This window comes from Panicum virgatum, chromosome 2K, assembly GCF_016808335.1.
Source record: "Panicum virgatum strain AP13 chromosome 2K, P.virgatum_v5, whole genome shotgun sequence".
In the NCBI taxonomy this organism is placed as follows: domain Eukaryota; kingdom Viridiplantae; phylum Streptophyta; class Magnoliopsida; order Poales; family Poaceae; genus Panicum; species Panicum virgatum.
Window position 1 is genome coordinate 11,175,542 of NC_053137.1, and position 69,620 is coordinate 11,245,161.

Consider the following 69,620-nt stretch of genomic DNA (forward strand, 5'->3'; position numbering starts at 1 on the left):
CCCAGTGACTGCTGAATGAAGCTCGTGGCCCGACACCTCCTCTCCTCCTTTCAGTCAATCCTCTCGGCCGCTCGACAGCTCGCCGGCCGCCGCCTGCCGGCTCCTTGCGGCCATGCTCCCTTCCCTGCGTCCCCTCCCTCGGTCCCTCCATCTGCTGCCCCGCGCCTCCGCACTGTGCGCTGGCCGTGCCCCGGTCTGATTCATGGATGGGGAGGCGGTAGAGCAAGGTGCCGGCGGCGGCGTGGATGCTCCTGCTGGACACGACCGGGGACGTGGAGTGTCAATGGCGGCAACAGCACCAGGCAGCAAGGGTAATGCAGCCGGGCTATCTACTCCTCCATCTTCACCGAGCCAAAAACATTTCAGAAGATATGAGCTCTCGACCTCTCGTTTTGTGCAGTCGCTTGCTAGTTGCTACACAGTGTGTCCCTCAATTGTTCGTTGAAATGCCAATGCAAACAAGTGCACACTGTGTTTGGTGGAATGCTTGCCAAAGCCTTCCGTTCAGTTCGGAAGCAAATGGGAAACTATGGAATTGAGCAAGAGGAAGCAATTTCAGGTTGATAATAATGCCTAGGATAAATTTAGCAAAGTTGGTGACACTAAACCAAGGGATGGAGGGGGAGGGAGAGCTAGGAAGCGGCGTGGTTGGCATGCTGGGACAAAGGTGAGTTCTGCCCCAGCTAAAATTCCTGGCGAGCTCCGCCACTGGCTCCAGCAGCAACCGCCGTGTTTAGGTTTCAAAAAGGTTTAGGTATCCTGATGCTTCCCAATCTCATGCTTTGGTCCGTCAGATTATTTTCAGTATGGAAACGCCAACACAGCGATCAAATAAGCAATTGCAAGAGATTCACCACTGTTATATCCGGATTCTCCCGCCAGCGAGGCATGTGGCATCTCTGCAGCCGATTTAACTTCCTGCTGCGGCACTGATCTGTCCAGATCAGAAGTAAATAAAGGATTCACCACTGTTATATCCGAAATATTTTACAAGAGTTTTATAAAAGGGCTTCATCAATTATTATTATTCCTTTAGCTATGCAGTTTTCGGTTGTGCATTCATATATTGATTTGGTGTTTGCGTCGACGTTTTGTGCCTGTGATCTGAAATATTTTATAGGAGTATTTAATTAGCTAGGCTGTTCGTGAAATTATAGGGATATAAAAATGTTAATCGGATAATATCACTTAAAATTATCTTGGTCAATACGAAACTATATTATAGGAACCCATTTTGCCTAAAAAAGACTTTGTTGTCATTTATTTATGCCATCATACAACTTTTTGTGTAGCTGGGCTAGGGTTTTGTTTGATCTTAGTCCTTGTTGCTATTTATTTTGGCCAACATGCAATTTTTGTAGAACGTGGTGCCACGGTGTGTGTTGTATGCCATTTATCTCTTCTCCACATTCACAAATAAAATATTTTGACATATAATATTTATTAACATATTTATACCCACGTGCTATTCTACAACCTAGATGCAGCTACACACAACTAATTACTGAATATATTTTCAGCAATGACTATTGCGTGTGACTACTGACACCATATTACTAAGCGCAATTCAGTAATATGTGGAAACTCCATTCAGTTATGTGGAAACTCCATTCAGTAATTTTGAGTCAGTCCAGTCAGTAATTTAATTTAACTGCTAGGTGTAGAATAAGTGCAACACTTATAGGTAACTATTCTACATTCTGGGTGTTGCTACACCCAACTAATTACTGAAAAAATTCAGTAACGACTACTATGCGCGGTTACTGACACTATATTAATATTATTGAACACAATTCATTAATGTGCAACTCGGCTCAGTAATTTTGGGTTAGTCTGGTCAATATTTAACTGCTGAGTGTAAAATAAGCGCTACACCTAGGGTGTAGAATAGTATTACTGCTTATTACAAAGATATAGAAATACAAGTTCAAATCGTCTAGATGACACAATACCTTAGAAAAATATTCCTAGCCACTGCATAAACAGGATATAAATACCCTCTAACCTAATCATTAGAGCACTTGAGTTGCATCTAGAAGGTATAGGCTTAAATCCTCATAGAAGCAAAGTAAAATATAGGTAGGGGTGACTTGGGTAAAAAGAAACAGAAGAGTATTGGTACGCTAATTCATCCGAACACTAGACCACCACTGTCTGGGCAAAACCCTCCTTAGCCACACCCATATCAACTGTTGAGATGCCGGTGCAATTAAATCCTGCGAAGATAGTTTCCATGTGTGACAGTCTAAGTACGCAGTTGGTGGATAATTAAATAGTAATCTGTAAAGCAGAAAAAATATGTTTGTTTGAAAATAACAAAGCATTCGCATAGCCATAGTGACAAACAAGTTACTCTTACCGCCAATTCGCCATAGTATCATTTCCTAGCTCAAGGGAACTAGAAACATGACTACTAGCTTCAAACATCCTCCAAACCCATTAGGCATTACGGACGCATCTCATTCTGTCCTATCTTCTCATCATATTTAATTTGCTACACATAAGCGTCTAAGAGAAAAATATTTCGACAATAGTCGCTCCTCATTTTGGTGGTCCAGCAACATGAACTGGAGCACGGGCTATCAATATATCAGATATTTGTTGGTTGAGTCCAGAGCAGGCTATTGAAATTTACTGAGGTATTAGATATTTGGTGGAACGAAAGATTATGAACTGTTCAATTGGAATGTATCCTTAGAGCATCTCCAGCCCAAGTCCCCAAACATGCCTCCATCCCATTTTTTAGGAGTTTTGGACTAAAACTCAACTCCAGTGGAGGCCATATTTGGACTCCCATTTTGCGCGGTTTTTTATTTTTATATTTTTTATTTTCGTTTTTTACAAAAATATATTTTCATGTTCGAAATTTACATGAATATACCCCGGCCGCCCCGCTGCCAGGCGGCCGGGACCTGGCCGCCCGGCAGCCGGGCGGCAGGGGCTTATCTACAAAAAACTCGACAAAAAATTGCGCCGAGATCCCTGGAGAACCGGCCGCCCGGCAGCGGGGCGGTGGGCCCTGGCCGCCCGCCTGCGGGGCGACCTGCCCCCCCAGCCCTATATAAGCTGTTGGCTACCCCTCACCCCCTCATTTGCCTCACTAAAAATCCAGAAAAAAAAGAGAGGGAGGGAGGGAGAGGAGGGGTGAGGGAGGCAAAGCGGCGAAGCCCTACCGGATTTTCAAGCCGGCGACTGTAGGTAACTAAAATTTTCTATATTTTATAAATAGATTATATTGTAATTATTTTTTTAAACAGTAGATTAGCAATCAGTTCAATTATTGTTAGGAGTGATTAGTGGTACATTCGACAATACGATAACCGTAGAGAACCGTGGCCAAAATGCAGACATGGTGAGGACTGCTTAGTGCAGATCTGCACCGACGGGATAGATGGCGGTCGGTGTTTCTTCAAATACCTACACGCATATATAATACTCGGTTGTTTTATTTCTTTATCTTCATTGAGACACGTTACATGAAATTTATTTTACAATCTTCAGATGCTCCAGAAAACTGTGGTTTTACTAGGTGGGTCGATCCTGCAACAAGTGATTCAGTTCAGGAGTTCATCGAGTACCTCCAGATAAAGATCTTTGATCTGGAATGCAAGGTGAACCATTACGAGAAAGTGAGCGAGGGTAACAAAGACGACGAAGATGATGATACCAGCAATGTTGCCGCTTCACGGGATGAACCATGCACTATTCCTTACTGCAACTGCCCTTGTCACAAGAAGAATGGCCCTGCCCCTCCGGCACCACCGCCTGCACCACCTGCAATGGGTGGATACTGCGGAGAAGGCTCAACACAGTTTGCTACGTGGGGGTACGGCTACTAGGACTACCTAGTGCTAGTGACATGCTGCATCGTTGTGTTTGTTGTGTTTTTTTAAAATACCTAAGGCATGTTAGATTAGTTCAGAATCTGTTTACCGTAGTTGCAACGGGTTCTGCCATGACACTGCATGTCTGATGTGTGTTTTATTAACGTTGTATTATGATATAATTCCAAGGGTTTACATTGTGTAATGCAGTTTTTAGTTCTTAATTCTTACCGTTATATTTGATGTGTGGTTCACAGTATTCACTAGATTGCTTGTGCGTGCGTGGCACCTCGGCGCCGTGATCTGTGGTGCCAAGACGTGTTATCTCGGCGCCACATATTACGGCCTCAGGGTCTATTTCTGCAAAAAGTTATAAAAAGGGCACATATGTGAAATTATTTCGCGAAAAGGGCTAAATTGCAAAAATTACGGCCGGTCGCCCCGCAGCCGGGCGGACAGGGGGGCCGGCCCCCAGGGACCTGCGCGCAATTTTCTCCCTGAAATTTTTTTCACAAATGCCCCTGCCGCCCCGCTGCCGGCCGGCCGCCCGGCAGCGGGGCGGCCGGGGTATATTCCTGTAAATTTCTAAATCGAAAATATATTTTTGTAAAAAACGAAAATATAAAATATAAAAATAAAAAAACCGCCCCATTTTGAATGGGCCTCCAAATTGAAGGCCCAAGCCCCTGGAAATAGAGGCCTCCCATTTCCAATAAACGGATCGGCTTCTCCTTCTTGCTGCTTGCGACGCTGGCCTCCGCACCGCCCTCCCTGCGCGCCGCCCCTCCTTGCGCGCGCCGCCCCGCCGGCCGACGCCCCCAGCACGAGGCGCCGCCCGCCACGCCGTCTCCGCCCACCGCCGCCCGCCGCCGTCGCCGCCTACCACGGCGCCATCTCCCACCGCGCCGTCGCCCCTCCTTCTTCTCCATGGACAGATCCACGCCGGCGTCCCGCGCCATCTCCGGCGGTGGGTGGCCTCCCCGTCCTACGATGGCTCCCCCCGGAGAAGACGCGACGTCGTCCGTTCGTCGCACCGCATCCCCGTCCTACTGCAAATACTCCCGCTGCCGACCTTCCTCGTCGCCAAGATATGCCATCTCCCGCCGGCGGCCTACCTTGTCAGCTCCCCAACGATGCGCTCGTTCCTCCACGTGGCCGTCACACGTCCACCTTCACGGAGCCTCAAGGTGCTTCACCACCATTCTCCACCACCGCCACCTTTGACGCCCGCAGCACGGCATCATGGCCAGTACTCATGTACAAGGCCGCAGACGACGACTTCAGCTCCACCCCAATAGTTGACTGGACGCCTGATTTCTCTGCAAATGTAAGTCAATGTTTACTCTGCGCCTTGCTTCTTGCACATCATCAAGTAGGCAGTGAATGTTTTCTGAATATTGCTTGTCAATGTTTTCTGAACATTGCTTTTGGTCATCGACTGAAAATCATGTGGTGAGTGAAGCTCTGCACATGACTATATCAACTCACCTTTTCATGTAGGGAGTATAGGAAATTATGTCCAATCTAAATACAACAGTGAACAGTGAATAAATCAGAGTTGATCTTTCTATTTTTCTGTTGCCATTGTATATTAGGTCTACTGCTGCTACTGTTTCAGTATCTATATTGCAGCACCCAAAATGTGGCACAAGAATTCCAGTGCTTGCCAAAGTTCTAATTGCATTCAGTAGACATGCTTATTTGTTTTCCTTTCACAGTGATGATGTATTATTTCCATATGGACTATTGTTACGCCTGAAACTATCAACCTTGGAAACTGATTATTTACCTTCGTATCTGGATTTTCAGACTGCTAACTTTACGTGTGCCAACTTGAGAGGAGCTAATCTTGAAGCTGCTAATCTCAAGGTAAATTGAATTTTCTTTAACACGATTTCCTAATGTTCTTCCTGTAGAATTGGAGCAAGGGGTACAATATAATCATTCAGTTTACTTGGTCACTGAATGGACCATTCTGAGATGTTTCCATAGATAGCTGGTTTACTTGGTCAGTTCAGCATTTTGCTTTACTAGGACAGTTACTAGACACCTGCTGCATCATTCAGTTTCTCAATGTGAATTTCTCAATAGTTTCTGTTTGCTACAGTCCTAAGATCTGCCATGGCCCAATTTCAAGGAAGAAATGCAGTTAGAATAAGAAGCTGTGAACTATTGCCTGTCTTAAATTAGTGCTGCATTTTATGTCTAAGTTAGAACAATGTTTGGTTCTGACATTTTCTCTTATGCAGGGCCCAAGGGCTTCTACCTCCCAGTCTTTCACAAACATGATGACACTAGACGACGATGCTGCAGTGGAATTACTGATGGCGTCGGATCCCACTCCAAGTAGTGGCGGGAAAGGAGTATCAAGGCGAGGCAGCGGCTACATTCAATGTGAAGATATCCAGCTTTGCACATCTTGGATGAATATCAGCAATGACCCCATCGTCGGTAATGAGCAGCCATCAAAAACTTATTGGAATAGGATTGCTGATGATTTCCACCATAATAGAGACTTTGATTCCAATAGGTCTGCCAATTCTCTCGAGCATCGAATGGGGATCATACTGAAGGACTGCATGCTGTTCCAAGCATGCTATGAACAGATCGAGCGCCGTAATCCCAGCGGCGTCCCGTACCAAGAACATGTACTTGATCTCTGTTGCTGCTGCTATATCTTGTCATTGCTTTATATATATTCCTTCTATTGACGTAATCCCAGCTGCTATACCTCTGTTATTACAGATGATTGAAGCTCAAGCAAGGTATGCTAGAGCTTCAAGTGGAAAAAGTTTCCAACTCGTTCATTGTTGGCTCAAGGTGAGACATTGCGAGAAGTTCGCATCACTGAGACAAAACAAGATGCCGAGTAGAAAGCAAGATGCTGCACCAAAGGGAGAAGAACAGCAAGAGGCCGGCCAAGGCCCTCCTTCCAAGAAAGCCTGACCTCCGAGTAGAAAGCAATCCAAAGACAAGCTAAAAAAAGAAGGAGATGACAAGTACAAGGATATGATGCAAAATTTGATGGTAATGAAGGCCGAGGAACATAAGATGAAGAAAGAACGATGGGACAAAGATATGGCGCTCGAGCAGCGTAAGCTACAGATGGAGGAGCGGCGGCTGCAGTGGGAGCAAGAAAAGAAGATCATGTTCTGTGACATGACTACCATGGACGCTCATCAAAGGGCGTATGTCTTGGCGAAGAGAGCTCAAATAGCAAAGGAGACAAGTGCTGTTGTAGTTGATAGCGCCGGTGCTATTGTGGGCGACAGCGGGGAGAGCGTAGTGTAGGCGATGCTACTAGTGCTTGATAGCATGCTATCTGAATTATTTGTGCTGTAATGTACTATCAACTGAATAGCAGTATTGAATACCGCTCTACTGTTTATGGCCATCTGAGACTGAATTTTGTTGAAAAATTCTCTAGTGTATTATTATGAAGTCTGAACTGAATGTTATTCACTACTGAATGTTCAAATGTGTTCAAGCAATATTCAGTTGTGTGCTTTTCTGGAATGCATTTGTGCACAGTTCTACTGTGATGTTTCTTTTGTGTAAATTTAACCTCTGCATTGTTCAGAGCAATATTCCTTGTGTAGCATGCTGATGCTGGTCATTCAAAGGGTTGGTTGTTGTACTTCTGTCAATTAACAGAATGGTCATTATTCTGAATTGGTTGTTGTACTAAATCAATTAATAGAATGGCAACACTTGGGCAAGAAACAGTGCTAGTTCAGATTGTTAACTAAACTGAGCATGGCTGGCTGATCTGTTGAACTGTTACAGTGTTGGTGCCCACATTGTTCTGTTAGTGATGTAAAGCATTGTAAGTATCAGAAGTAACAGGCCGAAAATAGTGAACCTGCCAATAATTTAGAGAACATTTAGTTTATTATGACTAACACTTACACTTACAGCAGAGAACATATATGACTAACTTATAAATAGGAAACAGATCACCAGATATAAATATCACAATTCACCAGGATTCTATTTTCATATACTGTTAACAAATGGAACTTTTCAGTTGTCTGAACCATATTCTGTTTTTTTCAGTTGGAACACTAACAGTTTGCACACTCCACAGGAATATAGAAGCCAATCCCTTTTGAGCGAGAGCTGTTGTAGCATTGCATCTGCACATGCAGATAGAAAAGGCATGCACACTTCATTGAAGTATATTCTCTGCACTCAAGTCTCAAATAAACACTTGACAGAATGGAACAGAATGCTGATAGCATTGCAGTTCATTTGTGCCATTTCATTTTCTAGAATAACATGAACACTTCATTTGTTTTTCAGAATCAAACCACTGAAAGTTCAAATATTGTGCTATGCTTTAAAATCTGTGAGCTATTTGATTCTTGATAGTTGAAATACAGTGTGCAAATAGAAATGAGCCCAGAAGGCTCACATTCCAAAGTAAAACTCATAGCTGCTGAATGTTCTTTTTTCTCTCATTCTAAAGCAAAACTCACAATCCTGTACAGCCTTGGCAGCACACTAAAAAACACTTTTTGATCCAAACAAATGGGCACTGAATGTTCTTGATTTCTCTGTTCTAGCCACAGCTGCAGAGTTCATCAAACATGTGCTGGGAAGAGGAGACGAAGGCGGTGCCGCCACTGCCGCAGACCGGCAGCTCCACCCCCTCTCCTGTGTGCCGCCGCCGCAGACTGGGCCAGTAGCACCGCTCCTGCTCCGGCGTGCCGCCGCTGCGGACCGAGGCCGCCGAGGACAGCGACTAGGCGAGGGAGCACTTGAGCTCACCCACGCTCGCGCCATGCTGCGGGCCTCCGCGCCAGAGAGAGCACCTCAGCTCGGCCATGGAGCCTCGGCCTCGCCCAGGCAAGCGCGTGCAAGCTCGAGAATGGAGCCCCACAGGCCTGTCCCAAGGGCCACCTGAGCTCGCCCATGGAGCCTCGGGGGCCTCGCCCAGGCAGCGCGTCGAGCTCGAGCATGGAGCCAAGAGAGAGGAATCGAGAGGAGAGGGAGAGAGATGGAGAGAAAAATTGAGATCCTGATGTGTAGACCGAGAGAGATGCGAGAAGGAGAGGGATGCATCGGGAGGAAAAGGAATGGAGATGCGCAGCAGCAAGATGGGTGGGCAAGGCGGTCGGGGGCGGGCCGATTCCGCGGAGGGCGGGCGACGGCGGCGAGCGGACGCGCGACGGCGGCGGTCGAGCGTGGCCGCGCGTGGGAGATGGGAGGGCGAACTGACAGATGAGTCCCACGTGAATAGGGGCTTGAGTTGCAGGCCCGGCTGGAGTTGGGCCTCAAATTGAGCCCTTATTTGTTGCAGGCCGGCTTGCAAAATGAAATTTGAGGACTCAATTTTGCAGGCCCGGCAGGAGATGCTCTTAGCGGTTATTAATGTTGGAAAAAAGGGACTGGTGTTCAAATCACTGAACTGTAAGGTTCCTCGAGGGCAAAAGAACTGATGTAATAAGCTTCGTCACTTTAATTTCTTGCAAAATGAAGTAGAGCAACAACTCAGTACGCATACCGGAGAGTGATATATGTATTTAACAAAAAAAATGTACGTATGTTTTTTCATCTGTATTACCATTTCTCAGAGTAGGGGTGCAGAGTCTTCTTCTCCTGTCATATCTTGCATCCATGCTATTGAACTCGATATATATTTACCAGTTACCACTGTTGAGGCGAGGTCTGCAACTGGCGATTTCCGCTCACCATGCTGCATCCGAACCCAGCTGCAAAGCCCATCTGCTGTGCTCGGACTTGAATATAATCATAGACAGCAGCACAAGGCGAAAGGCGAACGTGGATCCCATAGCCAGCTGTAAACGAGCACAGTGCAAGAAGACTTTTGGTAATATCCTGATGCATCATAATCTCTATAAACGATTCACACACCAAAAGGAGGCCAACCAGCGTGGCCACGTCGCTGGCTGTCCTCGGCCGTTCGATCGGCCGGACGGACGGCCCAGATCAAACAAGTCTCGGCATTTTGCAAAAGAGCCCTTGAACTCTGGCAAAATAGAACCCGCAGTCCGTCTTCCTCTCTCAAGTTTTTTTATAAAAAAACCCTCGATCTTTGCACAAATAGTACCCGCCGTCCACGCCTTCCCATGGGCCTGCCTGCCAACCGTTTAGTGGGCCGAATTCAGCCTGAACCTGGTTTCCTTTATCTACTTGAGCATCTATTTACCTTTTCCTTTTACGAAAAAATATGCTAAAACTTAGAAATTGCATAGTAAATCACAAGAAAATCGTAAAATAGAAAATCAAATTATTTTGGAATCCTCACGAAAAGATCTATGCAGTCGAACCAAAATGAAGCATGTTTTAGTACAAAGATTTCACTGTATATTTTTGCCTCCATTCTTTACCCACAACAAACATAGCCAAAAGAACAAAATACATATTCCCTCCATTCCAAATTATAAGTCGCTTTGACTTTTTTGGTTCATCCATTTAGTTATGTATCTAGACATATTATTGTATCTAGATACATAACTAAATGGATAAACCAAAAAAAATTAAAGCGACTTATAATTTGGAACGGAAGGAGTATATTTCAAAGCTCAAAAAAAATACTCAAACAATAAAAAAAGAGACAGTTCAACCTTCGAAATATATAGATAGCAAAATGGTAAATCTGCGGTTAACATATACAATCATCGGTAAATGATAATTTCCAAATAACACGAAAAAAACACCAATATATTGCACAAAGAACAATTCAGCTACCATTATTCATACTGATGTACCTAACTACAAAGGAGAAAAAGAAAAAAAAAGAAAAAAGAAGATCTAACGATGGCCATAAGCGGCAAAGCCGCGCCGTTTTCTTGTCCCATACGAGTCAGCATTGGCGGTGAACATGAGACTAGCTAGCGGCTAATCTGGCAGACTAGCTACAAGGTTTTCTTTGCGTCAGGACAAGGCTGAAAGGCCGTCCGGGGGTCTTCACCATGCAGCGCTACAAGAAGTCAAGAACTAGTCCCTCCTGGGCATCAAGTGAGGGATCGGGATGATTTCTATGTATATGGCAGTGTGCGAAAGCCCGAAGATGCCTTTAATGCACATTAGGTTTGGCTCCCGAGTACATGCTGCCCTCTAGTCGTTTGTCAATCAAACAACTGAAGGAGGATGGCGTCATTAACACTATTAATTAACACCAATATACAGTATTTTTCTATTGAAATCTTCCGAACTTATTGGGACCGGCAGACCCAGTGGCAAACTTGAGTTCCGCCCTGGCCTGGACAAAACATTATTTGGGGCTTCCAGAATTACCTTATTAATTCATACATTTTGCATTATCTCGCCATTCATCAACACCGCAAAGAATGTGGAGAATTAAGGCCCGCTCAAAACTTGCCATTGTTTCATTTGTTAACAAAGAGAAAGAAAAGATATGCGTAGCAAGGCCCGAAGGGCCACCCCTACGGGGTTCCGCTACCCGGTTAGCGGACCGGGGTCGAGGGGGAGCCGCCCCTCGCGGGTCTCAGGGCAGCGCCCTGAAAGCTCTTCGGATCAGGAGCACCGGAAGAACCGATGCCTAAGCATCGGTGCATCCGACGCTTGTCGGAAGAACCGATGCTATGATGTTTGGTGCAGGAGGAAATCGAAACCAAGTCAGCCTATAGGCACCGGTTGAACCGACGGTCCAAGAAAGGGCATCGGTGCTTTGGGCGTACTGTATACCAGAGACGATGTTAAGTGCCTAGAAGAAGTTTCTTTAGCACCGGTTCAACCGACGGTGCATCGGAGTATTGCGTCGGTGCATTGACGTCAGCAGAAGAGAAGAAGGTTGTGAGTGACCGGTTTAACCGACGGGCAAGCATCGGTTCAACCGGTGGTCAGTTGGTCACTATGTCAGCAGTCAGAAGTTCAACGGCTACTTCGTGTCTTAGAGTGACCGGATGAACCGACGCTACCCCTGCCAGAGGCATCGGTTCATCCGGTGATACGCAGATTTTCTACTGACCGTTGGAGCAACGGCTACAAGACTTGGTGGCCTATATATACGCCTCACCCCGGCCATTTGAAGATTGCTGGAGTTGCTGGACATCCCACACACACCCAAGAACATCTCCAAGCCATATAAAAGCATCAAGATCATATCCTTAGCCCTTAGCACACTTTGAGAGTGTTGTGTAAAGGATTAGCTCTTAGTGAGTGAGATTGCAAGGCTTCGAGCCTTTGTGCTGTGGTTCGTTAGCGAACCAAAACAAGAGCTTGGTGCGCCAGCACCTTGGAGCGTGAAGCTCGCCGGCAACGTCATCGACCCTCCGACTTGGTGTGGAGCGGCGACGACATCTTTGTGCGGGGGGACGTGGAGACCCCCATCCTTTGTGGAGAAGCTCCTTAGTGGAACCCGGGGGCCAAGGTGACCGTGATTGTGTTCACGGAAGAGATTTGGTGGCCGAGTAGCAATACTCTTAGTGAGTGCTACAACAACGTGGATGTAGGTGTGCCTTTGTGGCTAACCGAACTACGGGATAAACACCCGCGTCAAGAGTTTGCTATCTCCTATCCCGCTCTTTAAACTTCCGCATTTCATACTAGCAATTTTGTATGCCTTTACTTTCATAGAGTAGTTTCTTGATAGGAAAGGCTATAGGTTGCTAAACTCTTTTGGGATAGGGGTTTCACACTAGAACAACCTAGTTGCACATCTAGATAGCATGTTTTAGTTTAAGTTTTTGTGCAAACTAGTTGCAGCCATAGGTCTAAGTTTTTAGAGTGCCTAATTCACCCCCTCCCCCTCTTAGGCTAGAGCACCCGATAACTTTCAATATGTTATGAGCATATGTATGCTCAGCTCAGCCCTTGTAACCATGCTTTTATATGTACAACATCAGGGCACAGTACTAGTTGCAGATAGTAGTTGGTATTGAGAGAATGAGTATGTAACTATGTAATGGTATTTGAGTATGTAGCTGGTGACATCAATACCTTGTATCTACTTTAGCTTTAGCCCCGACCCCTCCATTCTCCTCACTCGCCCCCTCCTTTCTTGTACCTCTCGAGAACAAACAGAGCTGACCTTCTTGGCACCTTACGCCACCAAACTCAAATCTTTCTCTCCTGACCCTCCTCCACCCTCCCTGTTACCTCCCCAACCTGCTCCCGATGAGCTTTGACTCATTTCTGGTAAGGAATCGAAGCTCACCATCCGCCATATATCGTCTGCCATTAGCGCCAGCGGGCCCGAGATACGCCCGTAGGTGGACTCTCGTCTCTGGCTCCCATTTCCCTTGTCAAACGGCTCAAATCGAATGTAAGCGACCTCCTAAAGCTCATGCTCTCCGCATTCCACCACGTTCCACCGGTTTCCACGCTCATCCATGGAGCTCGCCGCCGATCGAAACCCCCTCTTCGCCACTAGCCATGCTTGGTCATTGCTTCTCACACACATCACCCACTGTTGAACTCGCCTCACTGCATAGATGTTGTAGGTGTAAGTCCCAGTCGACGTACGACTCGCTGTCGGTGGGAACACGCCGAGCAAGCTCCGTCGTAGGCCAGCGCCACCATGCGGGCGAGCTAGAGCATCACCTTGTGGCCTGCGCCGCCGGCTGGGCGAGTTCGAGCTCCGCCGGGGGCCAAGAGCTAGAGAGGCGCACGAGGGGATGGAGGGCGGCAGGCGGCGCATGGTCAGAGGAGAAGGATAGGAGAAAAAGAGAGAGGGAGAGGAGAGATGAAAGAGAGGAGAGATGAAGGCTGACAAGTGGACCTCACCATCATGTGTCGTCCATGTTAGCAAAACCATCACCAAAACAATCTGATGGCCCAAGATGAACAGTTTTACGAGTTAGGTGGCAAAAGATTCCTGAATTTGCGATTCAATGGTCAAAACCAAATTTAGACAATAGTTCGACAGCCAAAAATGAATTTTATCCTTTAGATAAATGGAGATCTAACTTCAGGTATCCTCCTACGAGGACGGATATGCTTTAGACCACAATTATTAAAAGAACTAGGTGATTCCCCGCGTGTTGTTGCGGGATTTGAAATATGGGAGGAAGATTATTTTTGGTAAATAGAAGATTAATGAAAAATAACACTTGTGAAGTATGAGATGAATTTTTATTTTTATTTCATTCTACCTTTTTCTTTTTGTCTCTCTCTTTTGATTTTTCCTTTCTATTTTCTCTTACTTTTCCATTTTTCCATTTTTTTCCTTTTATTTTTTCCTCTTTTTTCTTTTCCCATTTTTTACCTTTTTCTTCCTTTTCTCTCTCATATTCTTTTCCCTTTTTATTTTCTCTTCTTTTCCATTTTTCCCTTTTTTCCTTTTATTTTTTTCTTCCTTTTCTTTTCCCCTTTATCTTTATTCGGGTCACTCCATCTTTCTCCCCGCCGCCACCACTCCATCCCCTGCCAGCGCCACCTCTGTTGGCCTCCATAACCGACATCCCCTCCTCCGGCTGCTGCTCCTCTCAGCACCGCTCCTCCGCCTTTGTCGACGCACTGCTTGACGACGCCCTCCATGCCTTGGACGTTGAGGTCAGGCGCCTTGAGGACGTGGTAGATGTGGGGCAGTGGCATGACGCGCACGTGCCGGTCGATCTTGGGTGTCGTTGCGGCCTCCTCAATGACCACATCATCCGAGTACACCTCGCTGGTGAGCGTAACTTGGTGGAGGAGGCGCGCACGGCGTAGGCGAGGGCGGGTCGGGGCGGCGGGAGAAGGCAGCGAATGCGGGCGCTGCGGACGGGAGGCAGAGGAGGAAATAACTGAAGTGAAATTGATGACGTTCGAGTGGTGTGATTGTTGTTGAGTGGTGCGATTGATGGTTTTTCTAATAACTAAAATGAAGCTAATGTGAAATCATTTGAGGGAGAGGAAGAGCAAGATCGTTGGTATTGTAGAACGGATGGCCATGATGTAGTTTGTACCTAAGATCGAAAGGCTGAAATATAAAAGGTGATGTGTCTCAATGTGGTTTCAGAGAAATAGCAATCAATGATCGGGAGTGGGGAGCTTTTTATATAAGAGATATAGATTACTCCCTCCTTCCCCGTTTATAAGGCATGGTGGAACATGACACGGTCTTCTAAATAATACTTTGACCATTTATTTATCATATATTATATCACTTTTGATTATAAACTTATAATCATTGTAAAATATATTTGATTATGAATCCAATCATATGAAATTTGCATTATAAAAATAAAAATTTAATAGTCAAATTATTGGTCAAAGATGATAAGGTTTGAATCTTGATATACGTGTATGCCTTATAAACAGGGAAGGAGGGAGTAGTTATTACCTCTACAAGGTTAGGCACATGTTCTAAGAAAATTGTAGCTAGAACATCATGAGCCTATTTGAATAATCGAAAATAACAAACTAAATGAAAAGAAAGAAGTTCTTTTTTAGCAACGAAAAGAAGAATTCAAAATCACCATTTTGCAGCTTGTGTAATCCATCCTTGGAAGCCCTATTTCATAAGGAAAAAGTCATTTTTGCCTCCCTCAACTTTGAGTCGAATATGCTTTTCCTTCTCGAACAATAAAACCGTCCGACCAGCCTCCTCGAACTCCCGAAACCGTTCAAACGACCTCCTTGAGCGGTTTGGGCAGCGGTTTTTTCTTTTTTTTCTTTTATGTTTGTTTTGACTGAATCTTTAAAGAATCATATTAAATCACAAAAAAGATCATAAAATAGAAAATTCAATTTTGTTGGACTCCACTTGAGTAGATTCATGCAGTGAACATATGATATCATATATTTTAGTACAAATTTTTTTGCTGTAACTTTAGATATATACTTCTCTATAATTAATTTATAGCTACAATTTCCATTGTCTAATTATGGTAAAAATTTTATAGTGGGCTAATCATTATATGGTGGAGCTGCAGTAAAACTTTTATAATTAATGGATCATATATGACTGAGCTATAGATTTATCTATATAAACTTAGATAAATCTAGACAAATCTATAGATAAATCTAAATAAATATATAACTCAGCCGTACATGATCCAATAATTATAAAACTTTTACTAGAGCTTAATCATACAATGTTATCCCTCCATAAAAAATGCACCATAATTAGACAACAAAAATTGTAGCTATAAATTAATTACAAAAAAGTATATATCTAAAGTTACAGAAAAAAAATTATACTAAATATATCATATAATATGTTCACTGCGTGGATCTACTCATGTGGAGTCCAACAAAATTAAATTTTCTATTTTATAATTTTTTTTAATTTAATATGATTTTTCAAAGATTCAGTCAAAATAAATATAAAAAAAGAGAAAAAAACGCTGCCCAAACCGCTCAAGGAGGTCGTGTGAATAGTTTTGGGAGTTCGAGGAGACTAGTCGGACGGTTTCATTGTCTTGAGAGTAAAAGCAGATTCGGTCTAAAGCTGAAAGAAGCAAAATGACTTTTTCCATTTCGTAATGTTAAGACTTCTTTTTTTTTTTGGAAACTGTAATGTTAAGACTTCAAAGGCTAAAGTCTATCTGACCTCCTCCAACTCTCATGCTAGTCCGAATTTCCTCCCTAAACCAGAAAACCAGTTTTTTTGGCTCCCGAAACTATGCAAACCGTTTACTTTACATCCTTTCGTGGTTTTGGCAGCGGTTTTAGCTGACGTGGACCATCCGACGTGGAACTTGTCCGCGTGGGATCCTACGTGGACAAGAGAGGCGCGCGTTAAATAATCGATTGAAGCAATACCCTAGCCCCCCCTCCCCGACGGAACACGCCGCCGCCGCCGCCCGCTCTCTGTCGGCCCTCCCTCCTCCTTCTTCTTCCCCCCACGATCTCAAACCCTAGCCTCTCGCTGCCCACTACAATGCGACGGTCCCTTTGCCGGAAGTGAAGGCGAGTACGAAGTTGCGGAGCTCGTTTCGCAGGTTAGTGATTTGGATCCCGAGAACTAGTTTATTGTCGTCCTTTTTGCCTTGGATCTGATGCATTGAAGTGTTGCTTTATGCCTAAATTACTTGATTCCAATTAGTTGAATAGATGGTGTTGATGTGTTAATTGTAGAAGCATTTGTGTGTTTTGGTAGAAATGGACATGCTGGAAATGCTTACAGTTAGATTCCATTTCAACGGGGAGTTTGTGAATGATGGCAAGATTTTACAATATGTTGGAGGAAGTGAGCAAATGTCATATATCGACCGAGACAAAGTGTCCCTGCCAGAAGTCATTGGTCACCTAAAAGACCATTGTGCAGTTGAAGAAGGCACATTGCTTCATTGGTTATTCCCTGGCCGAGAATTGAAGAGTGGTCTTCGTGCTTTGGTTGATGATAAGGTGTGCATTGAAATGGCAGGTGTCACATCTGAAGGAGAGGTTGCAGAGATATATGTTGAAAGTCCAACGTTTTTACAGGAGTCAGATAATGGAAGTGGTAGAACAAGTAATTATGAGGATGAGCTTGGGGATATGGATGTGGCAGATGAAGAAGATACAGAGGCCGAAGAACCAAGAAGGCAAATAGTGGTAAGGAAGTCATGCAGTAGGGAGGAGATTCAGAAACAACTTTTGGCACTTGAGGTGTTTTACACCAGCCCAAGCAAGAAAGGAAAGGAAAAAAAAGAGGATGTGAGAGGAAAGAAAAAGGCTGCATGTCCTGATTCTAGCACTGATAGTGATTACCTGCCTGGAGATACATGCTCATCAGAAGATGATGAAGAGGCTGCTGAGATATTGAAAAATTATAAAGAATTCAAGAAGAAACAAAAATCTGGGCAGAGGGCTACATTGGATGATGTGGTACTGGAAGGGGCAGCACATGCTTTTCCAGTTGGCTTTGAAGGATATGATGAAGGAAATGAAACCCCATATGCAGGTAGCAGTGATGATGAAGACTCTTTAGAAGAGATTGGACCTAATGGAGAGCTATGTAGGAAGGAAGATGGCTGCATTAGATACAAGAAGAATGGGAAGCCACAGTTTCAGTTAGGTATGAAGTTTAGAAGTAAGAAACAATTCAAAAAGGCAATTATTAGATATGGACTAGCTGAGAGAAAGGTAATAAATTTTATTAAGGATGACCCTAAGAGGGTTAGGGCAAAGTGTGACTGGAGGCATTGTCCATGGGTGTGTCTTTTGTCCAACAATTCTAGGAGTGAGAGCTGGCAGATTGTGACATTTGAAGACTATCACACTTGCCCCCCTAGAAGAGATAATAGGCTTGTGACAGGGAGAAGGATAGCAGAAAAATATGAGAAGTTCATTATTACTAATCCAAGTTGGAACTTTGTAAGTATGAAGGAGACTGTACAAGAAGAAATGTTTGCTAATGTTAGCATCTCAAAACTTAAGAGAGCTAAGGCTTTGGTCATGAAGAAGGCACTGGACTCTATGAAAGGTCAGTACAACAGGTTGTATGACTACCAAGCCGAGCTCCTTAGGAGTAACCCAGGTAGTACAGTAATAGTGGTTAAGGATCCAGAGTTTGAAGAGCCCATCTTTCAAAGGATGTACATATGCCTAGATGCATTGAAGAAAGGCTTCATTGCTGGATGCAGAAAGGTTGTAGGCTTAGATGGTTGTTTTTTCAAAGGAGCAATAACAGGAGAGCTGCTATGTGCTATAGGGAGAGATGCAAACAACCAAATGTACCCTATTGCATGGGCTGTGGTTGAAAGGGAGAACAATGATTCATGGGATTGGTTTTGTGACCTATTATTTAAAGACATACAAGTTGGTGATGGTTCTGGATGGGTGTTTATATCAGATCAACAAAAGGTATTTCATTGGCTTCTTCTGTTTACTGTTCTCATGAGTTAATTTATGAGCTTGTTGTGACACTATCTGTCTGATGGTGTAGGGCGTACTCAATGCTGTGCGGAGATGGGCTCCTATTGCTGAGCATAGAAACTGTGCTAGACACATCTATGCCAATTGGAAAAAGCACTTCAGTGTCAAGGAGTGGCAGAAATTGTTCTGGAGGTGTGCCAAGGCTCCATGTCTGCTGCTGTTTAACAAAGCTCGAGCAAGGTTGGCCAGAGATACAATAGATGGTGCTCAAGCTATAATGAATACACATCCAGAGCATTGGAGTAGGGCTTGGTTCAGGTTAGGATCAATGTGTGACTCTGTTGATAATAATTTATGTGAGGCATTCAACAAGTGGATAGTTGAAGCCAGACTGTTTCCTATCATTACAATGTTAGAAATTATAAGAAGAAAGGTGATGGTTAGGATTCATGAACAAAAGAAAAAGGCAGAGAGGTGGATGACAAAGATATGTCCTGCGATACTGAAGAAATGTAATACATATATCACATTGTCAGGAAGGTGTCATGCAATTTGCAATGGTGAATCCAAGTTTGAAGTGATCTATTATGACAATAGGTTCACAGTTGATCTGGATAGGAAGCAATGCTCATGTAGGTATTGGCAGTTATCTGGCCTACCCTGTCACCATGCTATTTCCTGCATTTTTTTCAAGACCAGCAGTTTAGAAGATTATATTGCAAGTTGTTACTCTACTGAGGCTTTCAACAGGACATATGACTATTGTCTCAATCCATTAGAAGGAATGAATGGATGGCCAGCATCTGATAGGCTCCCCCTTAAGGCTCCTGGTTATGTTAGGATGCCAGGAAGGCCAAAGAAGGAGAGGAGAAGGGATTCTACAGAAGGTCCAAAGGGCACAAAAATGTCTAAGATGGGCACGGTCATTAGGTGTTCAAAATGCAAGCAGACTGGTCACAACCGATCAACATGTAAGAAGAGATCTGCTGCACCCTCTCAAAGTCGTACTGATCAAGTTCTTGCCCAAGGCAGTGCATCTCACTCAGAAGCTGGTGCTGAAGCAGCTGCCTCTCACTCAGTTGGTGCTGCTCAAGCACCTGCAACTCAGTTAGGGATCCCAGGTGGTGTTAGTCCACAAGCCATTGTACCTATGCCAAGCACACAGGGAAGCTACACATCTACAAGTACAACAAGGATCCCACCAAAAGCAGGAACTAAGAAAAGAAAGGCTCCATCAGATCCATCTACAAGTGCTAAGGTGAATCCATCTCTATTCAACTAATTAGTATATTCATCTGCTTTTCATAACTAACAAACTGTAACTATGTTCATAGGCCATCAAAACAAGAGCTAGTGCTACAGTGGCTACTGGACCTGGTGGATCAGCTACAATTAATCTGGTGGCCAATGTTCCAAGACCTCAAGCAAGTTCAAGTGCCACCATAAATATCTCCACAGGGACAGCTTCTGCCAGGGTCTCTGCAAGTGCACCAAAAAGCCAAGCCAAGCCTAGGAAGCCTAAGGCACCACCAGTTCTTTTCCTCCCTCCATGGGATTCTGCCAAGCTTTGAATGTGTGTTCATGTAATATTGTTGTGGAACCTTTATATCAGTGTCAGATGTAGTATGGAACACTTTCTATCAGCAACTATCAACCTTAGATGTAATATTGAACATGTTGTCTTCCAATGTTGGCTTCGAATTGATCCTGTGATGATCATAATCTCTGAAATGTGTCTATGATTACTGATAGCATATTGTCAAGATCCATATTGGTTCCTGAATATGACTTGATTACTTCATTCCACCTAACAGATTATGAAAAACAACTTAGAAAACTAACAGATTCCATTACAACGATACAGTAGACCAGATAGCAACTAATAGATTCCATTACAACCATTAAAACTAACAGATTCCATTAGAATCCTACACTGCTAATTACATTCATCATCCTACTTCATGAAAAAAACAATGCAATTAGAAGCCCCACACACACAACTGAAAGAAAAAATCTCTCCCTCTCAAACCTCTTCATCCTAATCACCACGGCTTCTGCGTTTGCTTGCATCTCTGCCACCCTAATCTTTAGTGCTTCACCTTTCTTCTTCTCTTGCTCCAGCTTCATACCACCATCGCCAAGAGCGTCCTTCAAATTCTTGTTCTCACGCTTCAAATTCCACACAGCATCACGCAAATCCACTAGAAGCCCGCGCACAAAGACATCGCATGGGGCTTCATACCACCCAAAGAACTGACAACCCCCTTCCTGTGATTCGGCCACGAATCGATTCAATCCAAGAACAAAGAATAAGGAACAAGGTAGTGGGGAATTCTAGGTATTCGAGATGCTCAACTTTACTTACCCCTCGGCGAGAACAACTCATGTACCGACGCCCGGGGTTATCATCTGACCACGAGATCCATAGCCCCGCCTTCCTTCCACATTGGCACATCACATCTGGCCAGTACTCAAATGGCCCATTCCTGTAAGGTATCGGCGACTTCCGCTGCCCCGGCTCACCCCACCATGCGGAACGTGTCACGCTAGAGCTTGAGGACGACATCAATAGCGGCAGCGAGAGGCTAGGGTTTGAGATCGTGGGGGGGGGGGGGGAGAAGGAGGAGGGAGGGCCGACAGAGAGCGGGCGGCGGCGGCGGCGTGTTCTGTCGGGGAGGGGGGCGTGTTCTGTCGGGGAGGGGCGCCTCTCTTGTCCACGTAGGATCCCACGCGGACAAGTTCCACGTCGGATGGTCCACGTCAGCTAAAACCGCTGCCAAAACCACGAAAGGATGTAAAGTAAACGGTTTGCATAGTTTCGGGAGCCAAAAAAACTGGTTTTCTGGTTTAGGGAGGAAATTCGGACTAGCATGAGAGTTGGAGGAGGTCAGATAGACTTTAGCCGACTTCAAATGAACCAACTTCGCCAGACAAACCAATTCAAGCCCAGGCCCGTGCGAAAGGGCTCTTCGGCCCAGCTTTTTCGGCCGCTGGGCTGTCGGCTTTCGGCGCCATCCCAAAACGAAACCCACAACCACTTCGCCGCCGGTTGCCGCCGCCGCCCCCTTCCTCCATGGCGCACCTCCTCCTATCCCCCGCCGCCGCCGATGCCGCCTGGGAGGCCGCGCTAGACGTCGACGACTCCGACATCCGCCCCGACGCTCCGTTCCTATCGCCGCCCACCCCGCACTCCCGCGCCACCGCACCCTCCCGCGGGGACAGGCCCGCGCACCCCTCCCGCCGCCGCGGCGCCCCCGAGCCCGCCTCCGCCGTCCAGGACGCGGCGCGGCGCCGCGGCGCCGATGGCGGCTCGCCTCTCGCTCTCGGGCGCGCGGGGCCCGGTCGCCGACGACTTCCTGCTGCCCCCCTGGCTCTGCGCCCTCCAGTTCCTCGGTGAGGGGTGTCTCCGACTCCGAGCACGTCGCGCTGATCTCGCCGCAGATGAGCTCTCTCTTCGCGTTTCTTAGCGAGTGAAATCTGTGCGCGTGATTGGTCCAACATTGTGGGCTGCGTTCGATGCAGTGAAGGACCGCGCGTGGGAGCAGCCGGAGATCGAGGAGATCAGGCGTGACGAGGAATTGCGTCGAGCACCTCTGGTGCGTGTTCCGAACCTGCCTGGCTTTCAGCTTTTCGTCTCATACGGTCACACAGAGTGTGTGATTTCGTGGCGCACTGACCATTATGGGCGTTTGCATTGCCGTCAGGTGGCCGGGGTGGTGACATCCTGCAAGCCAAATGGTCTGGGCGATCTCCTGATTACGCTTAAGGTTAGCATTGGGCATCAACGCCTTATTCTGCTCCTTGTGCTATCTTTTTTTCTTTTCAGTAACTAGTTTAATGCCTGTTCGATTGCTACGGCCACAGAATTTTATGTCACCTAATGTGATGTGCCCCACTATCCATTCGTACCCTTAACTCTTGCCCATACGTTGCTTTACTGGTTTCCCGGAGGCTTCTTTTTATTAGGCAGGATGTAGGAAGGTAAAGGCGACCTGCCGCTGAGGGGTGAAATGGGAACACTACGTACTTTTTAAGTTGCAGGGATTTACATTCATTGATGAGTGGACACTTGAAACAAGTAAAATGATATGTTCTCCCGAAAATAGCATCTCTTTACCTGAGTGACAGTGATTGGTAATTCTTGATAGGACCCTACGGACACAATTTCCGCTGCAGTACACAAGAAAGTTCTTTTGGAGGGTAATTATGGTCAGGATATTTCTATCGGCTGTGTCATTCTTCTGAGTAAGGTAAAATTTATAAGCTGTGGTTTCTTTTTTTTTTCAAACTACTATACCGACAACTGTGGTGGTTACTGGCAAGTGATTGGTTCAGCAGTTGAGCAGTTGAGGATGTTCTCAATTTCAGGTACCTGTTTTCCGTCCAACTCCCAAGGCATGCTACCTGAACATTACCAAAGTGGTTAAGGTATTATCCATAGTTCCATACCTACTGCTAGTGCCTGCAGTCTGTTTTAAGTGTTCATGATGGTCATGGTTTCCCAGTTTAATTGTTGTTGTAAACAATGAATGTTGAAATATGATTTTCCACTGAATAATAAAAAGGAAAGGAACTTGAATTTTGTGTATGAACTGTGTTAATGAGATACAAACCATTACTTTAAGGCAACAAATCAAGCGCGAACCAGAAGATGAATTTTTCTAATCAACCATTGATCTGGAATGGACTACATATTACTTTTAAAATCTTGAAATGTTAGCGCTTTAGTCATTGCACGAGTACAGTGAAAAAGAAAAGGTGGCTCTTGATATCTGCGTTTTAATTCAGTTGCGTTTCAAGTCTCAGGAGTCAGGAATTTTAAGTGTATAGCATTCTTTCTGCAGCAATTTCGCTGGGGTGTTTTGACAAATGCTCTCAAACACATTAGATGATACTGTTTTGTCTGAGAATCCTCTTATGGCATATGGGTATAATATGCAAATGTTTTCAGATTTTCAGAAAGGATTGTGATGCCCCATCTAAGCGACTGATTTCATCAAATACTACTGAAAGAAGTGAGGATTCTACCACCAATATAATGACAAGACTTTTAGGTCATGAAAGGATGATGGCCAGTAAGCAGTAACAATGAGATGACAGTTATGGAGGTTTCTCTTCAACACCAGGGAACATCGGATTCAAATAATAGCAATTCAGCACTGGATATTTATGCTAGATGTAGTATAGGAAATAACCAGGAAGGTGGACTACAAATGTTGGCTGGAGGTCCACGCAGAAAGACATGTTCTCAGCCTAGTCTTTGTGGAAGTACAGTCATGTTTGGAGACAGATATTCTACTCAGGCTAGTGATAATGAAAATATTAGGCTACCTTTCGATAATGAAAAGATGCTCCATATTAGTAAAAAGCTGAAGAGTGATGCAATGCTTCCTGATGGCAATGTTGAAACTGCAAGCTCGAGAATAGATACTGAGAACAATCAGGTTTTAAAGAGAAATATGAACACTGAGTTAGATGGTATGTCAGAACAGTTTAATGGTCAGCATGCCTCCATCAAGGAGCCTATTGAGCATCAGCAAAGGAACTTCACTGCTGTGAATGCAGGTTGTGTTCAGCCAACTCAAGAATATGCTCCTTCCATCAGTGGTTCACTTATCAACCCCAAAAAGGCAATGCCAGTTGCTTCATTAGCAGAATGGACAGATGACCAAATTTCTGAACTATTTGCTGACTACTAATATTGTAGTGTGTATCTGATCAGCAGGTTGATAGATTTTGGTAGTCAATTTTTTGCTGTTATATTAATTATACGAGCTTGTAATAATTTTCCTATTTCTGTACACTAGTTCTTAGCATCTAGATTTGTATATTTATGCAGTCCAGTTCACTTTTTTGAAATATTTGTGCAATGCCATCTCAAGTTGTACATAAATCTTACTAGTGAGGGGAACAAAAGGCTTCTCGTATCCATTTTCCCTTGTGGAGACAGAAAGAGAATCCATAAGATAAGTTGCATTTTTCTAAGCATTTTCAGATTTTCTTTACACGATTGTAAATGTGGGTACAAAATTGTGAATTGAGTTGGTTATGTAACTCTGATTTTACCTTTATTTTCAACAATGTACATCAGCAGAGTATGCTGTCAAATAATAATATCTGGCTACCAAGCCTCACCAGATTTTCCACCTTGTATAATCTCTGTAAAAACGTGTACATGTCAGGTTTCGCAAACAAGCTGATCGGAGCGACAAAGAATTCTGAAGTCCCTATTATAATTGATGGGATCCTCAAATTGGAGCGCAGTATATTATCGGCAAACGAAAATGCAACTGTCTCAAAGCATACCAATCCGGAGGCGAAGTGCCTTTTGTCATTAAAATGAACCCACCACGAGATCTGCCCGCGGACCATCATCACAGTTGCCCCAAGATCAAGTTAATATGGTGATCGTCAAATGCCCATCACACATTAGTTCACTATATTACGTCAAGATGCCATTACATCACATTTCATTATGAGCAGTTGGGCATGCTGTCACCAGCAACATGTCTAATTGATTATCATCTAAAAAGATAGCAGTGTGCATCTAAGCAAGCAGTAGAATTTGATGTTTAAGTTTTGCTTCCATGAATACACATACGCATTGTTAGAATACTAATACTACAATAGTTCTGCTCGTAATCATCATTTCCTGCTACAGCAATCTGTGTCCTTCCCAGCCGCAGTGTTGACTTGTCGGTTGAGATAGGCTTCATAGATCTCCACGACAAGCCTCGGGTCCTTCTCAACAAGCTCCTTGTATTCTTCCCGATCTGCTAGTGTGGACATATTGTCCATGAGCACAGAAAGGGAGGCCTCCAGCAGCTGTTTTGCACTGTGGCGATGTGCAAATGCGTAGTGGGCAATGGCATTTTCATTGTTCACTTTGGATGTTATGAACTTCTCACAGTAGGTCTTCAGGTGCTTTACTTCATACTTCTCAGCCAACACCAAGAGGTCAGATGCCATTTGCTCATCTAGAAGAGCTTCTGCTGTGTACATGTAATGGACAAAAGCACGAAGCACGTCATAGGACACATCAAAGATTTTGATGATGCCACTCCTGCTCTCTTCCATCTCATTCTCAAGCATCGCTCTGAAAACAGGAGATCTGCTTGCCTGTTTGAAAGGAAAAGATCAGTTCAATGTACAAGGCAATTCTAATGCAACAAAAATTGCAACCAATCCTGAGAGGTCAATTAACACAAAAATGAGGAATATTTTGAGCAAAACTAACTAAACACTATTGAGGTGAAGCTCAAGCAACTGGAGAAATTAGAAGAATGTTAGCATGACTATAAATAAAAGGTAAAGTTGAAGCTACCAGCTGAAATTTGCTTAGTACCTATGCATCTGCTAGAATATGCATCGGTATGCATTGGCATATGGAAACGTAAAGAGTCAAGCACTGCATCCAAATAGTTCATAGATCACAGATTCTAAACGAAAAGGTGCGGCAGTTAATGAATATATTTGTTACCATGTGAAAATAATCCCATCCTCGAGCAAAACTAAAAATGTGCATGTGTAAGTGACTATGTCATGTAGTTAATCAGCATTCACCACTGAGACTGGCATGATTAACATTTTATTATATGCATGTGACTGTGCCAGGATAATCAGGACTAACATGTAACCATGGTGCATAGTCCAGGCATCTCTAATGTTACAAATGAGGCTTGTTGTATTGATAGAGGCCCAAAGGGCAATATATATAGAGTACATGAGACACCCCAAACCCTAGAATATGTGAAGTAACTAAACTACCCTTGACACATATATAGTGACTATAATACCCTTAACACCCCCTCTCAAATGCAACGTGAATGCAATGCCGTTGCATTTGGAGAGTTGATACTAAGCACTAGACTCAAACATAAACATGAAAATAATACATCCAAAGTCCGAAATCAAAAGATGTCGTCGAAGCGTGCAACTCTTGGAACATGTCGATGTAGAAAAAGATCTCCACAAGCGGGTATCGCCTTCACAACTCGTACTTCAGCGAATAGCCGAGTCTTCACAAACCAGTACGTCGACTCCTCAAACATGAGTCTTGCTTTGGAGACTTGAACACGACAAGAACAGTGAGATGTGCCAACCAGCCAAAGATAGAAAGTACCACTGCAAGACGGCAAGTGGTGAGACAGGAAGGTGATGACGAAAATAGACGGCCATTGATCATGACGTGGAGCAAGACGGCTCCGAAAGAGACCAAGAGGGCATTGTCGCACCACAATGAGATGAGGACGGGCCGCCGCGCGCCGATGGATCCGTGATAGGCGGAGACGAGGATGAACGGGCGGAGGAGAGCCGGCGGACGGACGGGCAGCGCTGCTGCGCCGCGCAGCTGCTGCTACTGCGCCGGCGGACGGTGGAGCGACGACGGATCCGCGACGGGCGGATCTGAGGCGGCCGGCGGGTGGGGGCGACGACTGCCTGGCGGCGGGAGGGATCTGAGGAGGCCGCGGCGGGGGAAAAAAAATTGGTACGCTGCTCTGCTCTGCTCTCTCTGCTGCTATGACTCGATCTACAAAAGAGCATGGGTTTGGGGCTTGGAGATGCCGCCCCCAGGAGCGAGACGAAGCTCCCAGGGGCAGCGCAACAGCGACGATGAGGGTGGCGGCCAATCTAGATCGAGACCTGCTCTGTTACCATGTTACAAATGAGGCTTGTTGTATTGATAGAGGCCCAAAGGGCAATATATATAGAGTACATGAGACACCCCAAACCCTAGAATATGTGAAGTAACTAAACTACCCTTGACACATATATAGTGACTATAATACCCTTAACATGTATTCTCGATTGGTCACGCGACATGCGAAGATTTTGTCCGGGCGGCCATACATGCTGGCAGGAGCTGAGCATTGCATTGAAACGGAACGTAGGCTCCACGGTGTGTTGTGTATTGATATATATGTGCCATGTGCCTGGCTGTTCTGTATGAGTAACCATTTGTAAACACTAAACTACCCTTGACACATATATAGTGACTATAATACCCTTAACATCTAATACACTGTATCATAGGTTAAGGAAGAGAGAGTGATCTACCTCGTAGATACAGTTATTCCAATGCATCAAATTTTAGGTTAGTTTTAACAAAGCAAAACAATTATAGCACGGCCATTTAAGCTATGGGGCTATGGGGCCAACAAACATATTTTAGATACAGTTGTTGCTCCAATAATTCAAGCCATAAATAAGCACCACTTCGCCCCATCATTTAGATGATATGGCAAGCATTAAGATATGGTTGTTGGCATGTAGCATTATAATTGCTTTCAAGCATTTCGAAAGTCTAAATTGTCCATCGATTGATCTCGAGAAAAAATAAAAGTATGATCTCCTATTGCCCACTCCCTTGAGTCAAGATCGATTGTATTGAACACGGATATATGTATGATTTGTTACATTCAGAAAAAATACAAACCGTGAAGGTTTTTCATATGTGTGCAAAATTTGTTCCATCCACAGCATACTTCTGGTAAATTTAGTATTTTTTTATGTTTTACCTGTTTGGATAGTTTCACCAATTTCTCATGTGTCACATTCTGATCTGCAACCGAAATGACCATAGAGAAATTCACAAATAAGTACACGTCAAGAACTCTCAGGGGCTCCACATCTCCATTGCACACTGGTACCAGTAGTGGCAAAATGAAATTTTTAACCACAAACAGCCGGTGATTACCAAACTAGAGGAATCGATGGGTAGGACAGTGAGCTACTAGAACTATTCAAACCGGCTACTGCGAATCAGTGAGGAATCTATGATTCTATGAATGAAATAGGAAAGCAAAAACATCACAAACTCACAATCTTTTTTTTTACTAGGACTAGGTTTATTTTCTTAGGCTAGTCGATCTAGGGGTCTGTCAGGAACGGAATTATCAAGAACCGCACAAGCGACGCAATCTAGCATGAATCCCACCAAGAGATCCTCTAAACAGCGCAAGGAGAGGTTGGAGGGGGGGGGATTGCTCACGAGGATGACGCGGTGGGCGGGGACGGCGGGTGTGTATGGTGCGCGCGCGGCGTCGCCGCCGTCGCCTCCCGCGCCGGAGGAGGAGCAGGAGGGGATGGCGTGGAGGAGGAGGTCGGAGTGCGGGGCGGACGCGGCGTCGAGGGTGGGGGAGGGGAGGCGGAGGAAGAGGAGGCGGGCTCGGAGCTCAGGGGCTCCACATCTCCATTGCACACTGGTACCAGTAGTGGCAAAATGAAATTTTTAACCACAACAGCCGGTGATTACCAAACTAGAGGAATCGATGGGTAGGACAGTGAGCTACTAGAACTATTCAACCGGCTACTGCGAATCAGTGAGGAATCTATGATTCTATGAATGAAATAGGAAAGCAAAAACATCACAAACTCACAATCTTTTTTTTACTAGGACTAGGTTTATTTCTTAGGCTAGTCGATCTAGGGGTCTGTCAGGAACGGAATTATCAAGAACCGCACAAGCGACGCAATCTAGCATGAATCCCACCAAGAGATCCTCTAAACAGCGCAAGGAGAGGTTGGAGGGGGGGGGATTGCTCACGAGGATGACGCGGTGGGCGGGGACGGCGGGTGTGTATGGTGCGCGCGCGGCGTCGCCGCCGTCGCCTCCCGCGCCGGAGGAGGAGCAGGAGGGGATGGCGTGGAGGAGGAGGTCGGAGTGCGGGGCGGACGCGGCGTCGAGGGTGGGGGAGGGGAGGCGGAGGAAGAGGAGGCGGGCTCGGAGGTCGTCGATCTCGCGCTTGAGCTCCTCCTCCGTCTCGCTGGCCTCCTCGTAGCACTCCTTGCAGGTGCCCGCGTCCTCCACCTCGTACTCCTCCTTGCACGACTGGCACCACATCTTCGGGGTTCCTCCTCCGCCGGCCGACCTCGCCGCCGAGCTACGAGAGCGTCCCTTTCCGGAGCGGTGGTGCGGCCGCCGCCGGTTGGACGGCGAAGTGGCGGCGCGGATGGGTGGGTGGTGGGAGCGTCATGGTGGGCTGGTGGGCTTTACCTGGGCTTGTCTCACGGACTCTTTGCGGAGTCTGAATGTGGGCCCGGCCCACTAGTGACTACCATTTCTTCCTAAAAAAAACTAATGACTACCATTTCTCTGTTCATAAACTTCATCGGTCCTCCCATCCAAGATTTATGATGAAGAACGATGTAGATAAATTTTGATGAAACATCATGTAAATTGAAAATTTAAGACTGATGTTACATATATCAAATGAAATCATGTAGGTTTTCCCCCCTGTTTCTGCATCGTTCTAAGCATCGCATATTCACAACCGAAACAACATCGAAGTCATTCCAGATTAAAGATTCTTTCAAAAAATTATGCTTCTGCAGGAATTCGTACATGAACAACTCAGGGATCTAACTATGCTTCAAGCCCGTTCTCACCAATTATCTTTAAACCATTCCGAGCTTTAGTGTCAATCCCAGTTGTCGTGCTGCCATTCTCTCCAAGCGTGCTGTATAAAGATCAATTAGTAGCAACATCTTTTCTTCGAATATTAGTCATCAAGCTCCTCAACAATCGTGAAATCATTCTCCAGACTTGATTGATGCTTTGATTCTATTTCTAAACCTGTATGGCCCTTGCAACCGTGACATACAGGCATTTATCAAAGCTAGCATATGCCTGCAAACATGGGACGACTAAACAAGCTGCTCCTTGTTTTCCTCATTGCTGCTATGATTGGCGACCTTTGATTTGTCAGTTTCAACAGCCTGCAGCTCACCACGAAGTGCAAACTTGATGGTGTCCTTCCTGAACGTCAGGTAGATCACGGCAGAGATGTAGAGCAGCATAAGGGGGAACACGACAATGGCGATGAGCACACTAGCGTAAATCGGCATCGAGTTGTGGAAGATCCAGCCAACTAGTTTAGAGCTGAGGAAGTAGATGTTTATCCCAATAATGATAAACCCGAGGATCCACGAGAACCAAATAATCTGCACGCAGTCAATACATGCATAATTAGTTAAAAAAACAAATTAATTTGTGCATTCATACACAAAATCATGAAATTCTACTGACTTCCATACTTACATAGATGGAGTTCTTATTTTCTCCCATCTTGTTGCTACTACTGCTGAACTTTAGAAGTGGGATGAGAGCAAACGGTAGCTCAACTGACAATATCATCTGCACCAAAGTTACAGTAAGTTAACCAAATCAATCAACAAGATTTTCTCTATATAACCAGAAGATTAAGTTCATCCAATTAGATCAGCTATTAGTTCATCCAATTAGATTACCTAATTAATCAGAAGATTCTGTAAATGCTGTTTGTATAGACAAACAGTGGATGCACCAGATGGTGGAAAATAATACCGATGCGATGATGATGAGACGGCCAGCGCCGCTGGACCCACCGATGATGGCAACAATTAAGCTTGGTACAATCGCAATACTGCGAGTCATCAAGTTCCTCAACCACTGTTTCGTCTTGATGTCCAAGAAACCCTGAGCAAAAAGCCAAAGACATGCAAAACGCAGATCAGGTATAGGTACTACTGCTTGTACGTTTAGCACGTCACATTTGACATGTGATGGTTATGTATAGCAGTTTAGATACAGTGGGGAAGAATATATACTAGCTCTGATATGATTTGGTTTTCTGAGCAAGTAGGGGCAACCCCCTACTGATCTGATTTCCTTGGAGTTAGGACAGATACAGATCCTTTGGGCATCTTCAGACATTATGTTTTAAGTATATATATTAAAAAAACCCAAAATGATGTAGAACTTGTAAAGTTGATAATTAATTTACTAAATCCATTCTCACGTGACAAATTTGAATTCTTTTACAAACAACAAATCTCACTTGATATCAAATATTATTTGACTTCATCTGTTGGACAAGAAGTAGTACCTGCATGATGTATTGCCCAGCGTAAGTGCCAGTGATGGTTGAGCTTATTCCACAAGCCAAGAGTGCCACTCCATACACAACGGCACTGTTCTTACCTAGCACATTCTGAAATACAATACAAGTAATCCATTATAACTGGTAGTTGACAATTTTAGCCAAAAAGCTAGTGACCAGGCAGTAATCACAAGTAATACCCTGAGGAGGAAGGACGAGGAGTCCAAGGTGATGTCACTGCATTTTGCTGAGTCATCAGGTGAGAGTTTGCTTGAGTTACAGATGGTTCCAGAGACAGAGACAATACAGATGTTGATGAGAAGTGCCACAAACAGCGCTACGCCACTTTCAAAAAGGAAGAATCTGCAAGCATCCTGAAGTGCAAACGAGTAAAAAAAACATATCTGCTGACTATTGCACCTTTTCCTCACTTCAGAATCTAACTTGAATGCTTTCTGAATTCTGAACGTCTGTTCTATTTTATCTATTCACCTTGATTCCTCTTACAGATGAGGGTGTGTTCCTTGACAGTACCAGGGCAGAGTGCAAGAATAGATTGTGCCTGTAGTTAATTTAGGAAATAATTTACTTATACTGAAAGGGAATTTGAACAATTACATGCAACATTTATAATATTAAATGACGTGATAAGGGAACAATCATAGAGCAACAGAGTTCTAGTTTTTAGCAGATAAACTAGTATGTAGCTAAAAATAATTATCTAAAACAAAATCTCCTTGAAAGAAAAACAAAAGAAAGATACGCTGCATACACACAGATAAGCACAAAAATATTGTGAAGATTACTTACGGCATCACAAGAGCCCCAAGAAGGGCTATAGTGTCCCCAGTAGCACCAGAACCACTCAAACTAGGGACGAATAGCCCGTGGATAACCTCCTTTGAAGGAGGCTTTACAATGCTCATCTCTATGAAGAAGCATGCTGCCATGGTGAACACCAATAGCGCAACCAAAAGCTCCAGCTTCCTAACCTAGGTAAATGTACAAAACAAAGGCTACATGTCAGTGCATATGCATGAAAAATTCTTTTATAAATGGTCAATTATTAGTATTATGCAGAGTCCAACTTTGGAGGTAGTTTATGGTGAGTTTGGTTTTATCGCTTCTGATTTTCTTGTTTGGATTGGGGAATGGGATGCATAGATCTACCACATCATTCCCCATAAGCACAAGTTTAGTGTAAATATATTATAGTGGAGTCATCCCACCAATATTCGTAGGATGATCTCATGATGGATCATCAAGGGTAACTCAAACCAAACACACAATTGGATGAGGGGTTGCATACCACATTGTTGGCTGAGCAGTTTGAGCAGTGAGCACTGATATACACACAACCCATTTGTACAACCACAATCAAGAATCACTTGGGTGGTGTTTGCTTATTTACCAAAGGGGTTGGATTACCTGGTTCGGATGCGGTTGTATTAATGGAATGTATGTGAAGCATCCCTTGTTTGTATCGCACTCCAGATTCTAAATGAAGTGCACCTTAGGTGGAATTTTGATACAGCTCACAACAAACACAAAAGAATTAATGGTATCCATTTGTCTTTCAGGTAAAAGACAAACGCCTTGCATGTTATATAGGTCACACGCGCTGCGTACACTACCACCAGCCCAATACACAACAAACAGGCTGACCAAGTAGCTGGAAAAATTCCCCATCTGCTCTGGTGGCCATGGAGAACACCCCACCATGCGGCGATTTCTCGATGATCATGGCCAATCTCGAGTCTGAGAACCCAGTTGCCAACATCGCCGCTATGAATCATGCCTTGGTGTTGATGGATGGAGGTAAACTCCCTGAACCCCAGCTCGTATGCCGCCTAATCGCTGGCCTTGTTTCCAATTTGGAAAAGCCTCACCACGAAATTGCCACCAAGAGGGGATTCCGCTCAATCTTGAAGGCAATCTCGGATGCCATCACCAGCAACAACATCAATATGGACTCAAAGGGTGAGGCTCTCCATGCCATCCAGTGTTATTTAATGAATGAAGCCTTGCGCCGTATCCAGCATCACGCAAGTATGGTGAGGCTGTTGAAGGTTCCGGACCAATTGACTGCGGTGAAAGTGATGTATACCTTCTTCCATAGCTCACCAGGAATCATGAATGATACTAGGTATGTCAGAGCCTTTGCCTCGCTGATGTTGTCCCCCCACGCCACCGTGGTATATGCATGCGCAGGCGCCCTTCCCTCACTGTCCCGTGTTGTTCCGGGCTTTGCATTTGCCGTGGCAAGAGCCTATTGCAATATTCTCATAGTATTTCCACCTCAGTTATCACTTCAGATACCCAGCGTCATTTTAATACTTGATAGGCTGAAGCAGATTAGAATGACTATGGTGGATCACCCAGGGTTCGACAACCTGGCCATGGATGTACTAGGGGCTTTGGCGAATCGCAATTTTGCTGTGAGAAGGAAAGTTCTGAACCTGGCAGTGAGCCTCCTCACCCCAAGGAACATCGTTGATGTGCTATGGTTCCTGAAGAACGAACTGGACTTGGCAGCCACTGCTAATATCCCTATAGAGTACCAACAGATGCTGGCAGAGGCAATTAGAGAATGCCAATCTGCTTATCCGGAGAGTATCATGCAATTTATACTAGATCCAAAGTACCTTGTGTTCATCGATTGTATTTGTTACATCAAAGAAATCATGGACCGCAACCCCATGCTGCGCGCCCAGCTCCTGAAGGGTATTCTGAGGGCCCTCCGGCATGTCAAGACATCACCAGTGTGCGCTGCCGCTGTCTGGGCCATCTCAGTCTGCTCTGAATCACTGTTAGAGGCCCGTGGCTCCGTCGATGCAATTTTCAGCCTCTTTGAGGACCTACTGAAGCGACGTGATATGGAGAAACTGATAAATGGAGACCGAGAAATGGAGCATGAATACATGCTTCCTCGTGATTATTATGGGGTCAAAGACAGGGATGCCCAGGGAGATCACCTGAAGCCATGGCGGGTGGAGATGGAGGAACTGCTATTTGTGCACATAGGGCTCACACAGCAGGCAGATGGGTGCTATGCCATTGCTTCGAGTTCCAAGGGCAGTTCTAGTTCTGAAGATGCGTCTCTTTCTATTCCATCACTGGACCATACAGACAATCTGGAGATCCTTGTGCAGTCTGGAGATGTGCTCTTGGCAGACTTTGTGGATGAGATACTGTCCATGCTTCTGGAGAAGGCCAGAGTGTAGCCGTAATGTTATATTACAGTTCTTGAGTTCATTTGAACAAATAAATTAATAATTCCATAGAGCTAGAGCTTGAAGAATTAGATATGCAGCAGTCTATCCTGTAGTTGAACCTGGATTGTCAGTACCTCAATATGATAATGGCATCTTTATCATGGAAGGAAGAATTCTTAATTTTTCTATGTGCTAATTACTTTTATTACTAATGCTAATACCCTTTTTTATAATTTCTTATCATCTGTTTCATTCATGTGACTGGCTCTTGTGTTGTTTCATATTTAGCATAGCCGAACCTACTTGGGATTAAAAAGCTTTACTGTTGTTGGTTATGAGCTGTTAACAGGATTTAATGCACTTTCTTAATGGGTGGATAAAATGTTTTGGGGGTATTCGAGACAGAAAGATTAGCACTCCAATCTGCTTCCTTAAGATTGCTTCTGAGCCTTCAAAATATTTGGGTGCTCTTTGCTTGCTTGTGTTAAAAAGTTAAGAAATGTAGAATGGAATAGGGATCAGTGTTATAGGTAGGTAGGCTCAGCGGCGGATCAAGGAGGGATGGGTGTGGGGGGCTCCAGCGCCACCCCCCCCCCCCCCCAACATTTTTCAACCATGAATGAAGAAGAGGAAGAAGAAAAGGAGGGGGAAGAAGAACAAAAAGAGAGAAGAAGAAGAAGAAGAGGAAAATGAGCCCCCCTTAGGTTCACATTCTAGATCCACCACTGTAGGCTTATGTTGACACAGCTATAATTTATCTACATTTCTGACTTCCTAGCTCCAGGGGGTATTACTTAGCAGTATGATTCGTGTGGCGGTGTGGGCACCAACCCCTTTGTCATCATGAAAATAAGCTCGGAAATATCAAAATATTGATATATGGAAGTTAATTTGCGAACTAAAGGTCACAGATTCTATGATGTATTAGATTTAGAAAAGTGGATGTTGTTATAAAATTGCAGCATAATCTCTGTAACAGAAGTGGCATTTGTCAAAATGTTATAGCTAGAAAACGTCCTAGGAATAACTCTGTCAAATCTTTTTGGTTTCAGTAAAATGTTGTATCAAACCCTCATCAACTCTGGTTTGTTTGCAAAATTTAGATAACTTTACATCTTATTATCTTCCTCTGCTGCTCAGAACAATTTCCTAAGATGGAATGAAGTGTTCTTCCTATCCACATGCTAAGATATTGTACTAAAGAGTAAAAGTCTATATTGCCCCCCTGAGCTTGTCACCAAGTTTAAACACCCCCCCCCCCCCCCAACTCCAAAACTGGACATCTTACACCCTGAACTCTTGAAACCATTTGATTTACCCCCACGGGACCAAAACCACCCTAGTTTTCGCCACAACAAAACTGTTTTCCCCTTTTTTTTCTCCCTCCAACTTACATAGCAAGAAATGGGTCTAAAAATTATGAAAATTTTTACAGAGGCAGAGTAGGTGATAGGGAAACTATTTTAACCATTCTTTTTAGTTGGAATGCAAAATTTTTTGAAATATAAATATTTGAATATGGGTAACATTAAGTTTCGTCGAATTTTTAGGGCATCAAAACATGCTCTAAAATTTACCTGAAACATAAGATTCATTTTGAACTTAGTTTATTATGTTAATTTTATTTCACTCATGTTCCAGAAATTTTCAAAATTTCAAAAAAATAATCAAATTTGCCCTTTACAGACAAACTTAAAATATTGCTTAGGAACATCAGTCAAATAAAATTAACATGATAAACTAAATTGGGAATAAACCTATGTTTTCAACTTTGGTAAATTTTGGAGCACGTTTTGATACCCTAAAAATTTAATGAAACTTAAATTTTACCCATATTCAGATATTTATATTTCCAAAAAATTGCATTACATATAAAAAAATAGTTCAAATAGTTTCCCTATCACCTACTCTACCTCTGTAAAAAATTTCATAATTTCTAGAGCTATTTAACTATTTTTTTTCCTTGCTATGAAAGTTGGAGGGAGAAAAAGAAAGGAAAACTGCTCTGTTATGGCGAAAACCAGCTGAGTTCGGGGTGTATGATGTCCAGTTTTGGAGTTAGGGGGAGGGGGGTTAAACTCGGTGACAAGTTCATGGGGGCAATATAGACTTTACTACTCTGTACTAAATAATATTTTCATATGTTTGGGGAGCTACAGAGGTTCTTGTAGAGTTCCTGTCAGTTCAATGATTTTCATTTGCTGCAATAGTGGATCAAGCATTCAGGGAATTTTTCATGAACCCAAGATGATAAGAAGCATACTGCCTACATAACGCTTGAATTTTTTGATGGGAAGAGAGGTTCCCATTTTCATCAATATACTATTTTGATCAAAGAACCTGAAGTATGTGGATAAAATTTTCATAAAAATATGGTAAGAAGCATGAAAAATTGGTATAATCTGGAGTCTGGACGAACCTGAAATATCTGTATGTTGCATGAGTATTTGAGACAAAATGAGTAAAAATATTTTTTAATGCAAATTCTGTGGTACAGAGGCCTTAGGTGTTGGCACAGGCCAGCTGCGGTGCGCCACCCCTAGGGATAGATAGATAGATGATGTGCTGTTAGGCAAGGATCTCTTGATTGTTTCTGTTTCTATAAACCCTAGAGACCCTTGCCTATATATGTATACATGAGTCATGACTTGCACTCCCTAAATCAATCTACTACTCTCGAGCCATATTGCTTTCAGTATATGTCTAAGAATAAGATGATTACCCCATATTTTTGCAGTCCAAGGAGGAGAAGCGTGCTTGAGCCGGTGATGAGAACCCCTACCCAAACAGGGATGTGGAACAAGAGGTTGAAAGCAAAAGCTGTCCCTATAACTGAAAATGCTAACAATTGTAAGAAGCAGATGGTGCAACCACCAAGCAGCAAAAAGTTAGATCAATATTGTTGTTCTTTTCCAGTAATGAAGGCAAATTAAAATGGAACTAACAGAGTCCTCTATATTCATAAAAAAAAAATCCATTGATTTACATTTTACTAATTTCTGAAATCTTGAAATTGAACAAATACAATTAAATTGAAAACTAGCCAGAAGAATAAATCTGTCATTTTAGCTTCTGCGTTAAGAATTAGTTTTGAACAACAGTACTGCTCTTTCCTTATATCCATCTAACCTCAGTAATATTATACATGACAAGCAGAAAATTAAACATGGCAGTTAAACATTGATTTTCTTTTAAATTTAAGATGATCTTATTAGTTCTGACCTTCTGGGATATCTGCAGCAATCACAGCTAACTCTGCCAGCAGCCATAGGCAGATTCTAACCCATGTTGGATATTCCGCCTTGCATAGCTCGGCAAGATGCCACCCTGAGTCAGTGAACAGCCATCAACACCAACAGATTTAACATCGCATTCCTATGCATGACAATTAATTGTCTCTATAATACCTGTGACTACTCCGAGATTAGCAGATAGTGACTGAATGATTAGTGCGAAGACGAGGCCAATCAGGATCACCCAGAGGAGCTACAGATGAGGAAATTAAGAATAAACAGCAAAACCAACATAGTTAGTTTTTGACTAGTAGTAGGCCGGAATGTAGCTTACTAGCTAGGATGAGTGGCACGCGAAAACAATGATCAGAAAGTGTACCTCATATCTGTGACTGGATCCAGCCTGCAAATCCGTCTCCACTGTACAAATATGACAAACATGAGAACCACAGCATGATGCAGATTTGGAGGTAGAGAGAAGAAAAGGAATGAAATTAAGGGTGTGGCGCGTACAGTTCCCGGGATCAAGGTAGGCCAGGGAAACCATAAATCCTGGTCCAACGTGGCACAAAAACCTTTTCCATGCTGGCTCCTGCGTTAAGAAGCACCAATGAATCAGTTCTGTAAAAGACTTTGGCTCGGGTGGACCAAAATTTGAGTTGGACAACAGAGGAGCCTGAGGACCAACTGCCGTGAGGCTTGGAGCTACAACGAACATTGGCGGACCCTTGCCTCTCACGCACCAGCACGAAGCCAGGATCAAGCAGGCATTTCCACAAACAGGCAGCGCGCACGCGGAAAGGTTCCTGTTTCCCACTAGCTACCTGCTTGTACACGTATGGAAGGCGCTTACCTTGGGCGGCGCAGCGGGAGCGTGGCTCCCTCCCCGTCCGGCGAGCGCCTCGACGTCGACCACCACTCCCGCGGGCGCCTGCGCGGCGTCCATCGGCAGCTCCCGTACGTGGCGGCGGCGACGGATCGAGCAGGCTCGTACGCACGAGACCGGAGCGCGACGACGGGCAGGGAAGAGGAAGGAGGACGAGGCTGGCTGGCCGGCCGGCTAGGCGGCAACGCGTAGCTCCCCGACGGTGGCTGGTTGAGGGCGAGATCGATCTCTGCGGCTCCGCGCTCCGCCTCCCCCCTCCGAAATCTCAACTAATAGGAGGAGTAACAACAACCAGTGGGCGCGCCGCGTCCGGCGGCGGCTCGCGCCCGCCGCCGCGCGGCCCGAGGCGGGAGCGCGCGCTGCACGCGCCGCGGGGGCTGGCGTGGCCGGGGCGCGAGCGCGCCGCCGGGGACGAGGGCCCACGTCACCCGCCCCTGCCCTCCCTGGCGCGTGCGCGCACGCCGCCTGCGCTCGGGCACACTCCAGGGCCGGGCCTGCGATGGGGATCGTCTCCATCTGGCTGTGTGCATGCGTGCTCGCTCCCACGGTTCCTCCGCCAAGATCGAGCTCCAGCTCTCCTTGGGTTGAGGGGCAACATGCATGCGGAGTTCGAACTCGGCCGCATCCAGTTCAAACTTCACTGCCGTAAGCCCGTAACCGTTTACATGTAGTCATGTACCCATCCATCGGCCTACCCTAAACCCTAGCACACAAGCGTATAGGAGCTGGAATTCCTGGGTTGAGCTCATGGCAATTGGCCAAAATAGATGATGAGGATCATCTTGATAGTATTTTATATTTCTCAACCAATACAATCTGTTTGGCTATTCTAAGTGGCTCATTTCAGTGGCAGATCCATAATTAAAATTCACCTACGTTGCAACTCTAAGTACGAGGTATGCAGTATATATAAGAGAAAAGTCCCGTTTATACTCTCAAACTATCATAAAAGTCCGATTTTCAATTTTTAACTATAAAACAGAATAACAAAAATCATCCAACTGTTGAAATCGGACAAATTTGACCCTTAGCTTGTTTTGAAGGTAATTTTCAATTTTGTGATAATTAGAAGTATTTAATTTTAAAATAAAAAATTCATGAGTAATTCATTTTAAATTAGAAAAATGTGAAAATTAAAAGTTTTCTAACGATGTAACCTATCTATTAGCATGATATTATTCAATTATTCATATTCATTTTTTATTTTCATAATATTTGGTTGCTTGTAGTTATGTCTATTATTTTTGAATAACCACGATTCAAATAGAGCAATAATAGATAGGTTACATTTTTAGAAAAAAAATTGATATTAGTTTCAAAATTTTCTGATTTAAAATGAATTAGTTTTGATTTTTTAGATCTAATTAGACTTTCTTTATTTTTTAAAAATACAAAACCGCCTTGGAAACCACCCTAAGACCAAATTTGCTCGGTTTTGTACAGTTGGATGGCATATGTTATCCGGTTTTGTAGTTGAAGGTTGAAAATCGGACTTCTGCTATAGTCGAGAGTGCAATTCAAACTTTTTCCTATATATAATAATACGCTAGCAAAGCAAACTAGAGTAGGTTGAAATAAAATGAGAGGCATACACCTACTAGAGAATTGGATAAAAGTATGATAATTTCTGATGGCTTGATATCCCTTTATAATTCTCATAATCTTTTGATCAAACCAAAAAAATCTCCAGACATTGGATCCTTTTAAATATCTGCCGCTCCGCGTAGACTGTGGCATATTACGAAATCATTAATTACTCCACGATTTGTAGTAAAAAAATCATACAAAATCTTCTATTCTACAGCAATCACCCGCATGGAGGGGAAGGGGACAATGGCTCTGTGCTGACATGGTGTACTGGTTGGCCGTGATCGACCGCCAACTATATTATATATTAGCAAGATGTCTGCGCGTTGTCACGGGTAATATAAATTTTGCTCTAAGATAATAAAACTAACACCTTTGTGCCGTGACTGCGCGAGGTATTGATTATCTGGGTTCTCATTGGAACTCCAATTGATTTGTCCACTCCCGCTTAGAATTCCGATTGTCGTGTTCCGATTAGAATTCTAATTGATGGATCAAGAAATCATTGCTTAATTTAGAAATTGTATATAATGATATTACTCATCAAGCATCAATTCTACATGATTTCGGACTTTTGGATCTTCCGGATCCACCTGTCAACGATATATGATGGACCAAAGTCAATGTATCGCAGAAACAACATTCTGCTCTTTATAAATAGATAAAGATAATCACTAGGACAAAAATAACGGTTACTTCAAAATTACAATTTACTAAGGATAAGATCAGCACTACGCCGGGTTTCGATCCGGGACGTGCACACTTGCAACGGTGGTCATGGTTTTTTTTCCGCAGGGTGTGATTGGTACAAATATGTCCAAGGTCTTTTAATAGCAACCAAAATAGAGATTTAGGTATTTTTATCATACCAAACGCGAATATAATATGTTCAATATCCATTGGTATCCAACAATTTGATAAGATGTTCAGTATCCATCGTATATCATAAAATGTAGGAAAAAGTCAACTTTTGACCCCTCAACTATTATGTTGGTCTAATTTAACCCTAAACTGTAAAACCGTATAGTACCGGTACCCCAACTGTCAAAACCATTCACTTTTAGTACCTGGACGGGCGTGAGGCTGTTTTGACCGACGTTGAGCGGTTTTTACCACGCCATGCTGGCGTTGACTGCCACGTAGGATGCTGGCCTGCATCATGGACATGTGGGGCCCGCGTGTCACCCACTCATTCCCTCCCTATCCTTCCTCCTGCCGCCGCGCCCGCGATGCCCGCTCGCCGCTGCACTACCCGCCCGGGTGACGACGGCGCGGTGCCGCCGCATCCTCCGCCGGCCTTAGCCGCCGCTCACAGCTGCCCCTGCTCCTGCACGCCTCCCACGCGCCCCTAGGCTGGCCGCACGCAGCTCGCCGTGGAGCTCCTCCCCATGCCGCCCCTTCCCCTGCTCTCTCTCATGTCCCCTGCGGCACCGCACGCCAACCTGCCGCTGCAGCCGCAGCCGCGCCTCGCGCGGGTGCGCACCTAGGCCGAGTGCGCGCCGTGCGAGCAGCTGCTGCGGATCGACCCCTACTCTCCTGTTTCCCTCCCATCTCCCCGCACACCTCTCCTTCTTGTACTGCCGCCAACGCCGCGCGCGCCTCTCTGCTCCCCGCTCGGCCCGCGCGAGCCTGGAGGCTGGTGGCGACGACGGCGGCAGGGGGTTCGGATTGGGGAGCTCAGGTGCGATGGGTTGCCCCTCCCCCCTGAGGGAGGGATCTTGCAGCGACATCCTCCCCCTTCCCTGTGCTACCGGTTCCGCGCGGGCATGCTGTAGAGGTGCAGGCCTCCTGCCGGCGGCCGGCGGCAGAGGAGCACGGAGGCGTAGCACAGGGAGCTCCCTTGCTGGCACGCATGGCCTCGTGGGAGGGAGGCCTCGTGGCCTCCGAGCTTGCCAGCGCATCCTCTTCGACCTCCCCTTCATGGCCGCGGGAGGACGGAGCGTCGCGTGCGGCGGCGGGGCCGCGGTGGGGCGGAGGCGTGGCGCGGCGGCAACCAGCGGTGCGGCACTCGGCGGCGCACACGGGCAGCAGCGGCGCCACGTGCTACCCGGCCTCTGCCCAACGCCACCGTTTGCCAGCCGTCGTTGAGGGTGCGGGCGTTAGACGTGGCGGCGGCGGCAATGGCTCTGCTCTGCTCCCTCTTTCTCTGAGTCTCTCCCTCTCTCTATCCCTAGCAATGATTCAAGTCCGCCACGTCAGCGCCACGTGTCCAAAACCGCCGCCACGTCAGTGGAAAACCACCAAAAATGAGCACAGATGCCAAAGTTGCACTGTATTACAACTTCGGGTGTCCACTGTGCCCGGTTTCGTAGTTGTGGGTTAAAGTTGGACAAACCCAAAAGTTGAGGAGTTAAAAATAGACTTTTTCTAAAAGGTAATAAGATGTTCAATACATGTAGGCATTTAAAGAGATGTCAATGTCTCATCGAGGTCCTTAAACTCTAAAAATGCATTGTTATCCATCCGTGCATTTTACTTATTTAATAATAAGTTCAATATCCATCGGATGTGGGACACTCTAATTAGAAAGGAGCATACATGCAAGTACTATATAAAAAATAAGTATCCCGTGTCAAATTAAAAAGAGTATCGAACTAATAGCTATTATTATATAATTACTCAAGTGTTTTCTTCTTTTGTTGCCAGCCAATTTATTTTTGTTCCGCCTTATATAATTTGTTGTTGTCCTACGTGTCATTTGTGGGCCTCTTTGTTTTTGTTAGTGTTCGGCTGAGCTTGGCCCATTAGCTTGCCCATCGTCATGATGATTTCAGAGCGAACGACCAAGTTCTTTGCCCCGGCGGCGTCTCTGCCCCGGCAGCCGTTGTGGGCCTTTTCCCTTGTGGGCTGATACTTCCATGAGTGTTTTTTTTTCTTTTTTATATTTTTAAAAAATAAAAATTTCAAAAATATATGTCCGTTTTGAAATATTTCAAAAATACCCCGGTCGCCCCCATAGGGCGACAGGCCTTAAGTGTATTTTTTTTCTTCAAATTCGCAACGAGGTCCCTGGAAAAAAAAGGGCCTGTCGCCCCCCCAACGGGCGACAGGGGCCTGTCGCCCACCCCTGGGGCGACAGGGGCCCCATTCCTTTTGTCATTTGAGCCAAAAAATTCAGAAAAAAAGAGGGGTGAGGAGAAGAAAAACGGCGAAGCTCTGCCGAATTGCGTACTTGTGATCTACCGGTAACTTCCATATGAATCCATTGATATTGTATAACAATTTAATTTAATTAGCGGATTAGCTGAATTAGATTTGGTGCTTTAGAACACTCGTTTAGTATTACAATTTCAGTACTATTACATACTTGTTTTTAAATTAATTATGAATTAGAATAGAATTATGAAAGTACCTTATTGATATTGCAGCATAAGGCAATGGCTGCATCCAATCTAGTGTGCTCTGTCACAATGGAATATTTCCAGTTTGACTTTCATTTTCCCTTGAATGCATGTACTCGCCATGGACATCCATCATTCACACACTTCACCTCATATTCTTTACTGCCAGACTTTACGACTCTGAATTCTCGTTTCAATGATATTGCCCATTGTCTCACAGCATCTTTTACAGCTTCAATGTTTGGATATGTTGCACCTTGCACTACCTCATTCCCTCTGTACTCCCACTCCTGATTTCGTACATCTTCTGCGACATGACTACCAAAACCATGCTCCTTCCACTCTTTTGGCAATGAGTACTGCTCGTCATCAGATGAGCCCTCATATTCTTCCATCTCTATTGCGGTTTGGTCTTCTGCCTCCATTTCGTCGACAATGCTATGTATCATCTCTCCCTCATCAGCAAGGCCATGTGGTCCTATGTTTTGGTTCTCTGTCTCTTCTGACTCATCTTGCTCAACATAATTGGTCTCTCTTCGAATACTCGGAGTTCCTTGATCTGCACAATGTTGGATTTCATTTTGTGTCTTCTCCCGGATTTGAACAAGAATGGCCAGAGGCCACCCACGCTCTAGAACTGCTTGCATGTACTTCTGCCAGTCATTAGTGTTGTGTATCATCATCAATTCCCATAATTCACTTTCTACCTCCCAATTAATAAGAGACTGTACGGTGATCACATGTGTCAACGGATCAACACGGAACCCACGCTGCAGCCACTTACATATGGAACCAAAACTCCTTTCCAGAGGTTTATCTATGGCGCTAGATGTGCACTTAAAGGCAGAAAGATCTCCATTTGGCCCATACATAACATTGTAGTCACCATAAAATACTTGAAACTGCATCTTGCTCGACATATCTGTATATCACATAATACTTATCGAGTTATACTCTTTACTTCACTACTTTATTCAATAATCCGTAAAAACTATGTATGAAATTCAACTACAACGTATAAGTATTCATAACTACGTGATGACACTCAAATTCTATACAGCATATGCCAAATTCTATTCTAAATCATAATTAATTTATAAACACGTCTCTAATAGTACTGTAATTGTAATAATAAATGCGTAGTACAAATTTTCTAAACTAATTTACTACTACGTAACTACAAACTAAACTATCATTAAACTCCTATTTAAATGGTTCTACTATAGCACTAATTAAATTAAATTACTCACCCCTACTTAAATTACTCCTACTTAAATGCGTAGTACTTAAATAAAAATTTATATAAACTAAATGTACTAACCTGCAGATCAGAAGTGCTGAATCCGGCAGGGCTTCGCCGCTTCCCTTCTCCTCACCTCTCTCTTTTTTTCTGAATTTTTGGTGGAATTTTCGGGCTCAAATGAGGAGGGAAGGGGGGTTGGAGGTTATATAGGGGGTTGCCCCTGTCGCCCGCGGGGGGGGGGGGGGGGGGGGCGACAGTCCCCCTTGCCGCGCCCGTGGGCCGGGCCCAGCGGTCGCCCGGGGGGGGGCGATAGGCCCCCCTGTCGCCCGTGGGGGACGACAAACCCTTTTTTTTTCCAGGGACATCGTTGCAAATTTGAAGAAAAAAAAATTGCACTTAGAGCCTGTCGCCCTATGGGGGGCGACCGGGAGATATTTTTGAAATATTTCAAAACAGACATATATTTTTGAAATTTTTATTTTTGAAAAATATAAAAAAAGAAAAAAGCGCTCCATGAGTGGGATACGGTTAGTGGCCCAACCAGCATGTTAACGGGCAGCTCTGCTTGTCATTGTGCGCATCTTAAGCCCTCGCATGAATAAATCGCCATCCTTGCGTCCAAAAAAAAAAGGCCATCCACGAACTCAGACTCAGCTGCTAAGTTTTTTTAGAACCTGCGCTAGAGTTTGAGTCCTCGACTCAGCTCCAGTGTGTTTTCTAGATTTATTCCAAGTGCGTCTGTATTGTGTTTCGCAGAAAAGAAAGGCTTTGTGGAACGATAGAGTGTTTGATGATTATAATAGGTGTGATATGTATGGATGTTGATTTTACTCAGTATCTGAAGAAATATTCATCACCGATATTCTCCACATCCGACTCGTCCCATATTTGATACACATTTATTCGTGGTTGCAACAGAGCGGTCCGCGTTCGTATCCATATATGTTCAAATCCAACTCCAAAGGAAAATATAAAAATAAATAGAATTTATCTCTTGATCAAGTGACTTAGATATTGCATTCCTGTAAGTCATCTGTTTGACTTATGAGAACAAATATTTTAACAACACGAACAAATGATTGTTTTCTATGAATAAAAAGTTAAACACGAGGAACAAATAATAATGCAACGAACAAAATATTACACATTACAAACATTGGAACAAAAAAATCAACATCAGGGAATAATTTAATCTACAAAAACAAATAAATGATTCGGCATTACGAACAAGTTAGTTACACACAGAAAAATGCATCTACATCGCCAAAAAATAGAAGAAGAAAAAAAGAAAAAAAAAGAAAAAAAATCGGTAGACACAGCATGACAGCCCAACACTAGTGACTTACGCAAATACAAGATTTAAGTCACCTTAAAAGAAATAAATCTTAAATAAATATATATAGAGTTGGTAATAAACGTCCACAGTTGATCCGTCTATAGACTCCTTACTGGCGGTTCAAAAATCGGCAGTGACAGATTCTAGAGAAGAAAAAGAAAGCAGCGCGAGCTCGCCGATCCTTAGGTGATGGGTGCTGTGCTGGTCATCATGGATTTTTTTTTGCAGGTGGTCATCATCATGGATCTTATTATGAAGGTGCTGTATTATTAAATCTTTCATATCTAGCAAAATTGATTCTTTAGCTTGTTCAGGCCTTATTTATGCATAGTAGCCAAATGACCTGCTCATATATGTTACCATATAATTAAATTTCTTTGTGAGTGTGCGTGCGTTGTGAGTGTCTGAGTTGTACTGTGTAATCTAAAAAAACTAGGCCATTTGCAAATATAGCATATATACATCTAAAAAGAACATTAGTGCGGCGATATATCTTTTCAGCTAGAATATGTGCAGCCAACTCAAACTCAAGAAAAGAGCAATAATAGAATTTGCGTGATGAAGGTAAGGGTGTAAATAAATAAACCACCACAAAACTAATTGGGGGCTTACGTCACCTGTACGTTTACTTACTATATGATGGACACAAAAGAAAAAAATCATAGACAAGTCTGGTTGATTAATTAGGAAAAATCTTAAGGTGCAGTGATCAGCAGTGACGCTAAGGCCCTGTTTGGAACCGCGTTTTCTGCGTTGGCGACGAAACTTTCGCGGGATAAGCGGATTAATCCCGCCAAACACTCTGCGACGGACGTGCGACTGGGAGAAGCCCGCAGTTTGGAGTCCGAAAAAATCAATTGTCCGCCCGTGATTTGGAAAAGCGGCCGCGGAGCCGCATTCGTGAAAACGCGACGCACGTGCGACTGGGAGAAGCCCGCAGTTTGGAGTCCGAAAAAATCAATTGTCCGCCCGTGATTTGGAAAAGCGGCCGCGGAGCCGCATTCGTGAAAACGCGACGCGTACGTCGCGGTTCCAAACAGGACCTAAAAACAAAGGATCAAAAATTGTAGGACTCTATAGGGAGTCTACATATCTGGCATCACATAGATCATATACCGAACAATTAACTACAAGACAGCAGTAGTACTACCCGATTGCAGTGTTTGCCGTGAAGATTCTGAAGGACCCATTGCGATATGTATCTAGCGTAGCAGTACTGAAAGTTACTGTACAAGGAACAGGGCGTAGACAGGGGCGGGCAGGGGCCTGGCCCCTATGGCTCCCAAATTTACATTGAAAATTTAAATTTTGATTAAATTTTTATATAAATTAGTATGGTTGGCCCCCTAATAATAAAAAAACAAATTCCTGGCTCCGCCCAGTAGAAAATCCAAGAGTGATGGCAGGTGAACTTGTTGCATCCTCGTGACAGGCAACCCGTGACTTCAGTAATTAACCAGGCATCTTTCAGAATCTCAAAGTTGACATTTAACAAATAAATTTAACGAGTAGCAATATTTTTGAACGGAATAAGAAAGGTATAATAATAATAAACATCAAGGGACAAATTTGCATTGAATGCAATCTCTAGTTAATCAGACTGGAAGCACATTTCTGCTTCAATTCTTTACCAAATTATCAAGCAGCGATTTGACTGGAAAGACGCGATGTAACACCATGGATACAAGAAGTAGAAACTACAGGCAAATATTCAATTTTTTTTTTCAAACTAACCTCATCATACGTACGTCCAATTTATTATTAATCAAAACTTGCCGGCCTGATCCGTCCAACTTACTGTACATTGTGAAGTTCAGTTTCGCCTATTAAAGGGAATCAAAAGGGATAAGTCAGCTCACATGTAGCAAGCAATCCTGCATGCAAAGTGACACCATTGGAGCCGCGCCGTCGCCGTCCAAAAAGATGGCACTGCACTGCATTGACTTCTGATCAGAAATGCTTTACTGGCACAGCAACTGGGAAGTGGCACAATACATGCCGCCTCTGGACTCCTGATCCTGAAAAATCTGGAATTCATGGAATGGTGGAAGCAGCCATAATATCTACAAAAAAAGGCCCTCGATTCGTTCTGAACCCATGCTAAGATACAAGATTGTGACATGTGAAGTCATTCTAAATGCATGTGTAGGAATCATAGAGGCGTTGAGTAATACCTGTAAATATATGAATTATTGAGCTCCATTCTGACTTGTCTTACCTGTAAATGCAAGTGGTTCGAGGCATCAAATGGCCTGATCACTCTCTGAAATGACACTTACATGTGACGGCTGATGTGACTACTCATGTGATCACGCGATAAACCTTCTCTAGACAATGTGTGCCAGTGCCACCACTGTCAAAAACAGGGTAGTGACTTACGAGGGAAAATTCAGTTATTAGTACTTGCTAGCAATCTCATCCATTTTGACCGTCAGGAAGCCAATTGTTCCTTGTTGGTTTCAGTGAATATGAAACCACTGCATTTGTTTCTAGGCAAAGCGACAGTGGGAAAATGTGCAAGTTAATAAAATTTCGTAGGACAGATTATGTTCAAAAGTTGCAAATATAGTTTGTATGGTTTGATTGATACAGGACATATATAGCATCACATTGGAGGATTGCATTTGTCGCTGACGACCCAGAAGATCATGTACATCAACTAGTGCGAGTAAGACTGACCCCAACAACGGCAGCCAAATGCATTTTGCCTATCCAAACGACACTGTTCACGTGAGGCATCTCCTCCAACAGACCACGCATCGTCGAGAGGCAAAGTGCATCGGAGGATAGAGGCGATGCAATATTGCAATCCCTCTCTCCTCGATTGCAAACGCTGCTGCTCTAGGACCCGCGGCGGCGTGGGGCTGCCGCGCCGGACGGAGGCGGAGGCGCGGCGCGGGCTGGAGGCGGAGGCGGAGGCGCGGCGCGGGCTGAAGGCGGAGGCGGAGGCGGAGGTGTGGCGCGGCGCGGGCTGCCGCGACGAACGGAGGCGGCCGGCGCGGAGGAAGACCGGAGAGAGAGGGCCACCGCGCCGTAGCAGGAAGGGGGAGAGAGAGGGTCCGCCAGATCTCTACTCGAGCCGCCGCCGCCGGACCTCCATGGCCTGAGGCGGATCCGGCCGGGAGGGAGCTCCGGGGGCCCCGACCTCTGCTCTGCCATGGCCCCGCGCGGCCTCCACGCAGGGGCACGCGAGCGCCGCCGTGCAAAGGGCCGCCGGGGAGGGAGCCGCCGGGACCGCCGTCCCGGGCGTCCGCCGCCGTGCAGAGGGCGGCTGGGAGGGAGTTCCGAGGCCACATCGTCTGCTCTGCCATGGCCCCGCGCGGCCTCCACGCAGGGGCACGCGAGCGCCGCCGTGCAAAGGGCTGCCGGGACTGCCGTCCCGGGCATCCGCCGCCGTGCAGAGGGCCACCGGGGAGGGAGCCATCGGGGGGAGGGAACCGCCGGTGGGGAGGGAGCCGCCGTGCAGAGACCGCCGGTGGGGAGTCGCCGTGGGGGGAGGGAAGCGCCGTGCAGAGACCGCCGGTGGGGAGTCGCCCGCGGGCAGGCGAGCTCCGCGCCGCCGCGGTCTTGTGCGGACGAGCTCCAACGAGCTTCGGCTTTGTCGCCGGTCCGCCCCTCTCTCCTGGCGGCTCGGTGGAGGCCGCGGCGGTGGAGGATGGCGAGACTGGGCGTCCATGGAGGTCCCTCCTCTCTCGGCGTGGGCAGCGGCGGCGGTCGGCGCGGGCGCGGAGAAGAGGACCTACGATTTGCGTCTCAGCTGTTGGAGATGACCAAACGAAGGATGCAAATGTATCTACTGTAGAGGATGCAAATGAAGGATTGCATGTCCCATTTTGCCTTCTATTGTTGGAGTCAGTCTAAGGTAACAATTCTTGGCCAGCTGTACATACAGGACCAGAGAAAACTAACCCATCACGCTTTCAACGGATCCTCCAAATTTTTTAGTAAACTATGTGTATTATCATTTTACTCATATATATAAAAATTAAATCTAGGATCTCAAAAAGCTAAGTATAGCTAAATATGATATCTCATAAACAAAAGAAGCCTTGTTATTCTAGAAATGCCATAAGAATATATCCAAAGTTCTTAAGAAAATGAAATAAATGAACTCAAAATAATATTTTTTTACTTTATAACTTGCTAGATCACACTGTGCTTGAAGAGGGAGATGTTAGTAATAACGGTTGACATAGTCAAGCCCCAATCCCAAGGACATATTAGTGACGAGTCATGTGACGACCTGTCACTATGTGGCGTGTTGTGTTTGACCGTAAGCGATTCCACATCCCCTAATGTCTGTGCCGGTCATTTATATATTTTAGAGAAAAGTACGGCTTACACCCTTGAGCTATCATAAAAGTTCGATATGATGTAGTTGATAGCAATCCAAAGACAAGCTAAAAAAAGAAGGAGATGACAAGTACAAGGATATGATGCAAAATTTGATGGTAATGAAGGCCGAGGAACATAAGATGAAGAAAGAACGATGGGACAAAGATATGGCGCTCGAGCAGCGTAAGCTACAGATGGAGGAGCGGCGGCTGCAGTGGGAGCAAGAAAAGAAGATCATGTTCTGTGACATGACTACCATGGACGCTCATCAAAGGGCGTATGTCTTGGCGAAGAGAGCTCAAATAGCAAAGGAGACAAGTGCTGTTGTAGTTGATAGCGCCGGTGCTATTGTGGGCGACAGCGGGGAGAGCGTAGTGTAGGCGATGCTACTAGTGCTTGATAGCATGCTATCTGAATTATTTGTGCTGTAATGTACTATCAACTGAATAGCAGTATTGAATACCGCTCTACTGTTTATGGCCATCTGAGACTGAATTTTGTTGAAAAATTCTCTAGTGTATTATTATGAAGTCTGAACTGAATGTTATTCACTACTGAATGTTCAAATGTGTTCAAGCAATATTCAGTTGTGTGCTTTTCTGGAATGCATTTGTGCACAGTTCTACTGTGATGTTTCTTTTGTGTAAATTTAACCTCTGCATTGTTCAGAGCAATATTCCTTGTGTAGCATGCTGATGCTGGTCATTCAAAGGGTTGGTTGTTGTACTTCTGTCAATTAACAGAATGGTCATTATTCTGAATTGGTTGTTGTACTAAATCAATTAATAGAATGGCAACACTTGGGCAAGAAACAGTGCTAGTTCAGATTGTTAACTAAACTGAGCATGGCTGGCTGATCTGTTGAACTGTTACAGTGTTGGTGCCCACATTGTTCTGTTAGTGATGTAAAGCATTGTAAGTATCAGAAGTAACAGGCCGAAAATAGTGAACCTGCCAATAATTTAGAGAACATTTAGTTTATTATGACTAACACTTACACTTACAGCAGAGAACATATATGACTAACTTATAAATAGGAAACAGATCACCAGATATAAATATCACAATTCACCAGGATTCTATTTTCATATACTGTTAACAAATGGAACTTTTCAGTTGTCTGAACCATATTCTGTTTTTTTCAGTTGGAACACTAACAGTTTGCACACTCCACAGGAATATAGAAGCCAATCCCTTTTGAGCGAGAGCTGTTGTAGCATTGCATCTGCACATGCAGATAGAAAAGGCATGCACACTTCATTGAAGTATATTCTCTGCACTCAAGTCTCAAATAAACACTTGACAGAATGGAACAGAATGCTGATAGCATTGCAGTTCATTTGTGCCATTTCATTTTCTAGAATAACATGAACACTTCATTTGTTTTTCAGAATCAAACCACTGAAAGTTCAAATATTGTGCTATGCTTTAAAATCTGTGAGCTATTTGATTCTTGATAGTTGAAATACAGTGTGCAAATAGAAATGAGCCCAGAAGGCTCACATTCCAAAGTAAAACTCATAGCTGCTGAATGTTCTTTTTTCTCTCATTCTAAAGCAAAACTCACAATCCTGTACAGCCTTGGCAGCACACTAAAAAACACTTTTTGATCCAAACAAATGGGCACTGAATGTTCTTGATTTCTCTGTTCTAGCCACAGCTGCAGAGTTCATCAAACATGTGCTGGGAAGAGGAGACGAAGGCGGTGCCGCCACTGCCGCAGACCGGCAGCTCCACCCCCTCTCCTGTGTGCCGCCGCCGCAGACTGGGCCAGTAGCACCGCTCCTGCTCCGGCGTGCCGCCGCTGCGGACCGAGGCCGCCGAGGACAGCGACTAGGCGAGGGAGCACTTGAGCTCACCCACGCTCGCGCCATGCTGCGGGCCTCCGCGCCAGAGAGAGCACCTCAGCTCGGCCATGGAGCCTCGGCCTCGCCCAGGCAAGCGCGTGCAAGCTCGAGAATGGAGCCCCACAGGCCTGTCCCAAGGGCCACCTGAGCTCGCCCATGGAGCCTCGGGTGCCTCGCCCAGGCAGCGCGTCGAGCTCGAGCATGGAGCCAAGAGAGAGGAATCGAGAGGAGAGGGAGAGAGATGGAGAGAAAAATTGAGATCCTGATGTGTAGACCGAGAGAGATGCGAGAAGGAGAGGGATGCATCGGGAGGAAAAGGAATGGAGATGCGCAGCAGCAAGATGGGTGGGCAAGGCGGTCGGGGGCGGGCCGATTCCGCGGAGGGCGGGCGACGGCGGCGAGCGGACGCGCGACGGCGGCGGTCGAGCGTGGCCGCGCGTGGGAGATGGGAGGGCGAACTGACAGATGAGTCCCACGTGAATAGGGGCTTGAGTTGCAGGCCCGGCTGGAGTTGGGCCTCAAATTGAGCCCTTATTTGTTGCAGGCCGGCTTGCAAAATGAAATTTGAGGACTCAATTTTGCAGGCCCGGCAGGAGATGCTCTTAGCGGTTATTAATGTTGGAAAAAAGGGACTGGTGTTCAAATCACTGAACTGTAAGGTTCCTCGAGGGCAAAAGAACTGATGTAATAAGCTTCGTCACTTTAATTTCTTGCAAAATGAAGTAGAGCAACAACTCAGTACGCATACCGGAGAGTGATATATGTATTTAACAAAAAAAATGTACGTATGTTTTTTCATCTGTATTACCATTTCTCAGAGTAGGGGTGCAGAGTCTTCTTCTCCTGTCATATCTTGCATCCATGCTATTGAACTCGATATATATTTACCAGTTACCACTGTTGAGGCGAGGTCTGCAACTGGCGATTTCCGCTCACCATGCTGCATCCGAACCCAGCTGCAAAGCCCATCTGCTGTGCTCGGACTTGAATATAATCATAGACAGCAGCACAAGGCGAAAGGCGAACGTGGATCCCATAGCCAGCTGTAAACGAGCACAGTGCAAGAAGACTTTTGGTAATATCCTGATGCATCATAATCTCTATAAACGATTCACACACCAAAAGGAGGCCAACCAGCGTGGCCACGTCGCTGGCTGTCCTCGGCCGTTCGATCGGCCGGACGGACGGCCCAGATCAAACAAGTCTCGGCATTTTGCAAAAGAGCCCTTGAACTCTGGCAAAATAGAACCCGCAGTCCGTCTTCCTCTCTCAAGTTTTTTTATAAAAAAACCCTCGATCTTTGCACAAATAGTACCCGCCGTCCACGCCTTCCCATGGGCCTGCCTGCCAACCGTTTAGTGGGCCGAATTCAGCCTGAACCTGGTTTCCTTTATCTACTTGAGCATCTATTTACCTTTTCCTTTTACGAAAAAATATGCTAAAACTTAGAAATTGCATAGTAAATCACAAGAAAATCGTAAAATAGAAAATCAAATTATTTTGGAATCCTCACGAAAAGATCTATGCAGTCGAACCAAAATGAAGCATGTTTTAGTACAAAGATTTCACTGTATATTTTTGCCTCCATTCTTTACCCACAACAAACATAGCCAAAAGAACAAAATACATATTCCCTCCATTCCAAATTATAAGTCGCTTTGACTTTTTTGGTTCATCCATTTAGTTATGTATCTAGACATATTATTGTATCTAGATACATAACTAAATGGATAAACCAAAAAAAATTAAAGCGACTTATAATTTGGAACGGAAGGAGTATATTTCAAAGCTCAAAAAAAATACTCAAACAATAAAAAAAGAGACAGTTCAACCTTCGAAATATATAGATAGCAAAATGGTAAATCTGCGGTTAACATATACAATCATCGGTAAATGATAATTTCCAAATAACACGAAAAAAACACCAATATATTGCACAAAGAACAATTCAGCTACCATTATTCATACTGATGTACCTAACTACAAAGGAGAAAAAGAAAAAAAAAAGAAAAAAGAAGATCTAACGATGGCCATAAGCGGCAAAGCCGCGCCGTTTTCTTGTCCCATACGAGTCAGCATTGGCGGTGAACATGAGACTAGCTAGCGGCTAATCTGGCAGACTAGCTACAAGGTTTTCTTTGCGTCAGGACAAGGCTGAAAGGCCGTCCGGGGGTCTTCACCATGCAGCGCTACAAGAAGTCAAGAACTAGTCCCTCCTGGGCATCAAGTGAGGGATCGGGATGATTTCTATGTATATGGCAGTGTGCGAAAGCCCGAAGATGCCTTTAATGCACATTAGGTTTGGCTCCCGAGTACATGCTGCCCTCTAGTCGTTTGTCAATCAAACAACTGAAGGAGGATGGCGTCATTAACACTATTAATTAACACCAATATACAGTATTTTTCTATTGAAATCTTCCGAACTTATTGGGACCGGCAGACCCAGTGGCAAACTTGAGTTCCGCCCTGGCCTGGACAAAACATTATTTGGGGCTTCCAGAATTACCTTATTAATTCATACATTTTGCATTATCTCGCCATTCATCAACACCGCAAAGAATGTGGAGAATTAAGGCCCGCTCAAAACTTGCCATTGTTTCATTTGTTAACAAAGAGAAAGAAAAGATATGCGTAGCAAGGCCCGAAGGGCCACCCCTACGGGGTTCCGCTACCCGGTTAGCGGACCGGGGTCGAGGGGGAACCGCCCCTCGCGGGTCTCAGGGCAGCGCCCTGAAAGCTCTTCGGATCAGGAGCACCGGAAGAACCGATGCCTAAGCATCGGTGCATCCGACGCTTGTCGGAAGAACCGATGCTATGATGTTTGGTGCAGGAGGAAATCGAAACCAAGTCAGCCTATAGGCACCGGTTGAACCGACGGTCCAAGAAAGGGCATCGGTGCTTTGGGCGTACTGTATACCAGAGACGATGTTAAGTGCCTAGAAGAAGTTTCTTTAGCACCGGTTCAACCGACGGTGCATCGGAGTATTGCGTCGGTGCATTGACGTCAGCAGAAGAGAAGAAGGTTGTGAGTGACCGGTTTAACCGACGGGCAAGCATCGGTTCAACCGGTGGTCAGTTGGTCACTATGTCAGCAGTCAGAAGTTCAACGGCTACTTCGTGTCTTAGAGTGACCGGATGAACCGACGCTACCCCTGCCAGAGGCATCGGTTCATCCGGTGATACGCAGATTTTCTACTGACCGTTGGAGCAACGGCTACAAGACTTGGTGGCCTATATATACGCCTCACCCCGGCCATTTGAAGATTGCTGGAGTTGCTGGACATCCCACACACACCCAAGAACATCTCCAAGCCATATAAAAGCATCAAGATCATATCCTTAGCCCTTAGCACACTTTGAGAGTGTTGTGTAAAGGATTAGCTCTTAGTGAGTGAGATTGCAAGGCTTCGAGCCTTTGTGCTGTGGTTCGTTAGCGAACCAAAACAAGAGCTTGGTGCGCCAGCACCTTGGAGCGTGAAGCTCGCCGGCAACGTCATCGACCCTCCGACTTGGTGTGGAGCGGCGACGACATCTTTGTGCGGGGGGACGTGGAGACCCCATCCTTTGTGGAGAAGCTCCTTAGTGGAACCCGGGGGCCAAGGTGACCGTGATTGTGTTCACGGAAGAGATTTGGTGGCCGAGTAGCAATACTCTTAGTGAGTGCTACAACAACGTGGATGTAGGTGTGCCTTTGTGGCTAACCGAACTACGGGATAAACACCCGCGTCAAGAGTTTGCTATCTCCTATCCCGCTCTTTAAACTTCCGCATTTCATACTAGCAATTTTGTATGCCTTTACTTTCATAGAGTAGTTTCTTGATAGGAAAGGCTATAGGTTGCTAAACTCTTTTGGGATAGGGGTTTCACACTAGAACAACCTAGTTGCACATCTAGATAGCATGTTTTAGTTTAAGTTTTTGTGCAAACTAGTTGCAGCCATAGGTCTAAGTTTTTAGAGTGCCTAATTCACCCCCTCCCCCTCTTAGGCTAGAGCACCCGATAACTTTCAATATGTTATGAGCATATGTATGCTCAGCTCAGCCCTTGTAACCATGCTTTTATATGTACAACATCAGGGCACAGTACTAGTTGCAGATAGTAGTTGGTATTGAGAGAATGAGTATGTAACTATGTAATGGTATTTGAGTATGTAGCTGGTGACATCAATACCTTGTATCTACTTTAGCTTTAGCCCCGACCCCTCCATTCTCCTCACTCGCCCCCTCCTTTCTTGTACCTCTCGAGAACAAACAGAGCTGACCTTCTTGGCACCTTACGCCACCAAACTCAAATCTTTCTCTCCTGACCCTCCTCCACCCTCCCTGTTACCTCCCCAACCTGCTCCCGATGAGCTTTGACTCATTTCTGGTAAGGAATCGAAGCTCACCATCCGCCATATATCGTCTGCCATTAGCGCCAGCGGGCCCGAGATACGCCCGTAGGTGGACTCTCGTCTCTGGCTCCCATTTCCCTTGTCAAACGGCTCAAATCGAATGTAAGCGACCTCCTAAAGCTCATGCTCTCCGCATTCCACCACGTTCCACCGGTTTCCACGCTCATCCATGGAGCTCGCCGCCGATCGAAACCCCCTCTTCGCCACTAGCCATGCTTGGTCATTGCTTCTCACACACATCACCCACTGTTGAACTCGCCTCACTGCATAGATGTTGTAGGTGTAAGTCCCAGTCGACGTACGACTCGCTGTCGGTGGGAACACGCCGAGCAAGCTCCGTCGTAGGCCAGCGCCACCATGCGGGCGAGCTAGAGCATCACCTTGTGGCCTGCGCCGCCGGCTGGGCGAGTTCGAGCTCCGCCGGGGGCCAAGAGCTAGAGAGGCGCACGAGGGGATGGAGGGCGGCAGGCGGCGCATGGTCAGAGGAGAAGGATAGGAGAAAAAGAGAGAGGGAGAGGAGAGATGAAAGAGAGGAGAGATGAAGGCTGACAAGTGGACCTCACCATCATGTGTCGTCCATGTTAGCAAAACCATCACCAAAACAATCTGATGGCCCAAGATGAACAGTTTTACGAGTTAGGTGGCAAAAGATTCCTGAATTTGCGATTCAATGGTCAAAACCAAATTTAGACAATAGTTCGACAGCCAAAAATGAATTTTATCCTTTAGATAAATGGAGATCTAACTTCAGGTATCCTCCTACGAGGACGGATATGCTTTAGACCACAATTATTAAAAGAACTAGGTGATTCCCCGCGTGTTGTTGCGGGATTTGAAATATGGGAGGAAGATTATTTTTGGTAAATAGAAGATTAATGAAAAATAACACTTGTGAAGTATGAGATGAATTTTTATTTTTATTTCATTCTACCTTTTTCTTTTTTGTCTCTCTCTTTTGATTTTTCCTTTCTATTTTCTCTTACTTTTCCATTTTTCCATTTTTTTCCTTTTATTTTTTCCTCTTTTTTCTTTTCCCATTTTTTACCTTTTTCTTCCTTTTCTCTCTCATATTCTTTTCCCTTTTTATTTTCTCTTCTTTTCCATTTTTCCCTTTTTTCCTTTTATTTTTTTCTTCCTTTTCTTTTCCCCTTTATCTTTATTCGGGTCACTCCATCTTTCTCCCCGCCGCCACCACTCCATCCCCTGCCAGCGCCACCTCTGTTGGCCTCCATAACCGACATCCCCTCCTCCGGCTGCTGCTCCTCTCAGCACCGCTCCTCCGCCTTTGTCGACGCACTGCTTGACGACGCCCTCCATGCCTTGGACGTTGAGGTCAGGCGCCTTGAGGACGTGGTAGATGTGGGGCAGTGGCATGACGCGCACGTGCCGGTCGATCTTGGGTGTCGTTGCGGCCTCCTCAATGACCACATCATCCGAGTACACCTCGCTGGTGAGCGTAACTTGGTGGAGGAGGCGCGCACGGCGTAGGCGAGGGCGGGTCGGGGCGGCGGGAGAAGGCAGCGAATGCGGGCGCTGCGGACGGGAGGCAGAGGAGGAAATAACTGAAGTGAAATTGATGACGTTCGAGTGGTGTGATTGTTGTTGAGTGGTGCGATTGATGGTTTTTCTAATAACTAAAATGAAGCTAATGTGAAATCATTTGAGGGAGAGGAAGAGCAAGATCGTTGGTATTGTAGAACGGATGGCCATGATGTAGTTTGTACCTAAGATCGAAAGGCTGAAATATAAAAGGTGATGTGTCTCAATGTGGTTTCAGAGAAATAGCAATCAATGATCGGGAGTGGGGAGCTTTTTATATAAGAGATATAGATTAGTTATTACCTCTACAAGGTTAGGCACATGTTCTAAGAAAATTGTAGCTAGAACATCATGAGCCTATTTGAATAATCGAAAATAACAAACTAAATGAAAAGAAAGAAGTTCTTTTTTAGCAACGAAAAGAAGAATTCAAAATCACCATTTTGCAGCTTGTGTAATCCATCCTTGGAAGCCCTATTTCATAAGGAAAAAGTCATTTTTGCCTCCCTCAACTTTGAGTCGAATATGCTTTTCCTTCTCGAACAATAAAACCGTCCGACCAGCCTCCTCGAACTCCCGAAACCGTTCAAACGACCTCCTTGAGCGGTTTGGGCAGCGGTTTTTCTTTTTTTTCTTTTATGTTTGTTTTGACTGAATCTTTAAAGAATCATATTAAATCACAAAAAAGATCATAAAATAGAAAATTCAATTTTGTTGGACTCCACTTGAGTAGATTCATGCAGTGAACATATGATATCATATATTTTAGTACAAATTTTTTTGCTGTAACTTTAGATATATACTTCTCTATAATTAATTTATAGCTACAATTTCCATTGTCTAATTATGGTAAAAATTTTATAGTGGGCTAATCATTATATGGTGGAGCTGCAGTAAAACTTTTATAATTAATGGATCATATATGACTGAGCTATAGATTTATCTATATAAACTTAGATAAATCTAGACAAATCTATAGATAAATCTAAATAAATATATAACTCAGCCGTACATGATCCAATAATTATAAAACTTTTACTAGAGCTTAATCATACAATGTTATCCCTCCATAAAAAATGCACCATAATTAGACAACAAAAATTGTAGCTATAAATTAATTACAAAAAAGTATATATCTAAAGTTACAGAAAAAAAATTATACTAAATATATCATATAATATGTTCACTGCGTGGATCTACTCATGTGGAGTCCAACAAAATTAAATTTTCTATTTTATAATTTTTTTTAATTTAATATGATTTTTCAAAGATTCAGTCAAAATAAATATAAAAAAAGAGAAAAAAACGCTGCCCAAACCGCTCAAGGAGGTCGTGTGAATAGTTTTGGGAGTTCGAGGAGACTAGTCGGACGGTTTCATTGTCTTGAGAGTAAAAGCAGATTCGGTCTAAAGCTGAAAGAAGCAAAATGACTTTTTCCATTTCGTAATGTTAAGACTTCTTTTTTTTTTTGGAAACTGTAATGTTAAGACTTCAAATGAACCAACTTCGCCAGACAAACCAATTCAAGCCCAGGCCCGTGCGAAAGGGCTCTTCGGCCCAGCTTTTTCGGCCGCTGGGCTGTCGGCTTTCGGCGCCATCCCAAAAGGCAAAAGTCTATTTTACCTCCTCCAACTATCACTAAAATTTGGTTTTCCTCCTACAACTATAAAACCGGGTATTTCACCTCCCTCAACTTTTCAAACCGTCCATTTTACCTCCCTCGAGCGGTTTTGAAGACTGTTTGCTACAGTAACCGTGGTTTTGTCTTTTTCTTTTTTTAAAAAAATTTCAGTTGAATCTTTGAAAAATCATAGTAAATCACAAAAAAATCATAAAATAGAAAATCTAATTTTGTTGGACTCCACATGAGTAAATATACGCAGTGAATATATTATATGGTATACTTTAGTACAATTTTTTTACTGTAACTTTAGATATATATTTTTCTGTAATTAATTTATAGCTACAGTTTTCGTCGTCCCATTATGGTGAAATTTTTATGGTGGGATAATCATTATATGATTGAGCTATAGTAAAAATTTTATGATTATTAGATCATGTATGACTGAGTTATAGATTTATCTATAGATTCGTCTAGATTTTTCTATAGATTTATCTAGTTTATATAGATAAATCTATAGATCAGTCAAACATGATCTAATAATCATAAAATTTTTACTACAGCTCAATCATATAATGATTAGCTCACCATAAAAATTTCACCATAGTGGGACGACGAAAACTGTAGCTATAAATTAATTACAGAAAAATATATATCTAAAGTTACAGTAAAAAAATTGTACTAAAGTATACTATATAATATATTCACTGCGTATATCTACTCATGTGGAGTCCAACAAAATTGAATTTTCTATTTTATGATTTTTTTGTGATTTACTATGATTTTTCAAAGATTCAACTGAAATTTTTTTAAAAAAGAAAAAGACAAAACTACGGTTACTGTAGCAAACAGTCTTCAAAACCGCTCGAGGGAGGTAAAATGGACGGTTTGAAAAGTTGAGGGAGGTGAAATACCCGGTTTTATAGTTGTAGGAGGAAAACCAAACTTTGGTGATAGTTGGAGGAGGTAAAATAGACTTTTGCCATCCCAAAACGAAACCCACAACCACTTCGCCGCCGGTTGCCGCCGCCGCCCCCTTCCTCCATGGCGCACCTCCTCCTATCCCCCGCCGCCGCCGATGCCGCCTGGGAGGCCGCGCTAGACGTCGACGACTCCGACATCCGCCCCGACGCTCCGTTCCTATCGCCGCCCACCCCGCACTCCCGCGCCACCGCACCCTCCCGCGGGGACAGGCCCGCGCACCCCTCCCGCCGCCGCGGCGCCCCCGAGCCCGCCTCCGCCGTCCAGGACGCGGCGCGGCGCCGCGGCGCCGATGGCGGCTCGCCTCTCGCTCTCGGGCGCGCGGGCGCGCGGGGCCCGGTCGCCGACGACTTCCTGCTGCCCCCCTGGCTCTGCGCCCTCCAGTTCCTCGGTGAGGGGTGTCTCCGACTCCGAGCACGTCGCGCTGGTCTCGCCGCTGATGAGCTCTCTCTTCGCGTTTCTTAGCGAGTGAAATCTGTGCGCGTGATTGGTCCAACATTGTGGGCTGCGTTCGATGCAGTGAAGGACCGCGCGTGGGAGCAGCCGGGGATCGAGGAGATCAGGCGTGATGAGGAATTGCGTCGAGCACCTCTGGTGCGTGTTCCGAACCTGCCTGGCTTTCAGCTTTTCGTCTCATACGGTCATACAGAGTGTGTGATTTCGTGGCGCACTGACCATTATGGGCGTTTGCATTGCCGTCAGGTGGCCGGGGTGGTGACATCCTGCAAGCCAAATGGTCTGGGCGATCTCCTGATTACGCTTAAGGTTAGCATTGGGCATCAACGCCTTATTCTGCTCCTTGTGCTATCTTTTTTTCTTTTCAGTAACTAGTTTAATGCCTGTTCGATTGCTACGGCCACAGAATTTTATGTCACCTAATGTGATGTGCCCCACTATCCATTCGTACCCTTAACTCTTGCCCATACGTTGCTTTACTGGTTTCCCGGAGGCTTCTTTTTATTAGGCAGGATGTAGGAAGGTAAAGGCGACCTGCCGCTGAGGGGTGAAATGGGAACACTACGTACTTTTTAAGTTGCAGGGATTTACATTCATTGATGAGTGGACACTTGAAACAAGTAAAATGATATGTTCTCCCGAAAATAGCATCTCTTTACCTGAGTGACAGTGATTGGTAATTCTTGATAGGACCCTACGGACACAATTTCCGCTGCAGTACACAAGAAAGTTCTTTTGGAGGGTAATTATGGTCAGGATATTTCTATCGGCTGTGTCATTCTTCTGAGTAAGGTAAAATTTATAAGCTGTGGTTTCTTTTTTTTTCAAACTACTATACCGACAACTGTGGTGGTTACTGGCAAGTGATTGGTTCAGCAGTTGAGCAGTTGAGGATGTTCTCAATTTCAGGTACCTGTTTTCCGTCCAACTCCCAAGGCATGCTACCTGAACATTACCAAAGTGGTTAAGGTATTATCCATAGTTCCATACCTACTGCTAGTGCCTGCAGTCTGTTTTTAGTGTTCATGATGGTCATGGTTTCCCAGTTTAATTGTTGTTGTAAACAATGAATATTGAAATATGATTTTCCACTGAATAATAAAAAGGAAAGGAACTTGAATTTTGTGTTTGAACTGTGTTAATGAGATGCAAACCATTACTTTAAGGCAACAAATCAAGCGCGAACCCGAAGATGAATTTTTCTAATCAACCATTGATCTGGAATGGACTACATATTACTTTTAAAATCTTGAAATGTTAGCGCTTTAGTCATTGCACGAGTACAGTGAAAAAGAAAAGGTGGCTCTTGATATCTGCGTTTTAATTCAGTTGCGTTTCAAGTCTCAGGAGTCAGGAATTTTAAGTGTATAGCATTCTTTCTGCAGCAATTTCGCTGGGGTGTTTTGACAAATGCTCTCAAACACATTAGATGATACTGTTTTGTCTGAGAATCCTCTTATGGCATATGGGTATAATATGCAAATGTTTTCAGATTTTCAGAAAGGATTGTGATGCCCCATCTAAGCGACTGATTTCATCAAATACTACTGAAAGAAGTGAGGATTCTACCACCAATATAATGACAAGACTTTTAGGTCATGAAAGGATGATGGCCAGTAACAATGAGATGACAGTTATGGAGGTTTCTCTTCAACACCAGGGAACATCGGATTCAAATAATAGCAATTCAGCACTGGATATTTATGCTAGATGTAGTATAGGAAATAACCAGGAAGGTGGACTACAAATGTTGGCTGGAGGTCCACGCAGAAAGACATGTTCTCAGCCTAGTCTTTGCGGAAGTACAGTCATGTTTGGAGACAGATATTCTACTCAGGCTAGTGATAATGAAAATATTAGGCTACCTTTCGATAATGAAAAGATGCTCCATATTAGTAAAAAGCTGAAGAGTGATGCAATGCTTCCTGATGGCAATGGTGAAACTGCAAGCTCGAGAATAGATACTGAGAACAATCAGGTTTTAAAGAGAAATATGAACACTGAGTTAGATGGTATGTCAGAACAGTTTAATGGTCAGCATGCCTCCATCAAGGAGCCTATTGAGCATCAGCAAAGGAACTTCACTGCTGTGAATGCAGGTTGTGTTCAGCCAACTCAAGAATATGCTCCTTCCATCAGTGGTTCACTTATCAACCCCAAAAAGGCAATGCCAGTTGCTTCATTAGCAGAATGGACAGATGACCAAATTTCTGAACTATTTGCTGACTACTAATATTGTAGTGTGTATCTGATCAGCAGGTTGATAGATTTTGGTAGTCAATTTTTTGCTGTTATATTAATTATACGAGCTTGTAATAATTTTCCTATTTCTGTACACTAGCTCTTAGCATCTAGATTTGTATATTTATGCAGTCCAGTTCACTTTTTTGAAATATTTGTGCAATGCCATCTCAAGTTGTACATAAATCTTACTAGTGAAGGGAACAAAAGGCTTCTCGTATCCATTTTCCCTTGTGGAGACAGAAAGAGAATCCATAAGATAAGTTGCATTTTTCTAAGCATTTTCAGATTTTCTTTACACGATTGTAAATGTGGGTACAAAATTGTGAATTGAGTTGGTTATGTAACTCTGATTTTACCTTTATTTTCAACAATGTACATCAGCAGAGTATGCTGTCAAATAATAATATCTGGCTACCAAGCCTCACCAGATTTTCCACCTTGTATAATCTCTGTAAAAACGTGTACATGTCAGGTTTCGCAAACAAGCTGATTGGAGCGACAAAGAATTCTGAAGTCCCTATTATAATTGATGGGATCCTCAAATTGGAGCGCAGTATATTATCGGCAAACGAAAATGCAACTGTCTCAAAGCATACCAATCCGGAGGCGAAGTGCCTTTTGTCATTAAAACGAACCCACCACGAGATCTGCCCGCGGACCATCATCACAGCTGCCCCAAGATCAAGTTAATATGGTGATCGTCAAATGCCCATCACACATTAGTTCACTATATTACGTCAAGATGCCATTACATCACATTTCATTATGAGCAGTTGGGCATGCTGTCACCAGCAACATGTCTAATTGATTACTCCCTCCGTCCGGAAATGATCTACATATTTTGACTAGGAAAAGTCAAACTTTATAAACTTTGACTAATAATTAGTTAAATTATATGTATAATTAGTTTATAAAATTTATGTCAATACATATGTATTCAAAGAGGTTTTGAGATGACATTGAGTTATTCGTAATTGACATTATATTCTAAGTGATTAATAAAAGTCAAACTTTACTTCGAATGACTTTCTCTAGTCAAAATATGTAGATCATTTCCGAACGGAGGGAGTATCATCTAAAAAGATAGCAGTGTGCATCTAAGCAAGCAGTAGAATTTGATGTTTAAGTTTTGCTTCCATGAATACACATACGCATTGTTAGAATACTAATACTACAATAGTTCTGCTCGTAATCATCATTTCCTGCTACAGCAATCTGTGTCCTTCCCAGCCGCAGTGTTGACTTGTCGGTTGAGATAGGCTTCATAGATCTCCACGACAAGCCTCGGGTCCTTCTCAACAAGCTCCTTGTATTCTTCCCGATCTGCTAGTGTGGACATATTGTCCATAAGCACAGAAAGGGAGGCCTCCAGCAGCTGTTTTGCACTGTGGCGATGTGCAAATGCGTAGTGGGCAATGGCATTTTCATTGTTCACTTTGGATGTTATGAACTTCTCACAGTAGGTCTTCAGGTGCTTTACTTCATACTTCTCAGCCAACACCAAGAGATCAGATGCCATTTGCTCATCTAGAAGAGCTTCTGCTGTGTACATGTAATGGACAAAAGTACGAAGCACGTCATAGGACACATCAAAGATTTTGATGATGCCACTCCTGCTCTCTTCCATCTCATTCTCAAGCATCGCTCTGAAAACAGGAGATCTGCTTGCCTGTTTGAAAGGAAAAGATCAGTTCAATGTACAAGGCAATTCTAATGCAACAAAAATTGCAACCAATCCTGAGAGGTCAATTAACACAAAAATGAGGAATATTTTGAGCAAAACTAACTAAACACTATTGAGGTGAAGCTCAAGCAACTGGAGAAATTAGAAGAATGTTAGCATGACTATAAATAAAAGGTAAAGTTGAAGCTACCAGCTGAAATTTGCTTAGTACCTATGCATCTGCTAGAATATGCATCGGTATGCATTGGCATATGGAAACATAAAGAGTCAAGCACTGCATCCAAATAGTTCATAGATCACAGATTCTAAACGAAAAGGTGCGGCAGTTAATGAATATATTTGTTACCATGTGAAAATAATCCCATCCTCGAGCAAAACTAAAAATGTGCATGTGTAAGTGACTATGTCATGTAGTTAATCAGCATTCACCACTGAGACTGGCACGATTAACATTTTATTATATGCATGTGACTGTGCCAGGATAATCAGGACTAACATGTAACCATGGTGCATAGTCCAGGCATCTCTAATACACTGTATCATAGGTTAAGGAAGAGAGAGTGATCTACCTCGTAGATACAGTTATTCCAATGCATCAAATTTTAGGTTAGTTTTAACAAAGCAAAACAATTATAGCACGGCCATTTAAGCTATGGGGCTATGGGGCCAACAAACATATTTTAGATACAGTTGTTGCTCCAATAATTCAAGCCATAAATAAGCACCACTTCGCCCCATCATTTAGATGATATGGCAAGCATTAAGATATGGTTGTTGGCATGTAGCATTATAATTGCTTTCAAGCATTTCGAAAGTCTAAATTGTCCATCGATTGATCTCGAGAAAAAATAAAAGTATGATCTCCTATTGCCCACTCCCTTGAATCAAGATCGATTGTATTGAACACGGATATATGTATGATTTGTTACATTCAGAAAAAATACAAACCGTGAAGGTTTTTCATATGTGTGCAAAATTTGTTCCATCCACAGCATACTTCTGGTAAATTTAGTATTTTTTATGTTTTACCTGTTTGGATAGTTTCACCAATTTCTCATGTGTCACATTCTGATCTGCAACCGAAATGACCATAGAGAAATTCACAAATAAGTACACGTCAAGAACTCTCAGGGGCTCCACATCTCCATTGCACACTGGTACCAGTAGTGGCAAAATGAAATCTTTAACCACGAACAGCCGGTGATTACCAAACTAGAGGAATCGATGGGTAGGACAGTGAGCTACTAGAACTATTCAACCGGCTACTGCGAATCAGAGGTCTATGATTCTATGAATGAAATAGGAAAGCAAAAACATCACAAACTCACAATCTTTTTTTTTTTACTAGGACTAGGTTTATTTTCTTAGGCTAGTCGATCTAGGGGTCTGTCAGGAACGGAACTATCAAGAACCGCACAAGCGAAGCAATCTAGCATGAATCCCACCAAGAGATCCTCTAAACAGCGCAAGGAGAGGTGGGAGGGGGGGGGGGAGAATTGCTCACGAGGATGACGCGGTGGGCGGGGACGGCGGGTGTGTATGGTGCGCGCGCGGCGTCGCCGCCGTCGCCTCCCGCGCCGGAGGAGGAGCAGGAGGGGATGGCGTGGAGGAGGAGGTCGGAGTGCGGGGCGGACGCGGCGTCGAGGGTGGGGGAGGGGAGGCGGAGGAAGAGGAGGCGGGCTCGGAGGTCGTCGATCTCGCGCTTGAGCTCCTCCTCCGTCTCGCTGGCCTCCTCGTAGCACTCCTTGCAGGTGCCCGCGTCCTCCACCTCGTACTCCTCCTTGCACGACTGGCACCACATCTTCGGGGTTCCTCCTCCGCAGGCCGACCTCGCCGCCGAGCTACGAGAGCGTCCCTTTCCGGAGCGGTGGTGCGGCCGCCGCCGGTTGGACGGCGAAGTGGCGGCGCGGATGGGTGGGTGGTGGGAGCGTCGTGGTGGGCTGGTGGGCTTTATCTGGGCTTGTCTCACGGACTCTTTGCGGGCGTTTTTTTTATTTTTGTATTTTTCAAAAAAAAAATTACAAAAATATATTTTTGGTTTCAGGTTTTACAGTTCTATGCCCCTACCGCCCGGCAGAGGGGCGGCAGGGGGCCTACCACCCAACAGGTAGGCGGTAGGGACCTATATGTAAATAAAAATAAATTTATTTTACACAGAGGTCCTTGGAGGGAGCCTGCCGACCCACCAGTTGGCGGCAGGGGGCCTGCCGCCCGGCAGGGGGGCGGCAGGCTCCCTCCTCTAATATAAAATTCCACTCCTTCCCTCTGCGCCCTCATTTTCTGCCCACGAGATCCAGAGAGGGGAGAGGGAGAGAGGAGGGGTGAGAGAGATAAAAAAACCGGCGAAGCCCTGCAGGATTTTGGATCCGAACCGCAGGTAACCAATATTTCTCAACTATTATAGACTTGTTTCTAAAATAATTATGAATTAGAATAGATTTAGTTTTTGGATAGTGAAATATAGAATAGTAAACTTAGAATGACAGTACCTTATTATTATTGCAGCATAAGGCAATGGCTGCCTCCAATTCTGTTGGATTTTCATGGACCGAAGAAAAATCTAGTATATTTCTTGACATCATGACACATCTTGTAATCAGTAAGAAGTTGGATCCATTAACGGATGGTACGATAGAGATGGTGTTGTCCAAATTAGTTGAGTTTAAAGATTTGACATTGTTTCGAGGTATTACAATGCAAGATTTAAAGGAACACCTGCTAGAACGTCGGAAGATATACATGAGGGTATGTGAACTAGCGAATCATTCTTATATTATTGGATTCTTACAAACTAATTGTAAGATATGAATGCGGCTAGAAGTGTATGAGATGCACATTAAGGTAACTCTTATTTAGTTCTAATCACGTCCGTTATTTGTAATCCATATTTACGAAATAGTAAAATTATTGTGTAATTATATGCTAGGATTACCCCGAGGACACGGAGTTGATTAACAAATCGATACCAAATTTCCGTAAATTGATATGTATCTTTGGTGGACTTATGCCGCAAACTAGACGAAGGAGGTGGATAAGATCTTCGGGTGATAGTACTTGGCCTGCGCAAGAACAGATGCCCGGAGGTTCGTCGAGTCATGATGCAGCACCTCAACCACCAACTTGTGTTAACTGGGATGACGACATGGATGACTTCATGCCCCGAAACCATGGCCTCCAACACATGATGTTCCTCCCCCTGTACATGAACGTAAATCCAGAAAAGAGATAAAGGGAAAGGCAAGAGGTTCGTCGAGCCATACTATACCACCTGCAGCACCACCATCTGTCAACTGGGATGACGACCTAGATGATTTCATGTCATGATCTATAACATATGATGTTTATCGGTTTAAGATGTATTCGCATTTAGTATTGTTAATGTTGTATTATGCTTGTATGTATGTCTCGTACCTAACTTTGCATTCACTGGACATGTACATAATGTCGAGTTTGAATCGTACTTAGTCGTAATGGAGCATCGAAGTATAAACATACCATCTATTGTATGTAATGGAAAATACGAGAGTGATAAGATGCGAACGTTGAAGTGTATAAATAAGCGGTTCACAGCTATCTCATTACAAATAAACATCAGAGATACAAACATCAGATACAAACATCATAATACAACGATAATGAAACACACATCACACATGCAGTGGCATGGCAGAACCCGTTGCAAACTACGGTAAACAGATTCCGGACTAACCTAACATGCCTTAGGTAATTTTAAAAAAAAAACAGAATAAACACAACGATGCAGCATGTCACTAGCACTAGGGTAGTCCTAGTAGCCGTACCCCCACGTAGCAAACTGCGTTGAGCCTTCTGCAGAAATATTGGTTACCTGCGGTTCGGATCCAAAATCCTGCAGGGCTTCGCCGGTTTTTTTACCTCCCTCACCCCTCCTCTCTCCCTCTCCCCTCTCTGGATCTCGTGGGCAGAAAATGAGGGCGCAGAGGGAAGGGGCGGAGTTTTATATTAGAGGAGGGAGCCTGCCGCCCCCCTGCCGGGCGGCAGGCCCCCTGCCGCCAACTGGTGGGGCGGCAGGGGGCCTGCTGCCCGGCAGACTCCCTCCAAGAACCTCTGCGCAAAATAAATTTATTTTTATTTACATAAAGGTCCCTACTGCCTACCTGCTGGGCGGTAGGCCCCCTGCCGCCCCCCTGCTGGGCGGTAGGGGTATAGAACTGTAAAACCTGAAACCAAAAATATATTTCTATAATTTTTTTTTTGAAAAATACAAAAATAAAAAACACCTCTTTGCGGAGTCTGAATGTGGG

At 44.4% G+C, this 69,620-nt stretch overlaps 7 protein-coding genes and 1 long non-coding RNA gene across 8 annotated transcripts in view; 4 read left to right on the forward strand and 4 right to left on the reverse strand.

The window, feature by feature from the left end:
- LOC120695903 overlaps positions 1-1,027 on the forward strand; it is a 1,234-nt gene extending 207 nt beyond the window's left edge. Inside the window, exon 2 of the long non-coding RNA XR_005683941.1 lies at positions 55-1,027. This is a non-coding gene — a long non-coding RNA (uncharacterized LOC120695903). The remainder of the gene's footprint in view (positions 1-54) is intronic.
- Positions 1,028-16,281: 15,254 nt separating this feature from the next.
- Positions 16,282-20,107, forward strand: LOC120695078. The gene is made up of 5 exons (XM_039978397.1): positions 16,282-16,678; positions 16,837-18,524; positions 18,607-18,854; positions 19,287-19,794; positions 19,871-20,107. Exons 2-5 carry the CDS (start codon positions 16,839-16,841, stop codon positions 20,105-20,107), a joined length of 2,679 nt encoding a protein of 892 aa, XP_039834331.1. The 5' UTR covers positions 16,282-16,678; positions 16,837-16,838.
- Positions 20,108-21,559: 1,452 nt separating this feature from the next.
- Positions 21,560-24,489, forward strand: LOC120666175. The gene is made up of 6 exons (XM_039945967.1): positions 21,560-21,929; positions 22,059-22,132; positions 22,241-22,303; positions 22,685-22,786; positions 22,905-22,964; positions 23,488-24,489. Exons 1-6 carry the CDS (start codon positions 21,839-21,841, stop codon positions 23,620-23,622), a joined length of 525 nt encoding a protein of 174 aa, XP_039801901.1. The 5' UTR covers positions 21,560-21,838; the 3' UTR covers positions 23,623-24,489.
- A 440-nt stretch (positions 24,490-24,929) lies between these two features.
- On the reverse strand, positions 24,930-29,508 carry LOC120666166 (BTB/POZ domain-containing protein At4g08455-like). The gene is made up of 2 exons (XM_039945958.1): positions 29,083-29,508; positions 24,930-25,655 (listed from the first exon to the last, which is right to left on the reverse strand). Exons 1-2 carry the CDS (start codon positions 29,377-29,379, stop codon positions 25,182-25,184), a joined length of 771 nt encoding a protein of 256 aa, XP_039801892.1. The 5' UTR covers positions 29,380-29,508; the 3' UTR covers positions 24,930-25,181.
- A 294-nt stretch (positions 29,509-29,802) lies between these two features.
- On the reverse strand, positions 29,803-39,352 carry LOC120666185 (metal transporter Nramp1-like). The gene is made up of 13 exons (XM_039945975.1): positions 38,698-39,352; positions 38,358-38,436; positions 38,224-38,264; positions 38,019-38,097; positions 37,834-37,938; positions 37,334-37,443; positions 32,207-32,388; positions 31,889-31,958; positions 31,597-31,770; positions 31,403-31,507; positions 30,862-30,993; positions 30,577-30,672; positions 29,803-30,479 (listed from the first exon to the last, which is right to left on the reverse strand). Exons 1-13 carry the CDS (start codon positions 38,788-38,790, stop codon positions 30,183-30,185), a joined length of 1,563 nt encoding a protein of 520 aa, XP_039801909.1. The 5' UTR covers positions 38,791-39,352; the 3' UTR covers positions 29,803-30,182.
- A 9,955-nt stretch (positions 39,353-49,307) lies between these two features.
- LOC120695079 (formin-like protein 20) lies at positions 49,308-49,913 on the reverse strand. The gene has a single exon (XM_039978398.1). The coding sequence runs from the start codon at positions 49,911-49,913 to the stop codon at positions 49,308-49,310; it is 606 nt and encodes a 201-aa protein (XP_039834332.1).
- Positions 49,914-60,971: 11,058 nt separating this feature from the next.
- On the forward strand, positions 60,972-63,943 carry LOC120666196. Its single transcript, XM_039945984.1, has 6 exons — positions 60,972-61,344; positions 61,474-61,547; positions 61,656-61,718; positions 62,100-62,201; positions 62,319-62,378; positions 62,902-63,943. Exons 1-6 carry the CDS (start codon positions 61,017-61,019, stop codon positions 63,640-63,642), a joined length of 1,368 nt encoding a protein of 455 aa, XP_039801918.1. The 5' UTR covers positions 60,972-61,016; the 3' UTR covers positions 63,643-63,943.
- An 802-nt stretch (positions 63,944-64,745) lies between these two features.
- LOC120666205 (BTB/POZ domain-containing protein At4g08455-like) lies at positions 64,746-67,268 on the reverse strand. Its single transcript, XM_039945992.1, has 2 exons — positions 66,842-67,268; positions 64,746-65,322 (listed from the first exon to the last, which is right to left on the reverse strand). The coding sequence occupies exons 1-2, from the start codon at positions 67,136-67,138 to the stop codon at positions 64,849-64,851; spliced, it is 771 nt and encodes a 256-aa protein (XP_039801926.1). The 5' UTR covers positions 67,139-67,268; the 3' UTR covers positions 64,746-64,848.
- Between the last annotated feature and the right edge of the window lie 2,352 nt (positions 67,269-69,620).

Excerpts from the sequence above, each read along its gene's own strand:
- LOC120695078 (XM_039978397.1), top strand. The coding sequence starts at position 16,839 with ATGGACATGCTGGAAATGCTTACAGTTAGATTCCATTTCAACGGGGAG. Across the intron at positions 18,525-18,606 it reads TTATATCAGATCAACAAAAG|GGCGTACTCAATGCTGTGCG; the intron begins GTATTTCATTGG and ends CTGATGGTGTAG. Across the intron at positions 19,795-19,870 it reads ATCCATCTACAAGTGCTAAG|GCCATCAAAACAAGAGCTAG; the intron begins GTGAATCCATCT and ends CTATGTTCATAG.
- LOC120666175 (XM_039945967.1), top strand. The coding sequence starts at position 21,839 with ATGGCGGCTCGCCTCTCGCTCTCGGGCGCGCGGGGCCCGGTCGCCGAC. Across the intron at positions 22,133-22,240 it reads AATTGCGTCGAGCACCTCTG|GTGGCCGGGGTGGTGACATC; the intron begins GTGCGTGTTCCG and ends CATTGCCGTCAG. Across the intron at positions 22,787-22,904 it reads GTGTCATTCTTCTGAGTAAG|GTACCTGTTTTCCGTCCAAC; the intron begins GTAAAATTTATA and ends TCTCAATTTCAG.
- LOC120666166 (XM_039945958.1), bottom strand. The coding sequence starts at position 29,379 with ATGTGGTGCCAGTCGTGCAAGGAGGAGTACGAGGTGGAGGACGCGGGC. Across the intron at positions 25,656-29,082 it reads CCGCCCACCGCGTCATCCTC|GCAAGCAGATCTCCTGTTTT; the intron begins GTGAGCAATCCC and ends CCTTTCAAACAG.
- LOC120666185 (XM_039945975.1), bottom strand. The coding sequence starts at position 38,790 with ATGGACGCCGCGCAGGCGCCCGCGGGAGTGGTGGTCGACGTCGAGGCG. Across the intron at positions 38,437-38,697 it reads CTCCCGCTGCGCCGCCCAAG|GAGCCAGCATGGAAAAGGTT; the intron begins GTAAGCGCCTTC and ends TTCTTAACGCAG. Across the intron at positions 31,508-31,596 it reads CCTCGTCCTTCCTCCTCAGG|AATGTGCTAGGTAAGAACAG; the intron begins GTATTACTTGTG and ends ATTGTATTTCAG.
- LOC120695079 (XM_039978398.1), bottom strand. The coding sequence starts at position 49,913 with ATGGACGCCCAGTCTCGCCATCCTCCACCGCCGCGGCCTCCACCGAGC.
- LOC120666196 (XM_039945984.1), top strand. The coding sequence starts at position 61,017 with ATGGCGCACCTCCTCCTATCCCCCGCCGCCGCCGATGCCGCCTGGGAG. Across the intron at positions 61,345-61,473 it reads CTGCGCCCTCCAGTTCCTCG|TGAAGGACCGCGCGTGGGAG; the intron begins GTGAGGGGTGTC and ends CGTTCGATGCAG. Across the intron at positions 62,202-62,318 it reads GTGTCATTCTTCTGAGTAAG|GTACCTGTTTTCCGTCCAAC; the intron begins GTAAAATTTATA and ends TCTCAATTTCAG.
- LOC120666205 (XM_039945992.1), bottom strand. The coding sequence starts at position 67,138 with ATGTGGTGCCAGTCGTGCAAGGAGGAGTACGAGGTGGAGGACGCGGGC. Across the intron at positions 65,323-66,841 it reads CCGCCCACCGCGTCATCCTC|GCAAGCAGATCTCCTGTTTT; the intron begins GTGAGCAATTCT and ends CCTTTCAAACAG.